General features: G+C 36.2%; 3 protein-coding genes across 3 annotated transcripts in view; 2 read left to right on the forward strand and 1 right to left on the reverse strand.

Moving 5' to 3' along the window:
* Positions 1-4,018: 4,018 nt before the first annotated feature.
* On the forward strand, positions 4,019-32,645 carry LOC137397291 (2-amino-1-hydroxyethylphosphonate dioxygenase (glycine-forming)-like). Its single transcript, XM_068083580.1, has 6 exons — positions 4,019-4,099; positions 7,262-7,379; positions 8,281-8,349; positions 23,091-23,232; positions 26,462-26,681; positions 32,110-32,645. Exons 2-6 carry the CDS (start codon positions 7,327-7,329, stop codon positions 32,334-32,336), a joined length of 711 nt encoding a protein of 236 aa, XP_067939681.1. The 5' UTR covers positions 4,019-4,099; positions 7,262-7,326; the 3' UTR covers positions 32,337-32,645.
* Positions 32,646-52,110: 19,465 nt separating this feature from the next.
* LOC137397292 (protein SON-like) lies at positions 52,111-70,872 on the forward strand. Its single transcript, XM_068083581.1, has 7 exons — positions 52,111-52,152; positions 53,845-53,951; positions 54,333-54,463; positions 66,627-66,648; positions 66,771-66,942; positions 69,053-69,103; positions 69,945-70,872. Exons 1-7 carry the CDS (start codon positions 52,111-52,113, stop codon positions 70,860-70,862), a joined length of 1,443 nt encoding a protein of 480 aa, XP_067939682.1. The 3' UTR covers positions 70,863-70,872.
* Positions 70,873-71,147: 275 nt separating this feature from the next.
* LOC137396475 (uncharacterized) overlaps positions 71,148-72,089 on the reverse strand; it is a 41,125-nt gene continuing 40,183 nt past the window's right edge. The window contains exon 11 of the mRNA XM_068082768.1: positions 71,148-71,285. Coding sequence (XP_067938869.1) covers positions 71,213-71,285 — 73 coding nt within the window. The 3' untranslated portion in view covers positions 71,148-71,212. The remainder of the gene's footprint in view (positions 71,286-72,089) is intronic.

Raw genomic sequence — 72,089 nt, forward strand, 5'->3', positions numbered from 1 at the left:
GAGTAAAACATGGTGAATCTTTTCATATCAAATAACTGTAATGTCAATTTTGTTGCAAGTCAACCTTTAAACTCTACACTGTTTGATATACTTGATAAGATGGCACATACTGGTTAACACTTTTAGGCATGCTCTCCGGTGAACTCCATAAAAAACAATTTTGCCGGTCGTTAATGCAGCGCCTTATAATCAATAACAAAAGATAAACTTGATGTACTCCAGATCTTGTGGCAGAGTGCCAAACTAGTGGCAGCGACAAGCTGAGCAGTATTCAGTCTCAAAATATTGAGAAGTTGAGCACCTGTGACATTGATGTCATGACACTAGACAATAAACGAGCTCTCGTGAGCTCGTTTGTGAATAAAAATAGTAAGTCATGGAGTTACGTCTGTCTCTTAGAATACTGCAAGGTTTTTTAATGAACAATATTCAAGAATAATATATTACTCATTTTAAAAATTGCTAGGCGGAAAGCATTCTATAAGGGGTGAAATTTTATTGGATATTATTGAGTTCTTCTATTATAGAGAGTTATCCCATTTATTATATGTTGTCCTCCTATTTTTCTGTGTAAAGGTCATAACCTTAGGATGCGAAGCATTAGAGTCTGCATATAAGGCTGCACACAAAACATTTTGATTCATTCTTATACCCAGCTAGGGTATATTTTCAATAATAAATAATATAAAGGACATAAACTATGAAGCGTTTTATTAATTAATCCTTAATTAACATGGGATTACTAATCCTTTTTGTATATCATGGAATAACGATTCAAGGATTTTGTAATATTGTCTGAAGCTTGGTTCCTGAGTCTTGGTTGAGCTACAGTCTTTCTGCAGGTCTAGTGTGAGAACTGGTACCATGGTTATGGAGATTACGCACTTTCAGAGACAACTAAAGGCTGTCTTTATCTCAAACAAATTTCACCTCATTGCTTTCTGGTCAGAGCAGAAGTCCTGTGTAATCTATACTCCAAAATTAGCATTTGTTTTGGAGCTCGTATATTACGGCCACTTACTTTTGCTCGTAGGATCTACAGGCTCAAGAAGCACATGGGGATTTTTAGACAGTCGGCCACCATGGTGGCCTGAAGAAGTACCTTTTGTTGCACCCAACAAGAGGCACGGTAAGTACAAATTTGTTGGTGTTAAGTTTATAAATTGCGTGTAAAAACAAAGAGTTATTTTGTAGTGTACAGCAAAATTGGATCATATTTCCTTTGCAGACCAAATTGTTTTTGTTGGACTCAATTATTTACTTACCTTAACAATAATTGTGAGATCTTTATTCATTTCAGTGGTAAATGGGAAGACTGTGGCTGTCCACAACAGTGGGACTCTGGCTAGAGTGATAAAAGCCTATTACAGACATATAGTAAGTTTATGTACTATACTATCACAAACATTGTACCAAACTGTTGAACTTGAAGATTGTTTATGCATGTTTAATCTACTACATGCATATAAGTATGATTTGGTATTAGGTTAACAGAGAGATACTGTAAGGATTATCATAATATATAGTTTCTATGTCTCTAACCTATTTCTTCTGCTTGCTAACCGAAACAAGCACTTGCAATAAAAAAAACTCTACCATGGTGTTGTTTTGCTTTTCTATTTTACTGTAACTATGGTAACTAGACCTACATAGCCTTATTTCTCCTCTGGTGTGTGTGATGCTAACACATATTCCTTCCCTCCTCTATATTCTTACGTTGTAAATGAATCAACTTCTGAAATATTGGCTTTGGTTAGATACAGTGCAGATATTATGACAGAATTATCCTATTTTAAAAAAATTTGCATGGTAGGACTGTTTAGAGGAAGAGGAGATAGTGCGTACGGTGCCGATTACATGTATATCTGCTCTACCTACCAAACATGAGAAATATGCAACCTCATCATATGTATCCAGAACAACTTGTACTGATCTGGATATCATCGAAGAAGGATATATCAGGTAAAATCTTTAACTGAATTTATATAGATTGATTGGTGTGACAAAGAAGCAGTGAGGAAATGCACATATCAAATTTGAGCTATTTTTGTAAGAAAAACAGTTGTTACACTTAGCCCGAGCTATGTGTCTTCTGGTTGGATGGGACTATTGGTGTTCTTATAGTCCGAGAGCCAACAGTTTGCACACAACCAGTAAGGACCGAAACTCGGGCTAGTTACACTCTGAATATACAATAAGGTGGCTTGAAAGTTAATGTACGTTATAAGTTACTTAAACCATTTTTAAATGAATTTCACTAAATTCATTGACGTCTATGTATAGTGTACACATTTAATATAGTTATTATAAAATGTGTATGCATGCATCTGATAAGTCTTATCAACTCAAAATTTACTTTTCTTTTTGCGCTCATTTAGGTTTTGTCATGAAATGAGCTTAAGTGTTCAATCTTACCGCACTTTAGCTGACAGAGCGTGGCTGGATGATGCCGTGATTAATGTAATACCAGATGTATTACATCTGGTATTACAGTTATCAGATACATCTGGTGAGCCAGATGTATCTGATAACTATATTTTAATTTATAGAATTTACACTGTATTGTGTAGCATTTACAGGTGCTGATTATTATGTAGGAAGACAATTTTACAATTTGTCACAACATACAAGGTCCAGAATTATTGTCTAAACTGCTAAACTGCAGTATCTGTTGTTTTATCCTTTATTCAAAGCATTTCACATATTATGAGGTGAGTTGACTGCTTCATGGGATTTACCCACTCTTCTTAGCATGACTGTTAGTTCTTACGCTTGCCTCTAGGGTGTAAGTACCGGCTGTAAGGTGTAAGTACCTAGCTGTCTATATCAGCTAGATGACACTATGTATGTAATTCTCTAAGATGCAATCTTTAAGTATAATAAACATTGATAGTGGAAATTATTGGCGTCTGTTGATTAACTACTGAACCTATTGAGAAGAAGAGCGTAATTTTTAATAACCAAAATTTTTTTTCGGTTGGTGTCTCAGATATTAGAGTTTTAGATAATTTTAGTGCTCTTAAATCCCATTTAAAGACTTCTCTTCTTTAGTACATTTACATATTTTTAATATGTTTTACTTTCATGTTTAGCTTAAATAGTAGTTTTTTATTTGGAAAAAGCATACTGCTTTATTAATCGCTATATAAATAAAAGTAATTATTATTATTTATAGTATGACCTCAAATATCTTCATATGAACTTTTCTAACTCAAGCCTAATTGTCCAGGCGCCAAATGACCCGATTCTTGGTTTAGTAAATAAGTAGTAAATCACTACGTTGCCATGATGCGCAGTATCATGGAAATCCTAATCATGGAAACGGCGTCTTCGCACTGAAATCACTGCGCACTGATCAGCGGGAAGTCAGTGCAAATTCGTAGCAAGGAAACGGCATTGCGCAGTGGCTGCGCATAGCTCTCTTGCTGTGGAGGCCGATTCGTCGAGGGCCATGAACTAGTACAAAAGTTATCTTGCTAATCTTTTTTTTTCTATTCTTCCGATTTTTCACTTAAATTTATTTATGGACTGCACCCACAAGGATGATGAGGTGATTACTTTTCTAGAGTTTGTTATCACTTTGCCAACACTTTTAGAAAAATAAGTGGCAAATTCTAAAGTAACGTTTAAATAATATATTACTTAAAAAATAATTATTAAAAATATATTACTTTGTAAAAATTGTGTTAAGGTTTGTAAAACCTTTGACAGAAGCATAAAAAGACTGTTTCTGACGTTCGATATCCGTGATCGATTCCATGTATCCATCCAGCGATTCGATTTATACAATTTCTCTTCTCTGGCTAATTTGCTGAAAACCACTGCGCAGCATGAAAACGTACAATCCCCTCGACTTTGGAGGGGGCTGCATCGCAGTACTGCACACCATGGAAACATAGTGTAGACAAGTTCGAGATAGTGCATAGTTGGCAGTGATCGCAGATGATCACGAAAACTAGCTGCAAACTTTGTAAACTACTTACTAGCTTCTTCATCTAGTATAAAATTAAATTATACAGGACATGTTTATCTATAATCGGATATGCTTACCAAGGAGAGAAGAGGGTAAAGATCATGCTATTATAGTCTTTAACACAGGGTATGTTTTATTATAAATTTGTCGTAAATTCCCTGCATGGTTACATATTACATAAGGCGTGTGTACATGTGGCTAACAACTGGTATAGAAGGATAATTATAATTGGTACATGCTTTTAGTCGGTCTCTCTATACCATCAGTGTTGTACTCCAGGATTTGGAATGATTTAGATTTTGTGAAGTGCTTGTTTTTCGTTAATAGATGGGTTGAGTTGGTTCAAATCATGCAAGGATCATGTGAACCCTATTTTTTTAGTTACGAGCGAGGCGGGCAGGCAACTCTAAAAAAAAGTTCAAATGATTTTAACTGACTCATCTACCATTATACACTTGCTATTTGATGTCTAGGGTAACTTATTTCTCTTTAGGCTGAAGTCATCTCTCACTACTAGATCTGCGCTGCACTGATGTTGAGGCTTCAATGTCATGAACTTTCTGTTCATAGCTTAAACATGTTTATTTTACACAAATATTGCCATGTATGTATTGCCATGTATATATTGCCATGTATATATTGCCATGTATATATTGCCATGTATATATTGCCATGTATATATTGCCATGTATGTATTGCCATGTATATATTGCCATGTATATATTGCCACGTATATATTGCCACGTATATATTGCCACGTATATATTGCCACGTATATATTGCCACGTATATATTGCCACGTATATATTGCCACGTATATATTGCCACGTATATATTGCCACGTATATATTGCCACGTATATATTGCCACGTATATATTGCCACGTATATATTGCCACGTATATATTGCCACGTATGTATTGCCACGTATATATTGCCACGTATATATTGCCACGTATATATTGCCACGTATATATTGCCACGTATATATTGCCACGTATATATTGCCACGTATATATTGCCACGTATATATTGCCACGTATATATTGCCACGTATATATTGCCACGTATATATTGCCACGTATATATTGCCACGTATATATTGCCACGTATATATTGCCACGTATATATTGCCACGTATGTATTGCCATGTATATATTGCCATGTATATATTGCCATGTATATATTGCCATGTATATATTGCCATGTATATATTGCCATGTATATATTGCCATGTATATATTGCCATGTATATATTGCCATGTATGTATTGCCATGTATATATTGCCATGTATATATTGCCATGTATATATTGCCATGTATATATTGCCATGTATATATTGCCATGTATATATTGCCATGTATATATTGCCATGTATGTATTGCCATGTATGTATTGCCATGTATGTATTGCCATGTATATATTGCCATGTATATATTGCCATGTATATATTGCCATGTATATATTGCCATGTATATATTGCCATGTATATATTGCCATGTATGTATTGCCATGTATATATTGCCATGTATATATTGCCATGTATATATTGCCATGTATATATTGCCATGTATGTATTGCCATGTATATATTGCCATGTATATATTGCCATGTATATATTGCCATGTATATATTGCCATGTATATATTGCCATGTATATATTGCCATGTATATATTGCCATGTATATATTGCCATGTATATATTGCCATGTATATATTGCCATGTATATATTGCCATGTATATATTGCCATGTATATATTGCCATGTATATATTGCCATGTATATATTGCCATGTATATATTGCCATGTATATATTGCCATGTATATATTGCCATGTATATGTTGCCATGTATATGTTGCCATGTATATATTGCCATGTATATATTGCCATGTATATATTGCCATGTATATATTGCCATGTATATATTGCCATGTATATATTGCCATGTATATATTACCATGTATATATTGCCATGTATATATTGCCATGTATATATTGCCATGTATGTATTGCCATGTATATATTGCCATGTATATATTGCCATGTATGTATTGCCATGTATATATTGCCATGTATATATTGCCATGTATATATTGCCATGTATATATTGCCATGTATATATTGCCATGTATATATTGCCATGTATGTATTGCCATGTATATATTGCCATGTATATATTGCCATGTATATATTGCCATGTATGTATTGCCATGTATATATTGCCATGTATATATTGCCATGTATATATTGCCATGTATATATTGCCATGTATATATTGCCATGTATATATTGCCATGTATATATTGCCATGTATATATTGCCATGTATATATTGCCATGTATATATTGCCATGTATATATTGCCATGTATATATTGCCATGTATGTATTGCCATGTATATATTGCCATGTATATATTGCCATGTATGTATTGCCATGTATATATTGCCATGTATATATTGCCATGTATATATTGCCATGTATATATTGCCATGTATATATTGCCATGTATATATTGCCATGTATATATTGCCATGTATGTATTGCCATGTATATATTGCCATGTATATATTGCCATGTATATATTGCCATGTATATATCGCCATGTATATATTGCCATGTATATATTGCCATGTATGTATTGCCATGTATATATTGCCATGTATATATTGCCATGTATATATTGCCATGTATATATTGCCATGTATATATTGCCATGTATGTATTGCCATGTATATATTGCCATGTATATATTGCCATGTATATATTGCCATGTATATATTGCCATGTATATATTGCCATGTATATATTGCCATCTATATATTGCCATGTATATATTGCCATGTATATATTGCCATGTATATATTGCCATGTATATATTGCCATGTATATATTGCCATGTATATATTGCCATGTATATATTGCCATGTATATATTGCCATGTATATATTGCCATGTATATATTGCCATGTATATATTGCCATGTATATATTGCCATGTATATATTGCCATGTATATATTGCCATGTATATATTGCCATGTATATATTGCCATGTATGTATTGCCATGTATGTATTGCCATGTATATATTGCCATGTATATATTGCCATGTATATATTGCCATGTATATATTGCCATGTATATATTGCCATGTATATATTGCCATGTATATATTAGTCTAATGATGAACGTAATTTATTTTTGCAATACTTGTTATTCTTTAGTGAAATATGTGAAAGAATATGAAATGTTGCTTTTTTGTTAAGCTGGTTACAATCATTGTTTTAGATCACATTGGCTTGTGGCTGCAGTGTACATTACATACCAGGGTACATTTTAGTTTATGACTGTGCATGCACAGTGCATGCACAGCAGACACCACATATGATTTCCCAAACTTAAAGAGGTATGTATGCTGCTACACTTTGATATTTTTGTTGACTTGGCATCCGGTAGGTAGTAAAAAACGAGGTTATCATATTGCATATACATCGGTCTTTATTAACATTTTCAATTACAATGTAACGAAACACACTCACGATTTTGATTTGATTGATGTAATGGTTTGAAACATAAAAAGTAATATCGATAATTCATGATAGTTTTGATAAAATATGTGTTGGATATATAAGTCTGGGCTAGGCTTTGGAGGGTCAGTGATCCAGCAGTATCAAAAGGTAAGGTTTTTTTTATAAAAAACCGAATGTACTGATTTTATGGTATTAATGTTAGTGCATTCTGCAGACTGCACATGCTGACTATAGCTAGCTGCAGTGCTAGCTAGCTATAGTCAACTCAAACTTATACCAATAAACATGTATTATGCATCTAGATTTGAACTGAATTCAAGCTTGAAAACTCAGATTTGAAATTTGGTTACACTTTTATTAATTAATTTTTAGCATTTTAAAACAAAATCCAATATTGTAAGAGTTGTGCTTACATACTATTTAAACAATCATATTGAGACATAACTAAATTGCTCCCATGGTTCTCGCCGAGACCAGCAAGTAACTTACTGCCTTGGAAAAGTCTTGCCAACGCCCTATTGACTAGGGCTTGACTGGATAACAAATGTGCCTAACCCAGCTTAGCCTGCCAGCTTTGTAAAACCATGTAAAACAATCAGCTATTAGCTAAACTGCATAACAATGTGGTCAGTGAGGTATTTGTAAATAGTTTGCGTAGTCCCAAACTACCCAAAGCATTTTAGAAACGAACCACCGGGTACTGTTATCAAATGGTGATAAAAAGGGCAGAATTTAGTCATTCTATATATTATAACTCTGTTGGTTACCTATTTCCAGGTGTCTCAGCAAACAAACCCTGATGACTGTGGGGTTTATGCGCTGTCATTTCTACATTCGTTGGTTCAGGTGAGTGAATCTAACTGGCAACAGAGATTCTGCTGGCGAATTGAATGAGATAACTCGTGAAAATGCTTATTTAAATCATGTTGTTATCATAACATTTTAATAAATTCTACTGCATCATATTACCACTCGCAAGTCCGCATTTTTACTAGGTTGAATTGAAAATAAATACAAAAGTCTGCATTAACTACATAGACATTTCAGTAAGCACATGTGATAGACATTCCAGTAAGTACATGTGACAGTGTGATAGACATTCCAGTAAGTACATGTGATAGTGTGATAGACATTTCAGTAAGCACATGTGATAGTGTGATAGACATTCCAGTAAGTACATGTGATAGTGTGATAGACATTTCAGTAAGCACATGTGACAGTGTGATAGACATTCCAGTAAGTACATGTGATAGTGTGATAGACATTCCAGTAAGCACATGTGATAGACATTCCAGTAAGTACATGTGATAGTGTGATAGACATTTCAGTAAGCACATGTGATAGTGTGATAGACATTCCAGTAAGTACATGTGATAGTGTGATAGACATTCCAGTAAGTACATGTGATAGTGTGATAGACATTCCAGTAAGCACATGTGATAGTGTGATAGACATTTCAGTAAGCACATGTGATAGTGTGATAGACATTTCAGTAAGCACATGTGATAGACATTTCAGTAAGCACATGTGATAGTGTGATAGACATTCCAGTAAGTACATGTGATAGTGTGATAGACATTTCAGTAAGTACATGTGATAGACATTTCAGTAAGCACATGTGATAGTGTGATAGACATTTCAGTAAGCACATGTGATAGTGTGATAGACATTTCAGTAAGTACCTGTGATAGTGTGATGGACATTTCAGTAAGCACATGTGATAGTGTGATAGACATTTCAGTGAGTACATGTGATAGTGTGATAGACATTTCAGTAAGCACATGTGATAGTGTGATAGACATTCCAGTAAGCACATGTGATAGACATTTCAGTAAGTACATGTGATAGTGTGATAGACATTTCAGTAAGCACATGTGATAGTGTGATAGACATTTCAGTAAGCACATGTGATAGTGTGACAGACATTCCAGTAAGCACATGTGATAGACATTTCAGTAAGTACCTGTGATAGTGTGATGGACATTTCAGTAAGCACATGTGATAGTGTGATAGACATTTCAGTGAGTACATGTGATAGTGTGATAGACATTTCAGTAAGCACATGTGATAGTGTGATAGACATTCCAGTAAGCACATGTGATAGACATTTCAGTAAGTACATGTGATAGTGTGATAGACATTTCAGTAAGCACATGTGATAGTGTGATAGACATTTCAGTAAGCACATGTGATAGTGTGACAGACATTCCAGTAAGCACATGTGATAGACATTTCAGTAAGTACATGTGATAGTGTGATAGACATTTCAGTAAGCACATGTGATAGTGTGATAGACATTTCAGTAAGCACATGTGATAGTGTGATAGACATTTCAGTAAGCACATGTGATAGTGTGATAGACATTTCAGTAAGCACATGTGATAGGGTGATAGACATTCCAGTAAGCACATGTGATAGTGTGATAGACATTTCAGTAAGTACATGTGATAGTGTGATAGACATTTCAGTAAGCACGTGTGATAGTGTGATAGACATTTCAGTAAGCACATGTGATAGTGTGATAGACATTCCAGTAAGCACATGTGATAGTGTGATAGACATTTCAGTAAGTACATGTGATAGTGTGATAGACATTCCAGTAAGCACATGTGATAGTGTGATAGACATTTCAGTAAGCACATGTGATAGTGTGATAGACATTCCAGTAAGCACATGTGATAGTGTGATAGACATTCCAGTAAGTACCTGTGATAGTGTGATAGACATTTCAGTAAGCACATGTGATAGGGTGATAGACATTTCAGTAAGCACATGTGATAGTGTGATAGACATTCCAGTAAGCACATGTGATAGTGTGATAGACATTTCAGTAAGCACATGTGATAGTGTGATAGACATTTCAGTAAGCACATGTGATAGTGTGATAGACATTCCAGTAAGCACATGTGATAGTGTGATAGACATTCCAGTAAGTACCTGTGATAGTGTGATAGACATTTCAGTAAGCACATGTGATAGTGTGATAGACATTTCAGTAAGTACATGTGATAGTGTGATAGACATTTCAGTAAGCACATGTGATAGTGTGATAGACATTTCAGTAAGCACATGTGATAGTGTGATAGACATTCCAGTAAGTACATGTGATAGTGTGATAGACATTCCAGTAAGCACATGTGATAGTGTGATAGACATTCCAGTAAGTACCTGTGATAGTGTGATAGACATTTCAGTAAGCACATGTGATAGTGTGATAGACATTTCAGTAAGTACATGTGATAGTGTGATAGACATTTCAGTAAGCACATGTGATAGTGTGATAGACATTTCAGTAAGCACATGTGATAGTGTGATAGACATTCCAGTAAGTACATGTGATAGTGTGATAGACATTTCAGTAAGCACATGTGATAGTGTGATAGACATTCCAGTAAGCACATGTGATAGACATTTCAGTAAGTACATGTGATAGTGTGATAGACATTTCAGTAAGCACATGTGATAGTGTGATAGACATTTCAGTAAGCACATGTGATAGTGTGATAGACATTTCAGTAAGCACATGTGATAGGGTGATAGACATTCCAGTAAGCACATGTGATAGTGTGATAGACATTTCAGTAAGTACATGTGATAGTGTGATAGACATTTCAGTAAGCACATGTGATAGTGTGATAGACATTTCAGTAAGCACATGTGATAGTGTTATAGACATTCCAGTAAGTACATGTGATAGTGTGATAGACATTTCAGTAAGCACATGTGATAGTGTGATAGACATTTCAGTAAGCACATGTGATAGTGTGATAGACATTTCAGTAAGTACATGTGATAGTGTGATAGACATTTCAGTAAGCACTTGTGATAGTGTGATAGACATTTCAGTAAGTACATGTGATAGTGTGATAGACATTTCAGTAAGCACATGTAATAGTGTGATAGACATTCCAGTAAGCACATGTGATAGTGTGATAGACATTCCAGTAAGTACCTGTGATAGTGTGATAGACATTCCAGTAAGCACATGTGATAGACATTTTAGTAAGCACATGTGATAGTGTGATAGACATTTCAGTAAGCACATGTGATAGTGTGATAGACATTCCAGTAAGCACATGTGATAGTGTGATAGACATTCCAGTAAGTACCTGTGATAGTGTGATAGACATTCCAGTAAGCACATGTGATAGTGTGATAGACATTTCAGTAAGTACATGTGATAGTGTGATAGACATTTCAGTAAGCACATGTGATAGACATTTCAGTAAGCACATGTGATAGTGTGATAGACATTTCAGTAAGCACATGTGATAGACATTTCAGTAAGCACATGTGATAGTGTGATAGACATTCCAGTAAGCACATGTGATAGACATTTCAGTAAGCACATGTGATAGTGTGATAGACATTTCAGTAAGTACATGTGATAGTGTGATAGACATTTCAGTAAGTACCTGTGATAGTGTGATAGACATTCCAGTAAGCACATGTGATAGTGTGATAGACATTTCAGTAAGCACATGTGATAGTGTGATAGACATTTCAGTAAGCACATGTGATAGTGTGATAGACATTTCAGTAAGTACATGTGATAGTGTGATAGACATTTCAGTAAGCACATGTGATAGACATTTCAGTAAGCACATGTGATAGTGTGATAGACATTTCAGTAAGCACTTGTGATAGTGTTATAGACATTTCAGTAAGCACATGTGATAGTGTGATAGACATTTCAGTAAGCACATGTGATAGTGTGATAGACATTTCAGTAAGCACATGTAATAGTGTGATAGACATTTCAGTAAGCACATGTGATAGTGTGATAGACATTTCAGTAAGCACATGTGATAGACATTTCAGTAAGCACATGTGATAGTGTGATAGACATTTCAGTAAGCACATGTGATAGTGTGATAGACATTTCAGTAAGTACATGTGATAGTGTGATAGACATTTCAGTAAGCACATGTGATAGACATTTCAGTAAGCACATGTGATAGTGTGATAGACATTTCAGTAAGCACATGTGATAGACATTTCAGTAAGCACATGTGATAGTGTGATAGACATTCCAGTAAGCACATGTGATAGTGTGATAGACATTCCAGTAAGTACCTGTGATAGTGTGATAGACATTTCAGTAAGCACATGTGATAGTGTGATAGACATTTCAGTAAGCACATGTGATAGTGTGATAGACATTCCAGTAAGCACATGTGATAGTGTGATAGACATTTCAGTAAGCACATGTGATAGTGTGATAGACATTTCAGTAAGCACATGTGATAGTGTGATAGACATTTCAGTAAGTACCTGTGATAGTGTGATAGACATTCCAGTAAGCACATGTGATAGTGTGATAGACATTTCAGTAAGCACATGTGATAGTGTGATAGACATTTCAGTAAGCACATGTGATAGACATTTCAGTAAGCACATGTGATAGTGTGATAGACATTTCAGTAAGCACATGTGATAGTGTGATAGACATTCCAGTAAGCACATGTGATAGTGTGATAGACATTCCAGTAAGTACCTGTGATAGTGTGATAGACATTTCAGTAAGCACATGTGATAGTGTGATAGACATTTCAGTAAGTACATGTGATAGTGTGATAGACATTTCAGTAAGCACATGTGATAGTGTGATAGACATTTCAGTAAGCACATGTGATAGTGTGATAGACATTTCAGTAAGCACATGTGATAGACATTCCAGTAAGCACATGTGATAGTGTGATAGACATTTCAGTAAGTACATGTGATAGTGTGATAGACATTTCAGTAAGCACATGTGATAGACATTCCAGTAAGCACATGTGATAGTGTGATAGACATTTCAGTAAGTACATGTGATAGTGTGATAGACATTTCAGTAAGCACATGTGATAGTGTGATAGACATTTCAGTAAGTACATGTGATAGACATTTCAGTAAGCACATGTGATAGTGTGATAGACATTTCAGTAAGTACATGTGATAATGTGATAGACATTTCAGTAAGCACTTGTGATAGTGTGATAGACATTTCAGTAAGTACATGTGATAGTGTGATAGACATTCCAGTAAGCACATGTGATAGTGTGATAGACATTCCAGTAAGCACATGTGATAGTGTGATAGACATTTCAGTAAGCACATGTGATAGTGTGATAGACATTTCAGTAAGCACATGTGATAGTGTGATAGACATTTCAGTAAGTACATGTGATAGACATTTCAGTAAGCACATGTGATAGTGTGATAGACATTCCAGTAAGTACATGTGATAGTGTGATAGACATTCTAGTAAGCACATGTGATAGACATTTCAGTAAGCACATGTGATAGTGTGATAGACATTCCAGTAAGCACATGTGATAGACATTTCAGTAAGCACATGTGATAGACATTTCAGTAAGCACATGTGATAGTGTGATAGACATTCCAGTAAGTACATGTGATAGTGTGATAGACATTCCAGTAAGTACATGTGATAGACATTCCAGTAAGCACATGTGATAGTGTGATAGACATTTCAGTAAGTACATGTGATAGTGTGATAGACATTTCAGTAAGCACATGTGATAGTGTGATAGACATTTCAGTAAGTACATGTGATAGTGTGATAGACATTCCAGTAAGCACATGTGATAGTGTGATAGACATTCCAGTAAGCACATGTGATAGTGTGATAGACATTTCAGTAAGCACATGTGATAGTGTGATAGACATTTCAGTAAGTACATGTGATAGTGTGATAGACATTTCAGTAAGTACATGTGATAGACATTTCAGTAAGCACATGTGATAGTGTGATAGACATTCCAGTAAGTACATGTGATAGTGTGATAGACATTCCAGTAAGCACATGTGATAGACATTTCAGTAAGCACATGTGATAGTGTGATAGACATTCCAGTAAGCACATGTGATAGACATTCCAGTAAGCACATGTGATAGACATTTCAGTAAGCACATGTGATAGTGTGATAGACATTCCAGTAAGTACATGTGATAGTGTGATAGACATTCCAGTAAGCACATGTGATAGACATTTCAGTAAGCACATGTGATAGTGTGATAGACATTTCAGTAAGCACATGTGATAGTGTGATAGACATTTCAGTAAGCACTTGTGATAGTGTGATAGACATTTCAGTAAGCACATGTGATAGTGTGATAGACATTTCAGTAAGCACATGTGATAGTGTGATAGACATTTCAGTAAGTACCTGTGATAGTGTGATAGACACTTCAGTAAGTACATGTGATAGTGTTATAGACTTTTCAGTAAGCACTTGTGATAGTGTTATAGACATTTCAGTAAGCACATGTGATAGACATTTCAGTAAGCACATGTGATAGTGTGATAGACATTTCAGTAAGCACATGTGATAGTGTGATAGACATTTCAGTAAGCACATGTGATAGTGTGATAGACATTTCAGTAAGCACATGTGATAGTGTGATAGACATTTCAGTAAGCACATGTGATAGTGTGATAGACATTTCAGTAAGCACTTGTGATAGTGTTATAGACATTTCAGTAAGCACATGTGATAGTGTGATAGACATTCCAGTAAGCACATGTAATAGTGTGATAGACATTTCAGTAAGCACATGTAATAGTGTGATAGACATTTCAGTAAGCACATGTGATAGTGTGATAGACATTTCAGTAAGCACATGTGATAGTGTGATAGACATTTCAGTAAGCACATGTGATAGTGTGATAGACATTTCAGTAAGCACTTGTGATAGTGTTATAGACATTTCAGTAAGCACATGTGATAGTGTGATAGACATTCCAGTAAGCACATGTAATAGTGTGATAGACATTTCAGTAAGCACATGTGATAGTGTGATAGACATTTCAGTAAGCACATGTGATAGTGTGATAGACATTTCAGTAAGCACATGTGATAGTGTTATAGACATTTCAGTAAGTACATGTGATAGTGTGATAGACATTTCAGTAAGCACATGTGATAGTGTGATAGACATTTCAGTAAGCACATGTGATAGTGTGATAGACATTTCAGTAAGTACATGTGATAGTGTGATAGACATTTCAGTAAGCACATGTGATAGTGTGATAGACATTTCAGTAAGTACATGTGATAGTGTGATAGACATTTCAGTAAGCACATGTGATAGTGTGATAGACATTTCAGTAAGCACTTGTGATAGTGTGATAGACATTTCAGTAAGCGCATGTGATAGTGTGATAGACATTCCAGTAAGTACATGTGATAGTGTGATAGACATTTCAGTAAGCACATGTGATAGTGTGATAGACATTTCAGTAAGCACATGTGATAGTGTGATAGACATTTCAGTAAGCACATGTGATAGTGTGATAGACATTTCAGTAAGCACATGTGATAGTGTGATAGACATTTCAGTAAGCACATGTGATAGTGTGATAGACATTCCAGTAAGCACATGTAATAGTGTGATAGACATTTCAGTAAGCACATGTGATAGTGTGATAGACATTTCAGTAAGCACATGTGATAGTGTGATAGACATTTCAGTAAGCACATGTGATAGTGTTATAGACATTTCAGTAAGTACATGTGATAGTGTGATAGACATTTCAGTAAGCACATGTGATAGTGTGATAGACATTTCAGTAAGCACATGTGATAGTGTGATAGACATTTCAGTAAGCACATGTGATAGACATTCCAGTAAGCACATGTGATAGTGTGATAGACATTTCAGTAAGTACATGTGATAGTGTGATAGACATTTCAGTAAGCACATGTGATAGACATTCCAGTAAGCACATGTGATAGTGTGATAGACATTTCAGTAAGTACATGTGATAGTGTGATAGACATTTCAGTAAGCACATGTGATAGTGTGATAGACATTTCAGTAAGCACATGTGATAGTGTGATAGACATTTCAGTAAGCACATGTGATAGTGTGATAGACATTTCAGTAAGCACTTGTGATAGTGTTATAGACATTTCAGTAAGCACATGTGATAGTGTGATAGACATTCCAGTAAGCACATGTAATAGTGTGATAGACATTTCAGTAAGCACTTGTGATAGTGTTATAGACATTTCAGTAAGTACATGTGATAGTGTGATAGACATTTCAGTAAGCACATGTGATAGTGTGATAGACATTTCAGTAAGCACATGTGATAGTGTGATAGACATTTCAGTAAGCACTTGTGATAGTGTTATAGACATTTCAGTAAGCACATGTGATAGTGTGATAGACATTCCAGTAACCACATGTAATAGTGTGATAGACATTTCAGTAAGCACATGTGATAGTGTGATAGACATTTCAGTAAGCACATGTGATAGTGTGATAGACATTTCAGTAAGCACATGTGATAGTGTGATAGACATTTCAGTAAGCACTTGTGATAGTGTTATAGACATTTCAGTAAGCACATGTGATAGTGTGATAGACATTCCAGTAAGCACATGTAATAGTGTGATAGACATTTCAGTAAGCACATGTGATAGTGTGATAGACATTTCAGTAAGCACATGTGATAGTGTGATAGACATTTCAGTAAGCACATGTGATAGTGTTATAGACATTTCAGTAAGTACATGTGATAGTGTGATAGACATTTCAGTAAGCACATGTGATAGTGTGATAGACATTTCAGTAAGCACATGTGATAGTGTGATAGACATTTCAGTAAGTACATGTGATAGTGTGATAGACATTTCAGTAAGCACATGTGATAGTGTGATAGACATTTCAGTAAGCACTTGTGATAGTGTGATAGACATTTCAGTAAGCGCATGTGATAGTGTGATAGACATTCCAGTAAGTACATGTGATAGTGTGATAGACATTTCAGTAAGCACATGTGATAGTGTGATAGACATTTCAGTAAGCACATGTGATAGTGTGATAGACATTTCAGTAAGCGCATGTGATAGTGTGATAGACATTCCAGTAAGTACATGTGATAGTGTGATAGACATTTCAGTAAGCACTTGTGATAGTGTGATAGACATTTCAGTAAGCGCATGTGATAGTGTGATAGACATTCCAGTAAGTACATGTGATAGTGTGATAGACATTTCAGTAAGCACATGTGATAGTGTGATAGACATTTCAGTAAGCACATGTGATAGTGTGATAGACATTTCAGTAAGCACATGTGATAGTGTGATAGACATTTCAGTAAGCACTTGTGATAGTGTTATAGACATTTCAGTAAGCACATGTGATAGTGTGATAGACATTTCAGTAAGCACATGTGATAGTGTGATAGACATTTCAGTAAGCACATGTGATAGTGTGATAGACATTCCAGTAAGTACATGTGATAGTGTGATAGACATTCCAGTAAGCACATGTGATAGTGTGATAGACATTCCAGTAAGCACATGTGATAGTGTGATAGACATTTCAGTAAGCACATGTGATAGTGTGATAGACATTTCAGTAAGCACATGTGATAGTGTGACAGACATTCCAGTAAGCACATGTGATAGACATTTCAGTAAGTACATGTGATAGTGTGATAGACATTTCAGTAAGCACATGTGATAGTGTGATAGACATTTCAGTAAGCACATGTGATAGTGTGATAGACATTTCAGTAAGCACATGTGATAGGGTGATAGACATTCCAGTAAGCACATGTGATAGTGTGATAGACATTTCAGTAAGTACATGTGATAGTGTGATAGACATTTCAGTAAGCACATGTGATAGTGTGATAGACATTTCAGTAAGCACATGTGATAGTGTTATAGACATTCCAGTAAGTGCATGTGATAGTGTGATAGACATTTCAGTAAGCACATGTGATAGTGTGATAGACATTTCAGTAAGCACATGTGATAGTGTGATAGACATTTCAGTAAGCACATGTGATAGTGTGATAGACATTTCAGTAAGCACATGTGATAGTGTGATAGACATTTCAGTAAGCACTTGTGATAGTGTGATAGACATTTCAGTAAGTACATGTGATAGTGTGATAGACATTTCAGTAAGCACATGTGATAGTGTGATAGACATTCCAGTAAGTACATGTGATAGTGTGATAGACATTCCAGTAAGCACATGTGATAGTGTGATAGACACTTCAGTAAGCACATGTGATAGTGTGATAGACATTTCAGTAAGCACTTGTGATAGTGTGATAGACATTTCAGTAAGCACATGTGATAGTGTGATAGACATTTCAGTAAGCACATGTGATAGTGTGATAGACATTTCAGTAAGCACATGTGATAGTGTGATAGACATTTCAGTAAGCACATGTGATAGTGTGATAGACATTTCAGTAAGCACATGTGATAGTGTGATAGACATTTCAGTAAGCACTTGTGATAGTGTTATAGACATTTCAGTAAGCACATGTGATAGTGTGATAGACATTTCAGTAAGCACATGTGATAGTGTGATAGACATTTCAGTAAGCACATGTGATAGTGTGATAGACATTCCAGTAAGTACATGTGATAGTGTGATAGACATTCCAGTAAGCACATGTGATAGTGTGATAGACATTCCAGTAAGCACATGTGATAGTGTGATAGACATTTCAGTAAGCACATGTGATAGTGTGATAGACATTTCAGTAAGCACATGTGATAGTGTGACAGACATTCCAGTAAGCACATGTGATAGACATTTCAGTAAGTACATGTGATAGTGTGATAGACATTTCAGTAAGCACATGTGATAGTGTGATAGACATTTCAGTAAGCACATGTGATAGTGTGATAGACATTTCAGTAAGCACATGTGATAGGGTGATAGACATTCCAGTAAGCACATGTGATAGTGTGATAGACATTTCAGTAAGTACATGTGATAGTGTGATAGACATTTCAGTAAGCACATGTGATAGTGTGATAGACATTTCAGTAAGCACATGTGATAGTGTTATAGACATTCCAGTAAGTGCATGTGATAGTGTGATAGACATTTCAGTAAGCACATGTGATAGTGTGATAGACATTTCAGTAAGCACATGTGATAGTGTGATAGACATTTCAGTAAGCACATGTGATAGTGTGATAGACATTTCAGTAAGCACATGTGATAGTGTGATAGACATTTCAGTAAGCACTTGTGATAGTGTGATAGACATTTCAGTAAGTACATGTGATAGTGTGATAGACATTTCAGTAAGCACATGTGATAGTGTGATAGACATTCCAGTAAGTACATGTGATAGTGTGATAGACATTCCAGTAAGCACATGTGATAGTGTGATAGACACTTCAGTAAGCACATGTGATAGTGTGATAGACATTTCAGTAAGCACTTGTGATAGTGTGATAGACATTTCAGTAAGCACATGTGATAGTGTGATAGACATTTCAGTAAGCACATGTGATAGTGTGATAGACATTTCAGTAAGCACATGTGATAGTGTGATAGACATTTCAGTAAGCACATGTGATAGTGTGATAGACATTTCAGTAAGCACATGTGATAGTGTGATAGACATTTCAGTAAGCACATGTGATAGTGTGATAGACATTTCAGTAAGCACTTGTGATAGTGTGATAGACATTTCAGTAAGTACATGTGATAGTGTGATAGACATTTCAGTAAGCACATGTGATAGTGTGATAGACATTCCAGTAAGTACATGTGATAGTGTGATAGACATTCCAGTAAGCACATGTGATAGGGTGATAGACACTTCAGTAAGCACATGTGATAGTGTGATGGACATTGTAATTGTTCAATTATTTGGGAAAACAGAAAACAACTAGTGAGTGGAATATTTTAAAATGTACATAGCATATAAGATGCAGTACGTAGCATATGAGGTGGGTTTACGTAGCATATGAGGTGGGTGTACGTAGCATATGAGGTGGGTGTACGTAGCATATGAATAATGTGGGTGTCAACAAAACTAAGTTTGACTAGCGTAACACAGCCTATCAAACAGCCAAAGTGGTTTTGTTTTCCTAGTGTAAACTTTACATTTGCTGAAAAATCAATTTCACTGAAAATACTGGGAATACTCGCTTGTATACCTCCATTACAACATAGATTAATGAACAAAGAATGTAACAGTTTTATAATTATTAGTACTGTGGTGAACACATATTTTTACATTATGGAGTCGTTGACAAGTCAACTGCATACAGCAAGTGACTGTCACTAGAATAGCCACAAATCTTACATTGAATAGACTAGATTAACTTTAGTGGAGAATATTTTAGCGCAGATAATATTTACTAAAGTGATGAATATTCAGTGCTCACTAGATAGATAGATAGATGGATAGATGAATAGATGGATGGATAGATAGATGGATAGATAGATGGATAGATAGATATATAGATAGATAGATGGATAGATGGATGGATGGATAGATAGATGGATAGATGGATGGATGGATGGATAGATGGATAGATGGATAGATGGATGGATGGATAGATAGATTGATGGATGGATAGATGGATAGATGGATGGATAGATGGATGGATGGATAGATAGATAGATGGATGGATAGATGGATGGATAGATGGATGGATAGATGGATGGATAGATGGATAGATAGATGGATGGATAGATGGATAGATAGATGGATGGATAGATGGATGGATAGATGGATAGATGGATGGATAGATAGATGGATAGATGGATGGATGGATGGATAGATAGATGGATGGATAGATGGATAGATGGATGGATAGATAGATTGATGGATAGATGGATAGATGGATAGATGGATAGATGGATGGATAGATGGATGGATAGATGGATGGATAGATGGATGGATGGATAGATGGATGGATGGATAGATGGATGGATAGATGGATGGATAGATGGATAGATGGATGGATGGATAGATAGATGGATAGATGGATGGATAGATGGATGGATAGATGGATAGATGGATAGATAGATGGATGGATGGATAGATAGATGGATGGATAGATGGATAGATATATGGATAGATAGATGGATAGATGGATGGATAGATGGATGGATAGATGGATAGATGGATGGATAGATAGATGGATAGATAGATGGATGGATGGATAGATGGATAGATAGATATATAGATAGATATATAGATAGATATATAGATAGATATATAGATAGATATATAGATAGATACAAGGCAATATCTCATAGAGTTAATTTGATCTAATTAAAGGAATGATAATTCCAGTTACATTTTTCATTATTGTTACTTGTTACTATAATAACAAGATAATTGATATATAATATATTTTTATTATTTAATTCCTTATTTTTACTACTTATAATATTTTTTTATTTCATTGTATAATTTAATGGATTTGGCGGTATATATACAAAATTATTGATAACAGATTATTCTCTTGCTATCATATTATCTTGTTACGTGTCCTAAATTCTTAACTTTTCATAGTTTGTTTATAATTGTGTTCATGTTATACAATTCCAGTTTCCAGTAACTGGACCAACATCTCAACTAGCTGCAGTGCTACTGCGCATGTGACCCTCATCATACAGCCCCTTATGTAAAAAATATTGTAACTACACTTATTTTTGCTTGTTTTTATATTCAGTGGAGTAGTGCTAACCTTTTTTTAACCATAACTGTAAAGTTGAGATAAGTGGATGTAGGGGACCAAGAGTGGCAACGGCGACTCTTGGTCGCCTCCATTCACTCATCTCAACATACAGAGATAAGTGGATGTCTTATCTCTCATCCACTTATCTCCACTTACTCTTGGTCACTTAGTGGTGGTTGAAACAGCTGGGGGCCTGGGCGAGCTGTAAGTTGCCTAGTGGGGTCCGGAGCGAATCCCGGTCGCCAAAGCCTACAGGGCTTTAAAATCATGTATATGCTTTGAGAAATGAGCACATCTGTAGTAATAAATAAGTTCAGAAAATAATAAAAATCAATGCCTTTGTCCTTCAGTACAAATACTGACTGCCATTGGTTTGCTGTAATCTGATCTTAGCCATTGTTTGTAGACAACCAATTAGGATCACAATCTTGTCATGTTACATGACCATTACATCACGGTATTGTACTGTATGCTGCTTTTATATAGAATGGCCATTGAATGTCGACTATGATGACATTAGTGTACTTGAATCAATGAAATAGAGCTATAATTTACATTGAGAGTTGGCAAAGTCTAAAATTTTTTAACATTAACTATAGTTATACTTGAAAAACACACAAATTTTCTAACCATAACTTAGTTAGGGAGAGTTAGGGTAGCACTACATCACTGGTTATATTTCTATTATTTGATGAAATAAAACACACACATGTATGCTTGTAGCTTGTGAAGGAGTGTTTACTAAAACTGACTCGAATAATTGAGTTTAAAATGTTAGTACTGACTCACTACTGATAGGCTGAGATGGGCCATCAATATAATATATTGATATATTATATTGATGGCCACATAAGGCTGACATATTATGTCAGCCTACATCCGCTGATAGCTTATTCATTAGTAGTGTAGTAACTGTTTAAACATGAAGAAACTTAAGAGGATGAGGTCATGACCTATAGCAACTTTTTACACACTGTTTTGAAAGTTTAAAGTTCAGAAGCCAGGCACGATAACTTGACTGATTTGAAATTAGTGAGCTGGCTCTAGATTAGTGAGCTGGGTCTACTTTCAGTTTGCTACCAGAGCCCAAATCAATATGGCTGATTTAAGATCCATTGAAGAAGTAACAAATGAACTGATTGGCTTATATAAAGACATGGGAGGAAACGATTACATCGGGGAAGCAGTTACACAAGCTCAGCATGCATTGCAGACATATGAGTTGGCTAAGAATTCTGGGTATGGGCGAGAGGTGAGTTAGTAGCTAGCTAATAGAAGGCAGAAGGTGCTGAGCAGTGTTACAGCAGGGATACGCAGGGATACGGCGTATTCCTAAGAAGAAATTATGGGGGTACTCTCCGGAAAGCGTATCCCCTAGCATTAGTTTGCTCATATACTATTAAAATGCGATATAATTAGAGCTGCACAATGATCGCGTTAATTAAACGATTAACGCAACTAATACAAATAAACGATTAACTGAGTTGGGCCAATTAATCTTCAATTAAAATGCAACCGAGGTGATGATCTTGATGTGGTTCCTTTCCTTTGTACTGTTTAGTACCATACGTTATACTAACGTAGCAGGTTACTACCATTTAATTTACTAACAAATATTATGACAAGCAACATTTTCTTACCAATAATTTAAACCACAATTATTTTGCACTATGAAAACACAGTGAGTCGCTAACATTAAACTTGTTTATACAATACAATGCACAGGCGCCGTGCCGATCTATCTGTAAGCGGCCATGTTGTTAGTTGTTTGAACATGTTTCTATGTAATAGCAACAAAAGTGATTTCAGTATTATTTAATATCTTACAGTTTATTTTTGTTTATTTTTAAAAACTTCTTCAAGTAAATTATACATGTATTTTCATTTTTCAAAAAAATCAAAACCATATTTCAGCTACAGAATATTAGTAATATAAGATTGACACTTTATTGGAACATGAAAGCAGAAATATGTCTTCCACCCTAGGTAGCGCATTTCTGTAAGTTGTTGGAAGCGTAAACAAAAAAAGCGAAGTGCAGTATATGCCAGAAAGAATTTGCTTACCGCCACAGCACATCATCATTAAGATATATTTTAACTAATTCTCATCCTACCACGCAGAAATCATCACCAGCTGTCGCAGACAATAACTAATACTACTGACTACCGGCACTGCTGTCCCCTGTGAGCGGCTATTCTCTAAAGCTGGCAATATTGTATGTAAGAAGAGGGCATCTCTTTATTCAGATAATGTGAATAAACTGTGCTGCCTCAACTCTTGGCTGACTTAATTATAGATTTTCATAGACAGTTTTCATACTCACAATAGTTATTACATTTTAACTTGTGTACATTGTACATAATATGTACTACTGCTAAGAATTGTTTAAAATATAATTAATCTATATGTAGCTGTATTATTTGTTTTTGAATATGCAGGTTTTTGCTAGATTAATTCTAAGATTAATCGAAGATTAACTGGTTCAGATCAGTTATTAATCGCGATTAATTTTTTTAATCGTGCAGCTCTAGATATAATCGCTATGAAGTCAGCAAATATTCACATCTTTTTTTTAATATTTTAACCCGAGTGTCTCTTTAACCAAAAACAGTAAGCACTATCGGTAGAGGTGACACTACGTCCGCGCTGCTAATCATTGAGCAAGTTCCTCGCCTCAACGGATCAACTATGCTATTTTGTGAAAAGCATAAATTCCTTCAACTTTTCTTCAAGCAACGCAATCAATGGGCATCCTTGTCACCTGTCCAAAGAAATCATCAAATAGCTTAAGATTATTCCATGTGCAGGCATTTTTTTGGTCTTTAGTTAACCGAAGTAAACTTTCTCAGAAAACTTATCTAATTTAGGTTCTAAAGCAAATTGTTTCTTCATTATCATTCTTATTTGATTAATGATGAATAGTCATTGACTAATTGATAGTCACTTCAAAGTGAGTGAGAGTATGTGATGATTGATTTACCTTACTAACATTCTACATGTACATACTAACTATCTACCTTTTGCACTGGAAACTTATAAATCCCTTACTTATCATGACCTGAACTAGAAATGATAGCTGATCACAGCCCTGCCACTAAAAATGATGGAATTATGGGAAAGAAATGGTAGGATCATTTACCTTCATTTTGATGCCAACTTGAATCTCTCAGTTTATTTAAAGGTGTACCCCAAATAGCTCTCAAGTGAAAGGGGTAGCATTTTCACATCAGGTGCACAGGCTATTATGAAACCTCAATTAATCACAAAGCTTTTTCCAGAATATCTGATAAGGAGTTTATGTATATCACACAGCTCCAAATATTTAATATCGTGCAAGGCAATGCTTGTAATTTAATGTATTATGTATAACTGACCGACTCATTACCTAAACTATGCTAATACTACATCAAGCCTAAGCTTTATCTTAGATGGTTAGAAATGACGCAAGTCTGAGGCCATTAAATTTAAGTTTTAGACCCGCGGGTTTCTTAGCTATTTGGGGCACACCTTTAATGGGTGATATTATTGAGATTTAAGGTGATCTCTGTTTGCTAGGTTTCCTTTTGTGTCTATGTTAAAAGATGAGGCTGCATGCGCTTGCTTAAAAATTAAACCATTCTCATTTTTCCTGAGTATTTGATTTTCTTTTGAAAACTTGAAATTTCCCTTCTTATTTTTTTGTTGTACTGATTGTCTCTTCCAAGCTCATTTTATTTCCATTTTATCTGTGAAGTAAAGCACTCAAGATGAATTTACTATGTAATAAAATAATACCAATTATACCATTGCAAAATATTTGTTCTCTCACTGAAAAGTTGTGGAAATTAGGTATAAGACAAACTATCTTAAAAAAAGTTGTGCGGGAGAGTTCTCCCGCACCCCCTCTACCGAGAGGGCGCTCCAACGCCCCTCTCGGACTCTCCCCGCGCCGCTATGCGGCTTGGGCAGGCCGCTGGCCTGAGAGTTGTCTCATCTACCTGTCACCATAGAGTACCCCCATAACAACCCTTACACTTCAAACACTGGTGCTGAGTGTCTCAATGATGCGATGGAGTTAGGCTCTTACATAGGCTTTCTTATTATATGATTTAGAGACACTTTGTCAAGTTACCATTTTATTGACTAGAGTGGAACCAAACATGTTTAGTTTCAATTTTATTTTAATATTACAGTATATCAGTGCCATATAGTAGTACATAAATATAAGTAAATTTTATAGCTCAAGCATTATATCAGTTTCATATGGTACTTACATAGGGTATATATATATATTTATATATATATATATAGGTGAATTATATTGCTCAAATATTATATCAGTATTATATGGTACTTATATATATAAGTGAATTATATTGTTCAAAACAATGTAATTCGAAAAATAATTTTAAGGGCTTAATATATTTAATAATAGTATTACCAACTGTCAAGCTGGTTGCTTATTAGAAAATGCATGAGTCTATAAATTATTTGTTGTCAGGTGACCCTTGGTGCTTTCTTCCACGACATTGGACACCTTATTGGAGAGAAAAGAGGTCTGAAAAGGATGGTTACCGAAGGATGCATAATTGGAACCCACAAACATGATAAAGAAGGGCAGGCATACTTGGAGTCACTTGGTTTCAAGGGTCACACGTCTAATATTGTGGGAATGCATGTGCAAGCCAAACGATACCTAGTTACCGCAATACCAGGATACTGTAAGTCATATAAACGATACCTCGTTACCACAATACAAGAATACTGTAAGTCATATAAACGATACCTAGTTACCGCAATATCAGGATACTATAAGTCACATAAATAATACTAGTTACCGCAATACCAGAATACTGTAAGCCATATAGAGGATACCTCGTTACTGCAATACCAGGATAATGTAAGTCATATAAAACCTACAGGTCTGTCATCACCAAACAGCTCTACTGTGAGTGTCTATTGTAGAGATATCATTATTAAATATATCACTTCTTCAAATTTATCTTTTGAATAATTTTCAATTATAGTGTATATATATAACTACTATAGGATACTTATATAATACTTGAGGAATATAATTATCTTATATATATATATATATATATATATATATATATATATATATATATATATATATATAGGAAACGCATACACTGAGCGGCATAATCATGTCGCAGGTGTTGTGTATAGAAGTCTATGTGATGAGTATGGCCTTAATAAACCACAACACTGGTGGGAAGCTCCTGGTAAGGTCAATGAAAATGACCGCGCTAAGATCCTCTGGGACTTCTACATCCGAACTGACAAGCATGTCCTAGTAAACCAAAGGAGAACAAGAGGGCTACTATAATAGATATAGCAGTACCCAATGACTACAATATAGCCAGCAAAGAAAAAGAAAAGGTAGAGAAATATCTCCCTCTTGGAGAAGAGATTGAAAAATGCTGGAATGTAAGAACAACTGTAATCCCAGTAGTCATTGGGGCACTGGGCGCAATAACACCGGCGCATAAAATGTGGCTTGCCCAAATACCAACAACAATCAACTCAGGTGAGTTGCAGAAAAGTGCGCTATTGGGAACAGCTAAGATCTTGAGGCGAGTGCTCAAACTCCCAGGTCTCTGGTAGGAGACCCGAGTTAGAGCAGAATTTACCACCCATACGGGGTATTTGGGGTGAGAAAACAATTTTTTTTATATGCAGGACAGATAGCGCAGTTGGTAAGGTGTTGGGACAGTGATCATTTGGTCCTAGGTTCAAACCCCAACAACTGCACCCTTCTGGTGGTCCTTAGACAAGACCCTTGCTTGTATAACATAACGTCTACAACCTCTATGGTGAGTGCAATAACCAAGGCCATGCCGGCTCGGACGTCGCCCGGTCAAACAAGGTCCGCGCTGCCTGTAGCTGAACCAGGACAAGGCAGTGGAAAATGGGCTACTGGATCAAAACGGATGAAATGGACTCGGACTGATAACACGGGACCTCATGCAGTGCTACTTTATGAGTGAACCTCAAAAGTGGGGCTATATGGAAAGGATGCGCCAACTGTGGATAAACATGCGCCCTGAATCGCCACTAACCGCTAAGCAACTTGTAGCTCAGAGGAGGAACATAATCAAGCGGCACTTCATATCAGAACTTGAGGTAGATGAAATTAGGGAATAGTTCACCCAAGTAACCTCAACCAACGGGGAGTGTTTATCATCACACACCCTCACACATACATGATCTTGTGTTGACTCACAAGTTGAAGAAGACATGCACTTTGACCTTGACCCAAGGGTGAAGGAGCTTGCGGAAAATATCATCAACAATATGCCAGCTGCTAATGATTATGGAAGCAGGGTACCACTATGGAGAGTTAGCAGGACCATACCCAAGAAGCTGTTAGAAGAAATTAACTTCTGGAGTCACTGGAGAGCACTGGCGTCGATCTCAACTAAATCTAGCAGTGAGACTAATGCCTTAATCTACAGTATGGCAACCGTCGTCTTGGAGGAGATGGGTCAACTGCCACTGTCAACAAGGCTTCAAGCCATTCCTTCTTGGCAGCTGAGGCTACAAAATAAGATCAAGGGCTTGCGCAAGAAAGTTAGTAGACTCAGTGAAAAGTCTAACCAGTTTGGAGCGTCCAAAAAGGGAAGCCACAATAGAAGCTCTAGAATCTGCCAAACAGCAGCTAGTAGCACTCTCGGCACGACTGAAGCGGTACACCAAAGAGCGGGATAACAAAAGATTGAACAAACTGTTCATCAATAATCCATCTAAAGTGTATTCTCAGTTCAAAGGTGAACTGCGGAGGCCAATGTCAGATCCTCCCTGATCCAGCACCTCAAGGACATCTGGGAAAAAGAGACTACTCATAACACTACTGCAAATTGGCTGAAAGGCTTAAAGAGAGCCACCAACACACTGTGGCTCAGCAAGGACTCACCATCAGCGAAGTGGACATCAAGTGCAGAGTCCAGCAAATGAAGAACTGGGCAGCACCTGGCCATGACATGATTCAAGCCTTCTGGTTGAAGAAATTGACATCACTTCACACTAGAATGGCTAAGCCGATGGAATGCCTAATAGAAGAAGGGGACCATCCGGAATGGCTGACCAAAGGACGAACTGTACTTCTGATGAAAGATCCAAAGCAGGGGCCGATTCCCAAGAACTATCGACCAATAACGTGCTTGCCCACCACCTGGAAACTGCTCTCAGGAATAGTTGCAGACAAGCTGGAAGAGCGCATGAGTCACTATATGACCAGTGCTCAGAAAGGAGTTGGGCGCAACACCCGAGGAGCCAAACATCAGTTACTGGTGGATCAGACAATCTGTCAAGACAGCAGGAGAAGGTATACCAATCTTGCCATGGCTTGGATCGACTACAAAAAGGCCTATGACTCAATTCCCCATAGTTGGATACTTGAGTGTCTCAGTATGTACAATGTTCACCCTGCTCTTGTGGCATTCATCAAGATGTCAATGACCAAATGGAAGACGGAACTGGAGGCTAATGGCAAAAAGCTGGCGAGTGTAAAAATTAAGCGAGGCATCTATCAAGGTGACTCCTTATCACCACTGCTCTTCTGCATATGCCTAAACCCTCTAAGCAATATGCTGGAGAAGACTCACTATGGGTACCAGTTTAAAAGTGGCACCAAGATAAGCCACCTCTTCTACATGGATGACATCAAGCTGTACGCTAACAAAGAAAGGGACATTGATTCGCTAATACACCTCACTCAGGTATACAGCAAGGACATCGGAATGACCTTCGGTATTGAGAAATGTGGAAGGCTAATTCTTAAGAAAAACCATTATATGCTCACAGATGGCCTAAGAATGCCAAATGGTACCATCAAAGATATAGAAGAAGGGTACAAGTACTTGGGGATTATGCAAAGCAACATCAACCACGAAGCCGAGGTACGTCACAAAGCCATTACTGAATAAAAGAAACGCCTTCGGCAGGTCCTACGGAGCCAGCTCAATGCCAAGAATCAAGTCATGGCAATAAATACCTACGCACTGCCAGTAATAAGATATCCAGCAGGCATAATAAAGTGGACTGAGGAAGCCATCAAAGAAACAGTTATAGCAACTCGTAAAATGCTGACCATGCATAGAGCACTCCACCCAAAATCTGATACTACTAAATTGTATCTTGATAGGAAAGATGGCGGTAGGGGACTCAAAAGTGTACAGCAGACAGTGAAGGAGGAAGAGCAAAGCATCAAAGCCTATGCAGCCTCTATGGCCACTTCAGATAAGTTGCTAGCTGAATTTCAATCGGCTGCTCTTACAATGGACCTTCGCCCTGATGATGAGGAAATTGACTGGTACACGAAACCTCTTCATGGTGCTTACCACCGACAAATATCTAAGGTTGGAAATCTTCACCAGACATATATGTGGCTGAACAGAGGAAACCTAACGGCCAATACAGAGTCGCTAATCATGGCAGCCCAGGAGCAAGTGCTCCCAACAAGGCAACTCCAAACAGAAATCTATCACACTAGAGACGATCCTAAATGCAGACTGTGCAAAGATGCACCTGAGACCATCCAACACATCATCAGTGGATGCAAGCAGCTAGCAGGAAATGCATACACTGAGCGGCATAATCATGTCCCAGGTGTTATGTATAGAAGTCTATGTGACGAGTATGGCCTTAATAAACCACAACACTGGTGGGAAACTCCTGGTAAGGTCAATGAAAATGATCGCACTAAGATCCTCTGGGACTTCTACATCCCGACTGACAAGCATGTCCTAGCAAACCAACCAGATATAGTGGTGGTGGACAAGGAGAACAAGAGAGCTACTATAATAGATATAGCAGTACCCAATGACTACAGTCTAGAGAGCAAAGAAAAATAAAAGGTACAGAAATATCTCCCTCTTGGAGAAGAGATTGAAAAATGCTGGGATGTAAGAACAACTGTAATCCCAGTAGTCATTGGGGCACTGGGCGCAATAACACCGGCGCATAAAATGTGGCTTGCCCAAATACCAACAGTAGTCAACTCAGGTGAGTTGCAGAAAAGTGCGCTACTGGGAACAGCTAAGATCTTGAGGCGAGTGCTCAAACTCCCAGGTCTCTGGTAGGAGACCCGAGTTAGAGCAAAAACTACCACCCATACGGGTTAATCGGGGTGAGGAATCAATTTTTATAAGTAGTATATGAGACTGGATGAATACTTGAGCAATGTAGTGATTTATCTTATTTAGACTTGCTACTAGTACACTATACCAACTAGTACGCTGGCAGTCTGGTGCTCCTTGAAAGATCACCGTGTGTAATAACTATCTGTACAATTATTGCTAAATATGGAACTGTGGTTGAGTGGTGGAGAGGGTAGCATGCTTGACTGAGCATCCACACATTGGGGTTTGATTTTTATGCCTTGCAATCCTTTTTTCCTAACACTCTCTGAGTTATTATAGTAAAAAATATAGTAAAGAATATAGTAAAGATTATAGTACAGATTATAGTAAGGACTATAGTAAAGACTATAGTAAAAACTATAGTAAAGACTATAGTAAAGACTATAGTAAAGACTATAGTAAAAATTATAGTAAAGATTATAGTAACGACTATAGTGAAGATTATAGTAAAGACTATAGTAAAAACTGTAGTAAAGACTATAGTAAAGACTATAGTAAAGACTATAGTAAAGACTATAGTAAAGACTATAGTAAAGACTATAGTAAAAATTATAGTAAAGATTATAGTAAAGACTATAGTAAAGATTATAGTAAAGATTATAGTAAAGACTATAGTAAAGGCTATAGTAAAGACTATAGTAAAGACTATAGTAAAGACTATAGTAAAGACTATAGTAAAGACTATAGTAAAGACTATAGTAAAGACTATAGTAAAGACTATAGTAAAAATTATAGTAAATATTATAGTAAAGATTATAGTAAAGATTATAGTAAAGATTATAGTAAATATTGTAGAAAAGATTATAAAAAATATTACAGTAAAAATTTTAGTAAAATTATAGAAAATATATGTCCAGTAGCAAGATTTAAACACCTCGAGTGAAATTTTTAATCTTTGGCATAATTGATGCAAATATGTGTCAATTCGGTTTTTCTACCAATGTCATCAGTTTTTTATATATAGGATAGTGGTTGTGGTTGACAGATGATAAGTTATCGGCAGCGAGTAAGATGACGTTGGTACACCAAGGAGGGCCCATGAGCCAAGAGGAAGTTGCCGCATTTGACAAGCACACCCTCAAGGAGGTAGTACTGGAGATGAGGCTGTGGGATGAGAAGGCCAAAGACCCAACCAAATATAGCACAGCCGAGGAGGTACAAGCTGGACTGCAGGAAATATCAAACCTGTTGTCCGCGCGACAGTCTGCCTAGCAAACGGGTTGACTTTTGAAGGTCTGCGTAATGGACTGTGAAACAGCAATGGTAGTAAATGTATTGACATTCTTGTAATACTTTATATTATCAGTGACTGATCCCTACTGACAGGTTCTTTTCCCGATATTACCGAAGGAAGAGACAGATTATCATTGCTGGATGAGCATTTATCTCAATTAAATGTTTACTAATTTTGTTATCAATAGTATTTTATAGGCATAACTAGATCAGTTCAAAAAAAGCAGAGGTAACTGATCAAGAGTATAAACAGCAGTAAAGCAGTGGTTACTTTTATATAAACGATATGATAAGAATCACCAAAGTGTCTCAACATTGCTAATTTTTGGTAAAAGTGTAAAATACCATCAAAAGATTACAAATTACCACAGCATGGGATGCGGTTATGTCTATGACTTACTAGTACTAGCTGTATAGTTATGTCTATGACTTACTAGTACTAGCTGTATAGTTATGTTTTTGACTTACTAATACTAGCTGTACAGTTATTCTATGACTTACTAATACTAGCTGTATGGTTATGTCTCTGACTTACTAGTACTAGCTGTATAGTTATGTCTCTGACTTACTAATACTAGCTGTATGGTTATGTCTATGACTTACTAATACTAGCTGTATGGTTATGTCTCTGACTTACTAGTACTAGCTGTATAGTTCTGTCTATGACTTACTAATGCTGGCTGTATAGTTATGTTTTTGACTTACTAATACTAGCTGTATGCATGGTTATGTCTATGACTTACTAGGACTAACTGTACAATTATGTCTCTTATTTACTAGTACTAGCTGTATAGTTATGTCAATGCTGCTAGCAACACACCAAACAGTTCCTGGCAAGAGTTATAGATGTTCCACGGGCCAGTTACAAGATCGATTGACCTCAATCGATCAAATGTCTTTTGTAACATGATCAGTACATTATAGGGCATATTATCTTCCTATCTATATGATATGAATTTGCTTGTCGTATGGAAAAAAGCTGACATTTGGTAACACATTGTTTTATTGTTGGGGTCGCACCATTCCTCGCCGTTTAAGTTCATTAGTCATGCTACTCATTACTCAAAGACTCAAAACACGAGTGTCAGACATTGGGACTAGTTCTTTTGTTAGTAACCCATAGTTCCTCAGGTGTTATTTTACTTGTTTCGATAATACGACAGCTTCATTCACAAATATATCATCTACATGATAGTTGGTAACACTGTCTATTTTCTTGTCTACCACCAGAGCGGTATGTAATGTTAGTGACATAGATTTATGGGCCACATTCAGCCCAAGTCCCATACGATTCATAACATACAACTTAACTTTGTATCCCAGGGCTTGAAACCTCTGGAGACTCTCATGTATATACAATTGTAGGCTTTCTTTTAAGTTCAGCATACACTTTACATGCATTGCCGCCTAGCCTCCGCCTACTTCTTAGCTTATCTTCACACAGAGCCACATCATAAACACATATATCACTATTCCATCTAATACAGCCCCGCAGTTCGCTCTACTACTGGTCTTACTTTTCTTAGCTAATTCGGTTGTCGGGCCATCAATGGTATAATGCCAGTAACAGCTTATTCGGTTGTCGGGCCATCAATGGTATAATGCCAGTAACAGCTAATTCGGTTGTCGGGCCATCAATGGTATAATGCCAGTAACAGCTTATTCGGTTGTCGGGCCATCAATGGTATAATGCCAGTAACAGCTTATTCGGTTGTCGGGCCATCAATGGTATAATGCCAGTAACAGCTAATTCGGTTGTCGGGCCATCAATGGTATAATGCCAGTAACAGCTTATTCGGTTGTCGGGCCATCAATGGTATAATGCCAGTAACAGCTTATTCGGTTGTCGGGCCATCAATGGTATAATGCCAGTAACAGCTTATACAGTTGTCGGGCCATCAATGGTATAATGCCAGTAACAGCTTATACAGTTGTCGGGCCATCAATGGTATAATGCCAGTAACAGCTTATACAGTTGTCGGGCCATCAATGGTATAATGCCATGGTATAATGGGAGTGGTAGTGCACTCTTGTAATCCAACTACTTGGAAGCTAGGTTTGGTGGTATAATGTCTCTCATTATTCTATAATTGCATTATTATTTCACTGTTCTACCTTTTGGTCATATTCTTCATGATTGCCGCTAGTTGAATATTCTTCGCGTGGATTTTTTAATACAGGCTTTTTATCATTCTTGTGTGAACTAATTGAATTAATGCTGGTTTAGATACTAGTGCTTATTCAGTAAAGTAAATTCAAAGTTTTTGTTATGTTACATAAGCATCAGAAAAGTCTATCATATCGAGCATGTTGCTGTCAAGTCTCTCTCACGCCATCATTAGCCACTAATTCTGTTTAGAAGGTGAGAACTCCATACAGTATTCCAGTTAGCAATATTACATTTTATTGCAGATCATATCCACTACATAGGTATTTGTTGCTTTGTGAGCATAGGTAGTGAATTACAACAATCAAAAAGTTCGTATGTCGAGGTATGACCATACACAAGTAACAAGATCTATATATGTTTTTCTCAAAGTATGTCCGTGTGTTGTATGTTTGTCTGCATTCCGGCTATAGCTATTATTAGAATAACTTCGGCTGAACAACAATGCTGATGCAATGCCATGGAATACCCTCATTAGAAGCCTATCAGTTTATTGGAATTTTCCATTGGCAATGTTCCAGGCTACTAGCTTGAAAGTTACATTTGTTCGACAAAGTTTTAAAACTTTCACAGTTGTTTTCATTTTTCTTTTAATTTATTTCAACTACACGACACACTTCTCCCGTGGTATGTAGTTTGAAAGTTATAGAATGGTAAATGTTGTTATATGTTAAATACAAATCAATTTTTTGTCCAGACTTTTTTTATTACCCGAGCAACGCCGGGTAGCACTGCTAGTTGTAAAATAAGAGTAAAATTAATGCGGTCAAACAGCATTAAAACATCTGCAGTACCCATACAGTCGATAGAGTTACAACCTTGTGACTCTTCTCTTCTACAGATGTCTAGCCTGCAGGGATCGCTGAACATATTATGGAAATGTTTAATTTTCCATAAACATAACTATTTCCATAATTTTACGGAAATGAATATGGAAATATTATTTTAGAAATATGGAAATGGAAATAATATGAAAATGAATTATGGAAATAATATAGAAATTAATTATGGAATTGGTATGGAAATTAAAATAATATGGAAATGAATAATGAAAATGGAAATGAATTATGGAAATGGAAATCGTGACATACCCGCAATCCCTGGTACACACGTATGCGGATAACTGGGATATCTTCAATATGTTTTAAAACACAATTTTATTGTTTGTTCACACTGGATTACAGTGTATTACTTGTCACGTTAATAACTATTTGATGTCCTGATCCAGTAGTTACTACTGTTTTGTTAACTTTTATGTTGCATACATTTATATAGTTTAGCCATCCTGTATTTCTAGTCAGTTTGTTTGCATCAGTGGAATACGCATCAAGGCAGTGTGTACTCAGCTGTACTCAGTGTGGACTTTGTCTTTATACAATTTTGCAATTTGGTGTTTTCAACTTTTTAAACAGTTTTCTATTTATTGCATATTATGTTTCATTGAGAGATGCTATGTAAACATAAGTAATATATTACTTTTACATACAACATACAATGATAATACTTTCTCATAACTCTAAGCTTTAGTTTGTATGAAGTCATAAAACTTTTATGTAGCCAGGCTAATACCTGCTATTCAAGTCCATGAAGTTTAAATAAGATAACTGTTTTTAGCTAGGCTGATAATCGCTGCCAAGTCAGGGCGTAACATGTATTTGTTAGAAATTAACTGTTTTGTAGCCAAGCTAATACTTGCTGTAAAGTCAGGTTCCAATGTGGAGTTAGATAAAAATATAACTACAGTGCACCCTCGAGATACGATATTGATCCGTTCCAAGGCTGGCCACGTATGGTGAAAAAATCCTATGTTCGGGTATAGAAACCATTGTAATTGTACAATGAAAATAAAAAATGGTAAAAATTGTCCAAAATTTTATAAAAATGCGGTACATATTAAAAATTAGTAACAAAATAGTATGTTAACTTTAGTAACTATAGTTACCTACAGTAGCTGTATTGTAATAAGTGCACCTAGTGATTATAATCTGCAATGCATGTACTGTAAAATGGTAGTCTGTGTACCAAATGCAGATCGTACGGTAACAAGTTCTTACCTTCAAAAGGTACGCATAACATAAACTTTGAATTCACTTCAAATGAATTTAGCTTTCCAAACTCACCCTTAAAACTAAGTTTTAGTATGTATTTGTAACTATTTTAATGAATTTCAACTTTTTATCACAAAATTTTATCCTTCATAAGGTTCTGTCTTCACTTTCATTATAAAATTTAGCGGGTCTGGTTGAAACCTTTTTCAATCAGAATTCGGTCAGAAAGGCCGAGCGATGCAGTTATCGAAAGTGGCCTCTCACACACCTGACCATTTCATGGCAAAAAGAAAAATGAAATTTTATTTACTACTAGCTGCCTTAGACGTCTACAGGAACAGATTCACCTGCAGAATAAGGTTTATTGAGAGTTGTCTTTCATACCCTAAAACAAATCCAAATATGCAGTCTACTGAAATTGTTGTCCTGATCAGAGAATGCATGCACATTGCACATATACATGTCAATGTTGGGGAGAACAACGGAAATCTGCAATGTGTCTTACAGCTAGATGCGTGTAAAATCTAGTAAATATTCTAGATTCATGTGTCTAGATTCATGCATCCGTTCACCCTCGTCTATATTTGCAGTTGACAATCGCGCACTTCTGCCGCTGATCTCCCACCTCGGCTGACCAGTCTTCACCCGCCGAGCAGTTGAAAATCGCATTCTTGCACTCGCCTTGCAATCAATCGCTTCGCACTGGCAATCAATCGCCTTGCAATCAATCAGCTCGCACCCGTCTCGCAATCAGTCGCCTTGCACTCCTCGCAATCAATCACCTCGCAATCAATCGCCTTGCAATCACCTCCCACTCGCCTCGCAACCAATCGCCTCGCAACCAATCGCCTCGCACTCGCAATCAGTCGCCTCGCAATCAATCACCTCGCACTCGCCTTGCAATCAATCACCTTGCACTCGCAACCAATCGCCTTGCAATCAATCGCCTAGCACTCTTCTCGCAATCAATCACCTCACACTCGCCTCGCAATCATCTCCCACTCGCCTCGCAATCAATCGCCCCGCACTCGCCTTGCAACCAATCACATCGCACTCGCCTTGCAATCAATCATCTCGCACTCGCAACCAATCGTCTCGCGACCAATCGCTTTGCAATCAGTCGCCCCGCACTCACCAACTCATCCGGAAAGCCACGCCTGGAGACTCTCACTGTACTCGGGGCGAAAAAGGGCTCCCGCGCATCCCCGAGTGACGCCACGGCCCTGAGCCTAGCTGTGCTACCCGGCGTTGCCCGGGTAGTAAAAAAGTCTTTGCACAGAAAATTGATTTGTATTTAACATATAACAACACTTGCCAATCTAATTTTCAGACTACATATCATGAGAAAAGTGTTTTGTGTAGTTGAAATAAAGAGAAAATAAAAACAACTGTAAAGTTTATCAAACTTTGTCAAACAACTGTAACTTTCAAACTTCATATCATGAGAAAAATGTTCCGTGCAGGGCAAATAAATTTTAAGATAAGACGACTATAAAATGGTTTAGATGTAACAGTGAAATAATTAGCAAGTAATAGCTAAATTGAGTCTGTTTTGCTACGATTACAATATGAGATGATTCGGTAATGATACAATTAATACGAACGGAGAAAGCAAAAGAAAATTCGTGAATATGATGAATTAATAATAACAATTCTTGCATAGAAGTGTGTGTATAAAAAAGTTACAGTTTCACCAACAGCTATCCATCAAAACTTTGAATACGACGATACGGGTACGACGATATGTTATGTAAACATACAATATTGTAGTGTCTTTGTCTGATCGGAGGTGAGAGAATCTAGATGCTATTCCTGCTCGAGATAACACAATTGCGTGAAAAGTAGTTACCTTAACAGCGATTTAGCTATTGAACCCATAGATATAGTAAACCCTAAATATGCGAATAATCTAAACAAGTGAGGCCTATACATAATTAGCATGACGCAACGTCATTGTGTTGTGTAAAGTGAATCAGCTGATCTATGAACTCCTATTGACTTAGCACTAAAAACCTGCACAATTATTCCTTAGTTTGTGCATCTAAGACTGCATATTTTATTGATAATATATAAAACTGACTTTGAATAAGAAAGGCAAGAATCTTAGACACATGGTAATGGATAATACCAATGATTTAGAAGCTTCTATATCATTGACAATACAAAGAGTGACCAAATAGAAATTAAACTAATAACAAACTAATGAATCAAATGAGATTTAGAAGCAGTTACGCTGGACCACTGTATTAAACACCCATTAGACATGACTGAAAATAACTAGACGAGATAGCTTTTGTCTAAGGTTGGTTGAACTAGATTTCTGCTTTGAAGCGGCATAGCGTATTCTGATTTTAATATAGCGATTTACTATAGTTTTGAGTAGATTGGTGGCATGCACTGTGCGTGAGACAATAATTCTCCTAGACATCCATCCACCGATGTAAGCTCTAGATTGTTAAGTTTATTGTCCTTTTTCAGTATTGTGATCAAATTATTTTGAATCCTATTCCTCTGCTCTAATCGACAGACTCTCTGCTGTAGAGTTTTGATTCTTTTTTTAATATTGAGATACGTGTGACAGCAGGCTGTTTAGGTCTACCACCGCGTCGGCAGCTCATTGTCGAGGCTGTAGGTGTGTCCTGATTGCTAGAAGCTGCAGGTTGCTCATCATCATGGATAGTAGTATCACCAGGTGTAGTATTTTCAGGGTCAGGTATTATGGTACTGGCTGCTGTCTGAGATGTTCTTACATGTTTCGGCAGGCTTTCTGTTCCTTTGGTTTGTGTCTGTATTTTCAAAGCTTTGGCTGAAGGTAGGTTGGATAAACTGTACATATTGTAGGCATTGCGTCAAATTTTAGCATTGGTTTTCTTCCAATACCTGGTGGAATCTTGTAGTAGTCTTTCTCAACATGTTCACTGCATAATACAGAGCTTTATGTTGGAGCCCAATCCTGTCTTTGCACCGCCTTCATCCAAGCATTACGGGTTTCAGCTCGTTTCTCGCTTGGAAAGCGATGAAACGCCTGATCTGGGAATTTCTCAAGATTGTTTGAACATCCATAGGCACAGCACCAGCTGCGGCTTGACTTTTTCTTAGCCTAAACATTAATAATACATACATGTAGTAGAATGAATATCATTACATTACTTGGAATGAGACAAAAAAGGCATTTGATCAATCATGCCAAGCTAGATTACAACCTTATCAGCTGAGGGACAAGTTTGTAATATGTGTTGTTGTAATCAGTCTAGACACTCTTTCTCTTGATAGTCCCAAGCATTCATTCACTTCATAATAATCATAAAAAGGTATGTTCGTTGTTATGAGACCATGATAAGACAAGTAATTTCAGTTGAGTTGGTAGTTGGTTTGTTTCCAGCCGTTTCTTACAACGTAAACCAATGATATAGTACACGTGCAAAGGTTAGGTTTACCAAGTATTTAAAACTTGTATTGTGGGTTCACGTACCTGGGATGTTGTAGTCTCCTCTGATGACATTTCACCAAGAATTTTGTTTTGCTGTAACGTTTATGACTTAAAAACTAGTTGGACAAGCATGCTTTCACTACTAAAGTCATTGCTCAGCTGAAGGCTCTGTTACAAAGATGCACATCACTTCGACGTGACGCTGTGAAAACAACAGCCAATTAAAGGCCTCACTTTTGCTCCATTGTAATGATAGCTATTAGCCAATCTAGGGTTCACTATATCTCTGATTGGCCATGATTAAATGGGTAAATGTTGGCCTTCATCAGTAAATTGTGTTTACTTTCCCTTTAAGAAAAGCCAGAAATAAAGGTTCACAAAAACGGCATCGTGTTTCATAGAGTTAATAAAATTTGATCGCCAAATTCTAATATCGAGAGAGTCTATTGTCGATATCGTTTTGCCGAAAACAAATTAGCCTTAAAACGGCGCGGACAAAAAACATCGCGTGTCATGAAGCTAAAAGAAAGCCATCGAGTTGAAATTATTACGTCATTTTTGTGTGAAAACGGTAAACGATGAATAGGTTATGTATAGAGGCGTGTACAAACCGGAGATTTCCGTTAATGCGCCATAGATACCTAGTAGCGGCTAATAGTCCAAAAAGTATGGTACTCTATAAGGCAGACAGATACACAAATACACAGACAACGATTGCCGTTTATATAGTAGATTATACAGGACGTACATACCTTTAGAGTAACGTGACTTTAGCTGGTACTTGTAGCAAATAAAGCAGAGAGGAAGCAAAAATTTATCAATGCTAATTATGTTGCTGTACACTTAAAGATTAATTTAATATGGAAATGGAATTTTTAGCAGGCTAAAGAAAGTTGTCTAGTCCTGTCCAATTTTTCTTCTGGTTAAAAGAAAAAAATGCTGGTGCAATGCAGAAAACTGCTAGCTAGCTAACGCTTGTAGAAGGATCCAGAAAAGGTGCTACAGTGATTTTTTCTGTATGAAATTTGCACAAGAATCAATGTAACCATACGTACAAAATTTGTACATATTTTTTCCCTGGATGACAGGGATTTAACAAGTTTCAGAAAGTAATGTTAATGCGTCAACTATCTTGAGTAGCTAGTTATATGAGTGACATACATACGAAGAATTGTATTCACGTAGGAGATAACTAGCCTATCTGCAAAGACATGGTTAAACAAGAAAAGAAAACATAAAATCAAAAGGAAACAAATAAAATGAATAAAATATGAAAAACATGCCACATAAGAGATCAATAATATGTATTATACATGCATTGTTTTAATGTACCAGTCCACAGTCCACAGTCTACAGTCCACAGTCCACATCAGTAAATTAAACCTTTGAAATATTTCTGACGATGTGGGGTTTTTTGTATCTTCTACTTTCTCGCCCTTACTAAATGGTTGCTCCTTTTGAATGCTGATCGCGTGCATGGCCTTCTAACTCCTAATCTTCAGTCGTAAGTTCCTTCGTGTGCTTGTTTTAATGGAGTTCTTGTTTTAATAATAATAATTGCAAATGCTGATTGGTTGCGATCATATTCCTTGACAATGTTAATAATACGGGTGCCGTCTTCTTATTTACGACATCCACCTTTGTTGACATAGAAATCATTTTTCCTTCGTTTTGTAACGTTTGTATAGGTCTCAGATTCCTTAGCTAACGAATTAAATGTAGATACTCATAGTTATATACGTATGCTGACTTGAAGGTTGACTTGTAACAAAATTCACATTACAGTTATTTGATATCAAAAGATTCACTATGTTTTACTCTGTTGTGTTGTAGGTGCAAAATATGTGGGCATGTGATTACAAGCTCTTAAAAGCTCCAAAACGAACAGTTAATCGCAGCCACACAGGACCGCCGTAGTTTGGATTCTCTTTCCAAAACGTCTCAAATGTGACGTAGCTGTGGTAGAAGGTTTCTGTTTACACTTTCATGCAACCTTATTCATCGAAATATTTTTACAAATATACTTCACGTATTCACAGTTATTAAATTACACGAAAACAGACCCTAATTCTTGCTAAGGTGCTTTTAGTTATTTACCCTTAATAAAACCTTCAAAACAAATGGCTTTTAGCATTTATAGTATTTGACATAGTGAACTATTTAATGTATTTTATCATTTAGGTATAAGAGAAATATTTATTAATGAAAAATGTGTATAAAGGTAGGTTTACTTGTAGAAATAAACGTAACTACAAAGCCTTTGTTCTACAAATATTTTCTGATGTAGTGGAGGACGGCCCAGTATTTATTGTATACCAATCACGGCTACATTTTAATGATCATGTGTTCTCATTTTTATTTTTTCAAAATTAAATCATCAATCAAAGCGAACGGATTTATTATTTGTTTATTATAATGCCGCTCCAACCAATATGATTTTTTGTTCCGACCCGCCAACTCTCACTCATTCTCACTCATTTCTCTCACACATATCAAGCTCTCACTCATTTGCCCTCATTTACTATGTACTACTGCTACTAGCAAACATTTAAATAAGTGCCCAAATTTGAAGTTATTATATACGGAATCCACCTATTGGCAATAGTTCTTTCATTGAGAAATAGTCACTTAGTTTTTTTTAATCCACACATTGCCCCAAAATCTTATACAAAAAATAAAATTTTCTCTCATCTCACACATTTCCCCCATGCTTGGTTGGCAGGTCTGCTGTGATAAGTTTTAAAATGGTCCCTAGACCTGACTTCCAGTGGGAACCACCAACACTAAAACAATCTTTATAGTCTTACTCCACCGCCACGGACGGCATGTCACATATGGTGGGAATTGTTGTACTTGTTGTTGTAGTAGGCCTACTTGTTACTGTGGTGTTGGGTCAGGAGTTGGAGTAAATAGCAGTAGTAGTAGACACAGTCAACCTTGGTTAACCTGGATTTTGGCTTTAGTTTGTGGATGCTTTTATTATCAGTCATATAGGGCCTAATATAGTTAATTGGTCCAACCTAAGCTACAATCCATTCCAATCCAAAGACATGTAATTGTTTTTGTTTATGCGGGTGTGCTGTTGTTGTGATGTTGCTCGATAAATACTATTAATACACAGTGTACATAGTGGACAGTGTACATAGTGGACAGTGTATATAGTGGACAGTGTACATAGTGGACAGTGTACATAGTGGACAGTGTATATAGTGGACAGTGTACATAGTGGACAGTGTACATAGTGGACAGTGTACATAGTGGACAGTGTATATAGTGGACAGTGTACATAGTGGACAGTGTACATAGTGGACAGTGTATATAGTGGACAGTGTACATAGTGGACAGTGTACATAGTGGAACATTTTAACTGATTATATGGAATCTAAAGTGAACGAGTATGTAGTGGAGTACACATGCACATTATGGAGGATAGGCATTATGCAGGATTAGGGTTATAGGGGATATATCAAACAGCATATAGTCAGTCTTATTAATAAGTAAAACTTGCCCGTAATATGTATATATTTTTAGGTTTGTGAAAGTTGACGGTAAAGAAATGGAAGATAATCGTGACTATATCAAAAAGGTGAGTATGTCTACAGATACACTGCTCATTGAGTGTGAACAAATACTTTCTTGGTTTAGGTTAGAACGTCTCTACTGTTTAGTTGAGCTGTAATTAATGTTTTATATCTTTATCTATTTGTAGATAAGAAGGCTGCGCAGGACAGCTAGAAGTAATGTGTTAACATCAACTAGTGCAGAGGGGGAAAAATATTCTGTATTGAAAAGAGACATTCCCCTTATGAATTCTCATGCGCTGGTATTTATTTTAGCTGCATTGTGCATTACCTGCTTTGTAAACAGAGGTGTATGACACGGAAAGTAACTGCTGTTTGTGTGTGATTAATATTTAAGTATTTATGATGCCTAGTCAAAGGAAACCTTTATGTAATAAAACTAAGAATGTAAACTAAAGGCCTTAAAACTTGAATTTGTATGATTTTAGACAAAGAGAAACGAAATATTGGTAGGCATACATCACAAGCAGTCGGTAGTCAGGAACCCAATGTGTAAGTTACTATTTTCATCGTGAATGTTTGTGCCTAGCTAATTGTCAATTTTCTCTAGCCTCAGAGCTGCATAGATGACTCCGATTATCCATAGTTTGAGTAACCTAGCTTTGGCTTGTTTTGGTTGAGTACTCTCCATGTAGTGTTGTACCATCCTGTAGCATATACTAAGCACATAGTTTGCTGTTTGATCACTCTTGACAGAGTCCACGGATAAATGCTGTGGAGCAAATTTATTTGACACTCATGGATAGGGTTTGTCCTAGTGCAGTGCAAGGTTTTCATGATCACAAGGATAATGGTTGGTCTTTTCAAGCTTGGGTTTTGGGTTCTCCAAGTACTGTAGTGAAAGTTACTATACCCGAGTAAGTTGGGTAGTCAGATTTTTGCCCAGCGCACCACTAGTTTGTCGTTGTCCCCATGGTCTCTGAGCTGCGCTGATGAGAAGTCAAACTCTGAAACAGTACTGTCCGCAGATTAAGTATTACACTCCCTTTGATTGCGTTGGTTGAGCACTCTCCCATGTGGTGGTCTACTATCCTAAAGTATATACCATATTTGCTGTTTGAGAACTCTGGGATGTAGTCCCTGAGCTGCGCTGTTGAGGAGTCAAAATCTGAAAAATTTACTGCCCACTAATTGAGTGATTGGGATCATTATATAGTTTTAGTAATATTTTCTATGAGGAGTGCCCAATCTTTCTCCCTACAACCTAGTTGCTATTACTCACGCAACGCGCTGTAAAGGGGGTGATGAAATGACCAGTAATATATAAACCACTTTTTGGTTTTAGTAGTCAAGTTGTGAGAAATGAGGTTGCAGGTAATAGTGAATTGCTGAATAATGGTGATTATGTGGAACAAACAAGATGTATTGTAGCTAAAAATTCTATTGAAACCCGTGTATGGTAGGTATTATGGCAGTTGATAACTGTTTTCAGAATTGACCTACCTATAAACCTATTTTACATACTTTTAGTTTACAGTAGGAAACCGGGTTACCTGCATATGACAAAGAGGTGTATATAGTTTAACACTTCCCCATTCAAAGTACAATTTGTGTAGCATGTATGGAATGTTCTTTCTATGATTTTTTAAAATTAATACTTGAAAAAAATTAACTGCACAAAAGTGTGTTTTGGATTCACCCAAAGTTAGCCTGCATTTTAGTGTAAAACTATTAGAGTACCCAAAAGTTGTATTACATCTTTCTCTTTAATAGTATTGTTTGTACTTGATATCACGAAAATGGTACCCTTCTTGCAACTTATCAAGACAAAGCACGCAATTTATATATTTATGTATTGGTATGCAATATATATATAATAGTAGTGAAATACTTGTTTCATTATCTTTCATTTTTGAAGCTGTTTATTAAAGTGGGATTGCAAGGTATGCATATGGAATAGGTCGTGCGCCATCTATGAAGAGATAATAAAATGTCCTTGTAAAACGTTTGTTTGCAAAGTAGTTATTTTCTTCCGTCCCTTTGGCCTAACATTGTGAAGACGAGTAAAAGCATTTTTTGTTGTTTTATTTGATAATATAGTGAGACTAGTGAGATGGCTGATGAGACTATATCATATAGATCAGCCTTATCTGTGCATGACTGCATCATAGTTTTGGAGAGGATGTTAGTCGTACCCGAATTTGATGGTGAAAATTACAAATTAAAGGTATGTTTGCATGTAAACGCATTTAACTCTTTTGTTAGATTAGAGCTTTTACCTGTATGTTTACAGGGATTAGGTCATTTTCAGTCCATAAGAGGATGTAAATACTAAATGTTTGGTATACTTTTCCAACACTACGACCCGTAAAACAACCTGTATTAAGTTGTAATAAAAGCATTCAACCCTGTAGAAATGCATGTCTTCCCTTTATTCTGTATGAATGGAAGGTGTAATGTGTTTAGGAACATGAGTTCAGAGTCATCATAAATATTCGTGGTTCATACTATTGCTCTTGCAATGAACAAGTGCAGCAGGTGATGTTGTCCAGAGATGTTATCGGCACATGGAGCACTGTTCCTGAGTGCAAACATATAGATGTGCTCAATACTAACTTATTATAAGGATTACGTAAGTATCTTTGTTATTTAACAAAACATGTACTCAACTAACATATTGGACTATTTTGGATCGCTTTCTGGGAACCGAGTTGCTGGCATTAATATAAATGAGATACAATGATTATGCTAAATGAGGTTTTCAAAAAGTATTAAAATTCCTTTTTATAAATTCCATGTGCGTAGAGAATTAATTTAGCAGAAATTATAATGACTAGAGAGCATTTGCTATTATGAAATTCGCGAAAATCTTCTTTCACATTTTTTACCATTTGCATTCACTTGTGCTTATTTATTTGAGGCTATTGAGGTAGAATTCACATTCACACTTCATTCTGTATTCTATGATATTTGTATGCAATGTACTTGTAGATGATTGGAATGGAGAAATATATTCAGATGCTGCGGTGGATATAATATAAATGCATGCGAACATCTAAAAACTATCAACACTCATGTTGCGGAGCAACGGAACGCAACACTTGTGAAGCTAAAATCTTCTATAAGCTATCAGCATCAAGACAATTTCTTTCTTAGCTTACAAACATTCTTATCCTTCCATAACATAATCCATTCACTTCAACTACGAGAGGCGCTTACTAACTCTGAGCTTATTATTAAGCAGCTGGTATCTTTCCTAAAATAAACTTTGAATAAGGTGATTTGCAGTTAGAATTTATTAGTATTTTAAATGGCAATCTGAAAAGTTATTATTCTACTAGATTTTATTTTTCATCTTGCACTTTATCGCGAGGCTTGGTGTTAACCAAATGTATCAACAACTTTACTTAAACCATTAGTTAATGCTTTTTATTTATATTTCTTTATTTCGCTAGAACTACAAAGCTTAATTACTTTATATCAGAATTTTCAGTTGAAAAATTTATTTTTCTGTTTCTCCTTAGATTTTCTATATCGATTTTCAGTTATATACATGAACCAGTGTGTACATGTATGATTAACCAATTCTACTAATGAGTAAGTATAATATTGTTGTAATTTGTAAATAAATAATAATTCATGATATCAGCATGTGTGAAGCGTATGAATTATATATGTCTAAGAAGTATATATGTATAGTGAAAACTATTGTCTTAGAAATAGCTAGGGTACTGGTTTTCATGAGCTCATGCGCCCATCTGTGAAAGCCAGTACCCGCTTGGCATTTCATTCCCTGCTTAAAATCTGTTTTTTATGGAGTTGTCTACATACCACTATATGACAACTCCGTAAAACCGATTGGCACCCGAGGGTATGATACATGTTAGACTAGTTCAAATCATGCAAGGAATCATGTGAACCTTGTTGTTGGAGTTGCTTGTTCGCAGGCAGGCAACTTCAACAACAAGGACGATTTGAACTAGTGTTAGACATCCATGCAGCAATTTTCTAGTGCGAAAATACAGCCTTCTGACCCATCAATTGATGATATATTTGCATATATGGAACAAGTTGTAGAATAGATGCCTGTGACAAGGCAGTGAATAATGACATACAAATAAGTCTGACTGCATGTTTGTATTTGGAGTTGTCTTTTCAATAAAATTGTAATTTCTAATATTGCATAAATATATGCTAAACTAACCATTACAAAACTAGATTATTAATAAGATTACAATATCAAAATATTTTTATAAGGTTAAAGCAAAAAATTGTATGTATAGGTTAGGTTGTTGATTAAAATAAAGGGAGGACAACTTCTGAAAAAAAACTATCCAATTGCTGAGACAGCCCAATTGCAAAGTTTGTCATCAATTTTTTTGTCTGACAATAGCAATACTGCTTGTTAATAAATAATATCACTTGCGTGAAAGATTATTATAATATATTTTCTTAAAACATTGAATTTTGTGATAAAATAATGTAAAAGTAGCAAAATGTATGTATAATGCATATATGTTCGAATGTTAGAATTGTCCTAGTTATGTAATTATTATAGCAGTGAAATGATATTGGTTAATTAACAATTAATTAAAATGCAGGATTAAAATCTATAAAAATATAGGACATTTACAGCTATAACAAGCTCTGTGTTCTCTCTCAAGAGTTGAATTAAATAATGTGTTGAGGATATCACCAGACAAAAATTGTACAGTGAGTTTAACAAATATTAATGTACATAACAATTAAATTCTTTAATTTTCTGCAAAGTATATCAAGTTGTTAAGTAATCTTTATACAATAATGGTCAATAATGTATAAAAATACAAGCATACATTTACCTCCACTTGTTATGTAAAAATTTATCAAATTCTCTCAGAGTATTACATATATAGATATAGTGCTGCAAATAATCTACTGCTACAATGAACAAAGACTTGTAAGGTGGTGGTACAACTCCTTGGGCGGTGTGTGTGATTTATTCAGCTAGCTCATCATTCTAGGGGTGTGAAGACAAGAACTATTTCTGGCCTGTGGACTCCTGCTTTTATAGCTGTATAGCGTGAGTACAACAGTTGTTAAACAAAATGTCACAAAAGTATATGTCACTTTTAGAGCTAAGGAAATTTGGGAAAGATGGAGATATGTAGTATAAATATAGTAGTAAAAATTATGTATATCAACTATAATTTATAACGTGTTATAGTGGTAGGTGTTTTAAATGATCTCTAGAGACTACAGCACAAAAATTCTTGGCACAAGTCCATATAGTAGCATTTAAATAGATTTTTAGTTGGTGCTCACGTTTCGAAAGACAAACACATAAGCAAATAAACCCAGGCGAAATTGCAGCCGAATAATAAGCATCTATTTAGTGAGCACAAAATATTTAAAAATATGGTAGAAATAATACCTTTCTTTCAGCGTAATACAACGCAAGTAATTAACACTTCATCTGCAATTAAATTAGCTTTTCTGCAAAATAGCTACTCTTCCTCGTTAGCTTTGAAGAGAAGCAAGAAAGCAAGAGAGAAGGTTCCAGTGTAACTTTTTAACACATATTTAATAACTCCTATGACTTTTCTGCTTATATGTAAATATATAATTGTTTATTAAATTTATTGAATGTAATGTATTCTTGTCTATTGTATAATTGCACACATCTGATTGATATTATTTGTTGTTTGCTATAATTTTATGATTGTGTTCAATAACCATTGTTTATTTTAGATGTTATAATTTACTCTTATTATTAACTTATTTGATTGGTCAACAAGCCTATTATGGAAATGATTGTAAGTTTTTTATTAACCGTTATATATGTATATGTAGTTTTACACTCCGCAATATGTTTACTATTATGTATATCATTGTGAATGATTATTGTTAATTTTATTGTATGCTTTCTAATGCTTTATTGTTAATATGCCTTGTTTATCTTGGTTTTGTTTTTACAGAGAACTTTATCTTAATACAATTCACTCAGTACTAATACCAATATCAATAAACCTGACCAATAAGATGTGCAGGAAGCCTGACCAATAAGATGTGCAGGAAGCCTGACCAATAAGATGTGCAGGAAGCCTGACCAATACAAATATCCTCTGCTTTGCTGCTATTTGTTTAGTGCTAAGTATTCTGAATACTATCTCGGGACTCTAGCACTTAAATTATTTGCAACAGTCCATATAATAGTTATATATAATCAGGGATTACTGGTTTGAAGTGGTCAGGCAAAATTAGTTGGTCGAGAGCACACCTTGTCCTCCCTTTGAAATTTTTGGATTTCGCACTGATTTTATAGCATACGTATATAAAATTCAATTATTCCTTTATTGATATGAATTTTGGATAAAATTATCAAAGGCCGAACTCATTTGCAAGAACTAAAACAAGTTATAGTTCTGAAAAGTGGTCTGTCATTGGATGGTTCTGCTGTATCACTATTTCCTCTTCCTCTAAACTTTCCTACAATGCAAATTGTTTTTAAAATAACATAATTTTGTCATAATATCTGCACTGAATCTAACCAAAGCCAATATTTCAGAAGTTGATTCATTTACAACGTAAGAATATAGAGGAGGGAAGGAATATGTGCACACACACCAGAAGAGAAATAAAGGCTATGTATGTCTAATTACCATAGTTACAGTAAAATAGAAAAGCAAAACAACACCATGGCAGAGTTTGTTTCTATTGCAAGTGCTTGTTTCGGTTAGCAAGCAGAAGAAATAGGTTAGAGACTAGAAACTATATATTATGATAATCCTTACAGTATCTCTTTGTTAACCTAATACCAAATCATACTTATATGCATGTAGTAGATTAAACATATGCATAAACAATGTTCGAGTTCAACAGTTTGGTACAATGTTTGTGATAGTATAGTACATAAACTTGCTATATGTCTGTAATAGGCTTTTATCACTCTAGCCAGAGTCCCACTGTTGTGGACAGCCACAGTCTTTCCATTTACCACTGAAATGAATAAAGATCTCACAATTATAGATAAGGCAAGTAAATAATAGAGCCCAGCGAAAACAATTCTGTCTACAAAGGAAAATGTATATGATCCAATTTTGATGTACACTACAAAATAACTCTTTGTTTTTACACGCAATTTATAAACTTAACACCAACAAATTTGTACCTACCGTGCCTCTTGTTGGGTGCAACAGTAGGTACTTCTTCAGGCCACCATGGTGGCCGACTGTCTAAAAATCCCCATGTGCTTTTTGAGCCTGTAGATCCTACGAGCAAAAATAAAAATACTATAAAAAGTAAAAAAAATACGAGCTCCAAAACAAATGCTAATTTTGGAGTATAGATTACACAGGACTTCTGCTTTGACCAGAAAGCAATGAGGTGAAATTTGTTTGAGATATACACAGCCTTGAGTTGTCTCTGAAAGTGCGTAATCTCCAAAACCATGGTACCAGTTCTTACACTAGACCTGCAAAAAGACTGTAGCTCAACCAAGACTCAGGAACCATGCTTCAGACTATATTACAAAATCCTTGAATCGTTATTCCATGATATACAAAAACGATTAGTAATCCCATGTTAATTAAGGATTAATTAATAAAACGCTTCAAAGTTTATGTCTTTTATATTATTTATTGTTGAAAATATAACCTAGCTGGGTATAAGAATGAATCAAAATGTTTTGTGTGCTGCCTTATATGCAGACTCTAATGCTTTGCCTCCTATGGTTATGACTTTTACACAGAAAAATAGGAAGACAACATATAATAAATGGGATAACTCTATATAATAGAAGAACTCAATAATATCCAATAAAATTTCACCCCTTATAAAATGCTTTCCGCCTAGCAATTTTTAAAATGAGTAATATATTATTCCTGAAATTTGTTCATTAAAAAACCTTGCAGTATTCTAAGAGACAGACGTAACTCCATGACTTACTATTTTTATTCACAAACGAGCTCACAAGAGCTCAATTATTGTCTAGTGTCATGACATCAATGTCACAGGTGCTCAACTTCTCAATATTTGGACACTGAATGCTGCTCAGCTGGTCGCTGCCACTAGTTTGGGACTCTGCCAAACTAATAAAGTTTATTGAAGGTCACGACATCTAGTTTATCTTTTGTTATTGATTATAAGGCGCTTGCATTAACGACCAGCGAAATTGTTTTTTTGGAGTTCACCGGAGAATGCATGCCCAAAAGGTGTTAACTAATATGTGCCATCTTATCAAGTATATCAAACAGTGTAGAGTTTGACTACTTTGTTGTTTTATTTCCTAGAAATAAAGACATACTTAATATGTAAAAATAAACATACCGAATTTCAGCAACGTGTTTCTGAGACGGACCACCACAAGACACTCTACTCCTTTTTCTGCCAACTTCTCACCCTATATGAAAGGAAATCACGTAATCAATTGAAGGTAGAACACGCTATTAGATTATTTACCTTATCTTGTTATTTATATACAACCTATTATTTTTACAAACTCATGTACACAAGCTCTTCTGTTCTTCTTTTTAGAATATTTGTTAACATAATCTTAGTGGCATATTGTGCATTGAGTAAGACCCTGTACCTAAGCAATGTTGCTTATATGGCAAATTACCCAGCTAAGAATTTGCTGCATGCTATGTTGGTGAGACCAGTTATCAATTAAAAATAACAGCAGAAAATCATACAATTAAAAGGAAAATCAAACATTGGCAAATATTAAATTAAATAGTTAAAAACCACCATACATACCCGCTTCAAAAGACTGTTCAAACTTCTTCTATGGGACATTGTGATTGCTTTGGCATTTCGTTGGGATTGTTTCTGTTACAAATATGAAGTGCACATGTATATGGGCTATGTTTTTGTGCAATAAACACAAATACATGTATATAAAAATAATGCGGTTAACTCATGCAATTATTTACAGGTACATGAAGATTACACTGTTAACCAAAACAAGTAAAGGGAAATTATATGCGTTCATTCGCGCTGTTACCTACCGTAACTGAAGTAGTGACCCGTTTTACATAGACAATTCGTGAAGCGCTCTTCATATTGAATGTTTCAACTAAAAACATACAGATATCGTGTTACTAGGTTTAGAAGCCTGTACTGATACCCTAATTATCCACAGTACCGGTACCAGATATAACCCTAATCCTACACAGTATAACTGTACTATATGCAAGAATTAGAGGTTTCTACAGGTACTAAATATGACCCTATTCCTACACAGTATAACCGTACTATATGCAAGAATTAGAGGTTTCTACAGGTACTAAATATGACCCTATTCCTGCACAGTATAGCCATACTATAGGCAAGGATTAGAGGCTTGTACAGGTACCAGATATGACCCTAATCCTGTACAGTATAGCCATACCATATGCAAAGATTAGAGGTTTCTACTTACTTCTGATTGGCTTCCATTGAGCTTCAAATGATTAACGCGGGTGTATGGGCACGTGTGATGCTTTCCATGCTAGTCAATGACATGGCCGATAAAAGAGTTCATTGATTCATTGCATATAGTATATAAGCCTCTATCTAGGTTCTATATAATTGCATAGCCTCATTATAAACTTATAAAACTATAAACTCATTCTTTTATAGCTCCAGTTTTATAGATCAAGTCTCGCAACGCCGATCCTGCGTGCAATTGATATAGGAAATAATAAATAACCGTAATTCATTCAGAATAGTTTTTCATCTTCATTTTGCTACTAGCCCTAGGTGAGATAAGTAGTTAGTGAGTGGAGCCTTGTTGTAAAATAATAAACCAACACCAAGTCTGACTTGCATACAGACTAGAATATCCACTGAGGGGGAGCACAAAGTTCAGCAACAGTCATTATTGAGCTTGGTGCTCTCCTTCTGTGATAGCTAGTTTCTTCCGAGTGGTCTTATTGTTTACTAGGCTTATTTATCTTAAGAGTCATTATATTACAAAACATTTACTTTAACATCTCAAACACCCACCCTCTTTTTCCTTGTTAATATTATCGCTTGTCGTGTGGCAGATTGATTGTGGTGACAAACTGTGTTGACTTATTAAGACTAAAGGTTAACATAAACCTCAGTCAATCAATAATCAGTACAGGCCCAGGCAAAAGTGAATGCAATGTAACAGCAATTATACCCTGCACAACATTACCCACTTACTTTAAACGACTGCAGCTGTACCTTTTTCACTTGTCAGCATCACTCTTTAGAACAAGATTGCATTGGTCAGTAGATGTGCAAGAGGCTTTGATGTTTCTTAGTAGTAGTCTGAGCCAAATACTGGTATTATTTCCTAAACTACTGTTACGGTACCCATTCTGTTTGTTTACAGCTTGAAGACGGTGGTTACTCCATTACCATGTACACAGTACATGCGCTCAGTACTTTAGATGGTCTTCAAGCATACATAGAAGAATATGAGCTGAGACACACGATGAAGTATGTGGTCGCAAAACAAGACAAGAGCTTCACTGCTCCACCCAATGCCGGTACGCTCTTAACGTTCTGAAACTGGTTCCTTACAGGCTTAAATGTGTGTATATATATATAAAGATATTTATATTATATGTAAATATATACAATGTTTAATTAGGTCTGTCTGGGCTAGCGGGGAGTCTGGTGTGACAAATTTTATTGCATGTATAACAAGCTTTCTGTGTTCGTTTAGTGATATTACACTAGGTTTTTCGGTTTAGTTACTAATAGGGTATGTATCATTGAAAGATTACGCAATGTATATATATGTATGTACACGTATATATATATAAACTTTGCTTCTGTTTGCCGTACTATAATTTTTTTTATTTCATTAATCTTTAGAAAGTCTTGCAAAGAAGTGAGGCGTTTCGTCGGAAAGATTCCGAGTACGATTGTTGGTTCAAAGATAATGCTAAGCAAACATGACCGAGATATCAACAGAAGGAAGAAAGAGCAACACAAAGACAGTGCAAGTGAGTGACAGCGGTATCTTTGTGTATAGGGCTGACGTACTGCACTCATTATAGATGTCAATAGCGATGCTACATTTCTACATGTATCAGACTCATCTGCTTTTTTCTTACCCAAGTTATAATCCTACGACTAAACACGAGCGAAGCGATTGTTCGAGAGCTTTATGATAAATGCATATGTGCACACAACTCATGAAAATTATTCATCAACGGCCGTCACAAACCTTTTTCCCGAAATCTCATCAACAAATTTAACCATTTTTCAATGAAGTCATTTAAGTATAATAACGAAACAAAACACATAAACCTATTTAAATATGTTACCAAGTCTTTGAAATCTGTAGACAATATTCTAAACCTTACCCATCTAAACGGATTATACATAAACAGACAGATTAATTTGGCCTAAAATCGCGATTAAAACTTTGACAAGCTTTTTTAAATCAAAATTAAGACCAACCAACAAAACGGCAAGAAGGCCGCGAGACAGAGAGTAGAACCATCAAGTCTTGCGCATTTCATGAGAAAAACGTGCGCATTTCACCAATCTATAGCCTTGTCGAATGGACGGAGGTTTCTGTAACTAACGTAAAAGTACTGAAAAGTAATCGTTTCTTTTTTGCCGATTTCAAAGTAACTGACATTTTAGACACTTATAATGAGTACTATGGTATTCCAACTGATGTCCAAAGCAGTGAAAGTAAAGGAAATGATGATGATATTTTTCTAACAATTCTTATAAAATTATTACGACGTTTAATTATAAGAATAATTATTCGATTTTATAAGATTTAATTATAAGAATAGTCATTAGAATTTACAAGATTGAAGTATATAGTGATCGATGTTGGACAATATGTTTCTGTTATTATTTTTTCTAAATAATTTTGTTAAATTATTTAGAAAGATTTTTTTAAAAACTAGATAAATATCACAACTTCTTGATATCGGTTGCTATGACGTTTTAAAATGTAAACAGAATTGTGCATTGGTTTTCTATTATTACTATATTACTATATTAATAATACTGGTTATTCTAATAATATCAGTGCATTTTACTTCTAATATCACATTTCTCCTATTGCAGGGGTAGAGATATAAACATACAATCATTTCTTTTCATTATTGCTGTTTGTCATGACCAAACACTTTTTTAAATAGATTTTCTAAAAATCTATATAAATATCACAACTTCTTGATATTGTTAGTTATGACGTTTTGAAATGTAAACAAAATTGTGCATTGGTTTTCTATTATTACTGTATTACTATATTAATAATACTGGTTATTCTAATAATATCAGTGCATTTTACTTCTAATATCGCATTTTTCCTATTGCAGGGGGAAGATATAAACATAATCATTTCCTTTCATTATTCCTGTTTGTTGTAGATAATAATACTCAGTACATTACAGCTACCATTGCAGTTATCCTATTGCACTGCAGTGCCATTTGACTGCTAATATTGCATTTCTCAACCATCAGTACACTTTATTTTTTCCAATATCACTTTGGTCGTGGGCTGTATGACAGGGAAATTTCTAGTTGGTTGTTTCAGCGTAATCTTCGTATTTTCTTCACTCAGTGAGTTAGTTCATGCTTAGTTGGGTCATATAAAATATCTATCCAATTGTGTTGTAGAAAGAGATTAATTCTGATCATCCATTAGTGAGGAAACTGCGAAATCTGGTTCAGGACGCGATAAAGATGATTGCACTGACAGATTGACAATAAGTCAGAATTTTTCTCCTCAAAAGTTACAGAGGAGTTATTATGGCCCATAGCTAAACGATAGGTTTAGTGAGCACCAGGGACCTACGATATCATTATCAACAGCTAAATGAATTGCTGTACAGTGTCTGCAACTTGACATTGTCTCTTTCTTGTTTGTACACCAGCACAATATGCAAAATCAGTCGCTTTGAAATATGCGTGTTAGGCCAGCGTAACTGACACAAGATCTGTGTTATATCCATATTATCTTTGATATCAAAAGAAAGGCTTTATTCATTACCTCACTCATAAAAAGTTCAAAATACAGTTCAAATACAAGTTCAAATACATAAAAGTTCAAGATTTATTGATATTTTAAATTAAAATATCAATAAATCTATAAACAAGTATTAAAATATCTCTCAACATGTACATACTAGAAACGCATAAAAACATTCCACTCTGATGGCTTGTGGTGCTAATTGGCCATAATGGAAAACAGAAAAAAAGCACCTCTCTCAACATATAAATGAGACGTTAAAAAATATAAACGGAAACGGTGGCTGTTGACACAAGCATATTTAAAACTTCATCATGAGCATATACATGTAGAACAAGTTTATACATCTTTATACATATGCCATAACATTAATCTCGCATCATGTATGTAAATAAGTAATAGCCTAACCTAGAGGATCACAGCTTCTACATCGCCATTCATGATCTGCAGCTCCAGAGAAAGGCTCCAAATCCGTAGGTTTGATAATGATGAAACGACGATGAAACGACGATGAAACCATTAGTTGCAACTGCCACACAGTACTATCTCTCCACTGGGCGCATTCAAATCGGTGTTGTCATGAGGCCTTTGACGTGTGCAAAATAGCTAAAATGAACATAGGCTGGCTTGTTAACAGAAAGTATGTAAATGCTATTCTAAATATTTCTTTCATCATCATCGAAATACTTTTTCGGTGATTTGACCATTTACTATGAATAATAAAATACCACCAGCCAGTGTGTTCCAATATATGAAGAAATTCCGTTATTTTCTCATTTCCCCCAAACTAAAATTGATAGCGACATCTCAAGACCCGATGTTAACTTCTCTTTAAACCGATGCATTGTGTATATAAAATTTTTGAAAAGCGAAAAGTTTTGTGAACCCCAAGGTGAGTTTTATGAATTTTGTTATCGACACTAAGAAGTTTGTTGACATGCGAAAGAATTGTGTGATTATTCGCATGGTCGTATCAACGATGTCTTACCTTATCACGGATGGTGTGGGCCCTGGTTCGTCTGACCTTTGATGGCAGTGGTAACCGAGGGACCTGTGTCCGTTCACCCTGCTGGAGGCAGGCCCCAACATGCGCACTGAGTTTCTTCATTGTTGAAGATGTTCAATTAGTGTGCATGTAATAACACATCAATTTTGGCACAATTACATTACATCACAAAAAAGAGTGGTGTCACTTTTGTCATGCGTGCCAGTAATATGCTTTTCTGCGCAGCGAGATGCTGCAATAAAAAGTGGAAATCTGACTGTAGATAATAGAGAACTATCAAAAGAAGCAAAACTTAAATAAGATCTGTCACCTACATGATACCCATTTCAACATTTACTGGTATGGTTTATATGACTATTGTTACTTGGTAGCCAGCATTGGTCTTCCCCACGACGAAGAAGAGATATACAGCCAGTGTATATCTCTTCTATTCCAAAGTTGTCTTCTATGGATGCAACATGTAAGACAACTTTGTTGTATTATATGTTGCATCCAAGCAGCATAGCTCGTCACCATAGAGCTTCAGTAGATGACGCTGATCGCTAGTCTGGTGCACAAACAGAAAGCGCTGTGCATCTCGTACATACGGCCTGAAATAAAATCGATTTTCAATATGTCTCTTTGACCAGCCTTCCACTAGTGTGGCACAGTTATCTTGGTCACTGACGCTACCCCTAAGAACAATGATGGCAACTGATAAAAATTTACATACATAAGTATATAAAGCCTGGCTATTTTCAGCAGAAATTAATTCGATCGTTAGCAAATACAAAAAAAATTATCGATTATGTGGCTTTTAAGCAATGTCATGAAAATTCAATGCAAACACCCAATGAGAATCTCAGCTGTGGAGTGAATACTACTGAAATTCAATACTAACATCATGGAAGAGAATGCAGAATGCATGTGAACGGCAATGTGACGATCTGTGGGCCGATATCTTCTATTAGATCTGTCAGGAAGGGGATCCTTGAAGATGGTTTTAAAATACTCCAGTATGTGTGGCCTCATCTCAGGTAGAAAATTAACTCCTTCGGACACCATGAGATGAATGTGACGTTTGATTCTGTCATCGACATTTTGAAGCATACCTGCTTGCTAAAAAGACATACAAGTGTGGGTGTAAGATAGAAAATAACTTGAGTAATGCACAAATGTGCAAATTTATTTGTAACATGTACAGACTGTGGGCACAATGTGTAATGGGGTACGTCTGTCTCTTTTCACCGATTTAATTGCATAGTGGAAAGGAGCAATCGCACTTTGCTCAGCTTTTGTGATAACAATGTACAGTTGCACGGTTGTTCTATTTTTATGAGAGCCAATCATACAACTATATTCAAAGACATTGATAGTAAAGTTGATATTTTTAACATGCTTTGCCAACTGGGTGATTTTGATGGCATTTCACTTTAGGTAGACTGAGTAAAAAGTACTCCTCTAGCCTCAGTGGCCAGACATCCTTCACGCTCCTCAGCATCTTAGTCTTCTGTGTTTTGACAGAAGTGTTTTCAGACATCGACTTTAACCTAGAAACAAATAATGTTTTTCTTGGTATAAATGTTATCATTGATAACTGCATAAATGACACTGATCAGACCAAGGAGACAGAATAAGTGTTCAATATCACTAGCAAGTTTGGAAAAATTGGACGTTTATATAGTTGACATAGGACAATACCTACATTAGAATGTTGGTGTGACAACATGTAATTTATTTCAATGTTGGCACCGCTATATAGGGTAGTGAATAGTTATGAAAAAAATTTATACTGGCATTGGCGTGGTATTGACATTTCAAATGTTAGACAACTTTGAAACACCAACCTTGAAATCAGAATATCTGACTATTCTCTTTATTGTCAGTCTGGCAGGGGAGTCCATTTTTATCGTGTCCTGAACCAGATTTCGCCGTTTCCTCACTGATGATCAGAATTAATCTCCTTCTACAACACAGTTGGATAGATATTTTGTATGACCCGACTAAGCATGAATTCACTGAGTGAAGCAAATACAAAGATTACTGTTATGTTTCTGCACAGAAGCAATTAAATAGAGTATTAAATTAGAGGAATGGTTTATTGCACTCTCCAGAGACAACTGATTTGATAACAGAAAACCCAAGTATTTATATGTTTGGTCATAGAAAAGCTTTGTAAAAAGCTACAAGCATTATTAATAGCTATAATGAGACAGTACTATATAATATTAGCTTGTATAAAGCTTTAGCTAAAAAGCATAATGTTTGTTGGCAAAGTACCAGTAATACTTGGCACTTGCATGACACCTCCTCACTAAGCTAAAGGTTCTTTCTGGTTCTCTTAGACCTTCGGGGTTTGTCTTTGGTATACTCATCTCCATCAGGTAGACGAGGGTTGCGTGGTCTTCTTCTAGACGGAGGTTGCTCTGTTACAGTTGTAGGGGCTGGTAGTTGCAGTTTTGTCTCCTCTGTTATATCAGGTTTATCTCCAGGGTCTTGATCTTCTTCTGTTGAGTATCTTGGTCTGAGTTGTTCAACATGTCTTCTCCAAGTAGGTCCCTTTGGTACCACTTTGACATTGAGACTACGAGTTCCATATATCTTAGTAACAATGGCTGGAACCCATCTAGGTTGTCTGTTGCGTCTAGGTCCATGATACAAGGCATAGCATGGTGCTCCAAGATTGTAGCTGCGTATCTTGCTAACTGTCTTTTCTGCCGATCGGTTGACTTCTCTGGATTGATGAAACTGTGCTATGTGTGCGGGTGATGGTAATAGGGTGTCAATCTTGCATCTCATCTGTCTTCCATTCAGCAGCTGACTGGGAGAGTATCCTGTAGGAAGTGGTGTCCTTCTACAGTGCATCAGGAACTGTTGTAGTGCAGATTTAGGTGAGAGTGACGATTTCTTCATGGCTTGTTTGAAGGATTGTACTAGTCTTTCAGCTGCGCCATTTGTAGCTGGATGGTAGGGTGCTCCAGTGAGGTGAACAATGCTTCTCTCTTGACACCACTGCTGAAACTCTCCTGAGGTGAAGCTGGTAGCATTGTCAGTGACTATGGTGTGAGGGTATCCAAAGTGTGCGAATATCTCCTCTAAGATGTCTGTGGTAGCTCTGGTAGAAGTAGATGACGTCCTGTGTATGCATGGATACTTTGAGTAGGCATCTATCATCACTAGCCATTGGCTGCCCATGAAGTTCACTGCATGATCTAGGTGAAGACGACTCCATGGCTTCTCAGGTAGCATCCAGGGATGTATAGGATACTTCTATGGAAGCTTCTGGTGTTCAGCACAGGCAGTGCACTGTCGGCTTGTCTCCTCTATATCAGAGTCAATGCGAGGCCAATAGACAGCAGTTCGAGCTAGCTTCTTCATTCTTTCCATTCCAAAGTGTCCAAGGTGAAGGATCTTTAATACTTCCTGTTGTAACTTGACAGGAATGACTACTCTGTTGCCATATAGAAGACAACCTTCAGTGATAGAAAGTGAATCTGAGATCTTGTGGAAGAGTGACAGCTGAGTCTCCTTCATCTCTTTGTTACCAGGCCATCCTTCTGCTGTGTAGCGCATTACTGTGGCTAGTGTTGGGTCTTTCTTTGTCTCCTTTGCTAGAACATTGTAGTCTGTAGAGTTGAGCTGTTGTCCAATAGTGTGAATAGTGCATACTGTATCAACATCATCCTCATCTTCTCTTGCATCAAACTCTTTATCAGGTCCAACTGGCAGTCTTGAGAGGACATCTGCATTTTGATGATGCTGGGTAGATCTGTATTCTATGGTGTAGTCATACTGATTTAGTACCAGTGCCCATCTTGCTAGTCTGTTGGCTGCTAAAGCTGGAACTCCTTTGGTAGGTCCTAGAAGTGTGAGAAGAGGTCTGTGGTCAGTTACCAAGATAAACCGTCGACCATACAGGTACTGGTGATACTTCTTTAGAGCAAATATGATTGAGAGAGCTTCTTTTTGTATTTGTCCATATTTCCTCTGTGTGCTGGTCAGTATTTTTGAAACATTGGCTATTGGTCTCTCACTTCCATCAGGATAACGATGAAATAGTACAGCTCCCAGTCCAGTTTCTGAAGCATCACATGAGATTCCAATGTCAAGATCTGGGTTGAAGTGTGCTAAGACACTATCAGTTGATAGCATATCTTTCAGTTTGTTGAAGCTCTTTTCTTGTTCAGTGCCCCACTTCCAGGTCTCTCCTTTGCGTGTCAGTTTGTGCAATGGTCCTGTGAGTTGTGACAGATTGGGTATGAACTTGCTGTAGAATTGTGTAGCTCCTAAGAAAGATCTTAGCTGAGTTAAGTCTGTTGGGACTGGCATCTGTTGTACTGCATCTGCCTTCTTTCCTTTAGTGATTCCCTTTGAAGTGAGTTTGTGTCCCAGATACTCTACTGTAGGTTGAGCAAAACAGCACTTGTCTTTTCTACATCTGAGCCCTCTTTCTTCTAATCTTTGAAGAAGTCGACGTAAGTTTTGTAGATGGCTCTCTGCATTGGCTCCACTCACTAGTATATCATCTAGGTATACTGCTACTCCTGGGAGGTCTTGGGTCAGTTGCTCCATGATTTCTTGAAAATACCCTGGTGCTGAGCTTATGCCAAAGGGCAACCTTTTCTGTAGTAGTACTCCTCGGTGTGTTGATAGTGCTAGTCGTCGTTGACTTTCTGGTGCCAACAATATTTGATTGTAGGCATCTGCTAAATCAATCTTTTGTGTAGCAATAGCCTCCACCTAGTTTTCTGATTAGATCTTCTGGTAGTGGGATAGGTTTCCTATGTGTTTCTAGCTGATTATTGATAGTCTTGGAGTAGTCTCCACATACTCTGATCTTCCCTGCAGCTTGACCTGTTGTAGATTTGCGTACAGGTACAACTGGTGTTCCATACTGGTTAAATTGAGTTGGTTCCCATATGCCTTTAGCTACACCTGCTTCGTTTGCTTGGTTGAGCTCTTCTGTCAAGGCAATAGGAACTGGTCTGGGTCGGCAGAAGACTGGCTTTGTTGAAGGTTTGAAGTTTATCTCTAGTTCAAAGTTCTTGAGACATCCTAGCTCGTCTTTGAATATTTCTGGAAATTCTTTGCACATCTCCTTACACTTGATTTGTAACCTCCCATCTGGCTGGTTCTCTGTGATTGTTGATACAAGGTTCTGTTGTAGCTTGTCATTAATAGAGATGCCTAGTTGCTGTATAGCAGTTCTTCCTAGTAGGTTGAGATCTTGTACAGCACTAATCACAAATGGTAGTCTGACTTCTTTCTGTGCATCCAATTGGGCAGTTAGCTCACATCTGCCAAGCATCTCTATGAGATGTCCTGAGGCTGATTTGTAGTTAACTGTAGTAGGTTTTAGGTTTGGCTTTCCTAGCTTCTCCCATATTGATTTACAGATGAAGTTGTCACATGCTCCAGTGTCCAGTTCAAGTGTGAAGTTGTCTCCCTCCAGTTTGATGTTTTCAGCAAGTTTCACCATCTTGGTTGATGTGCATTCTATTATCTTTACTGGTTTTTCTGCTGCAGATGATTTCTTTTTCTTGCATGCTCTTTCTATGTGACCTTGTTTAGAACAAAAGTTGCAGGTGGCTGCTTTGAATCTGCAGTCATCCGCTGTATGGTTAGCTCGGTCACATCTGTAGCATAGCTTTCCTTCCTTCTGCTTGTCAGATGTAGAGTTGTTTTTCTGGATTGGTTTGTATCTTGATTTCTGTTGAGCAACCTTGTTGACTTTAGACGAGTTTCCATAAACTGTCTCTTTGGCAACTTTAGCTGCTTCTTCTGTTTCCTGTGCTACCTGTATAGCTTTGTTGAAGTTGAGTTCATTGTCCTTGACCTTGAAGAGAGATTTGAGAACTGCTTCATTGTTTACAGAGCAGATAAATCTTGTTCTGAGAGCCTCATCTAATGGATCTGTAATGTCTATGAAGGCACATGTAGTTGCATCTTGACGAATTCTGGCAGCTAACTCTTGAATAGTTTCTCCAGGTTTCCTCTGCATGTCACTCCAATACTTGTAACGCTCTCTAACAATGAAGCGCTTAGGGTCATACTGGTCTTTGAGAAATTCCAGTATTTCATCCATGTTGAGGTCGTTGATCTGCTTGGGTGTTGAAAGCTGAGCTGCCATATTACTAAGCTGCTTGTAGAGTGTAGGCTGTTGGTTGGTGAGAAAAGTGCCAGCAATCTTGTCTTGATGAATAGAATTTGCTGCAATGAATGTGTTGAATCTGTCTATGTAATCTGTTAGTAGCTCTGCTGTTGGGTCAAAACCTGGGAAGGCTGGAACAGCGGTTGCAGCTGTTTCTTGTTTCCGTTGTAGGTTTTGTAGTAGTAGCTCCATCAGTTTCTTATTCTCCTCCATTCTTTCATCTTGCTGACGTCTGTATTCCTCTTGTTGCTGCTTGAACTCCTCATGCTGCTGTTGTCTATGCTCTTCTTGCTGCTTTCTCTGCTCCTCTTGCTGCTGTCTCTGGTTCTCCTGCTGCTTCTGCATTAGCTTGATCAGGTCTGCTACTTCTGCCATTGTAGTGGTGCAATTTTGAACAGTTACTCTTGTAATAAACTAGAACTCTTTGTATCGATTTTATCAATGATAAAATCTGAACAAAACTCTTTGTAACTGTTCAAAAGAGAAATCCTTGTCGCCAATTAGCTTCTGTTATGTTTCTGCACAGAAGCAATTAAATAGAGCATTAAATTAAAGGAATGGTTTATTGCACTCTCCAGAGACAACTGATTTGATAACAGAAAACCCAAGTATTTATATGTTTGGTCATAGAAAAGCTTTGTAAAAAGCTACAAGCATTATTAATAGCTATAATGAGACAGTACTATATAATATTAGCTTGTATAAAGCTTTAGCTAAAAAGCATAATGTTTGTTGGCAAAGTACCAGTAATACTTGGCACTTGCATGACAATTACGCTGAAACGACAAATTATAATTTGGGTAAGAAAAAAGCAGATGAGTCTGATACATGTAGAAAAATAGCGTCGCTATTGACGTCTATCATGACTGCAGTACGTCAGCTCTACACACAAAGATACGCTGTCACTCGCTTGCACTTTGTGTTTGTATTGCTGCTTCCTTCTTCTGTTGATATCTCGGCCATGTTTGCATAGCATTATCTTCGAACCAACAATCGTATTCGGAATCTTTTAAACGAAACGCCTGGACTTCTTTGCAAGACTTTCTGAAGATTAAGGAAATGGAAAAAACTATAGCACCTCAAACAGAAGCAAAGTTATATATATGTATGTATATATATATATATATATATATATATATATATATATATATATATATATATATATAATATCTGTTATATAGTATATATAATAATCGACATGCCCTCTATTCTTATCATTAAAATGTGTTGCAACTTGCTCCATACCCTTTGTGTTTCAAGGTGCCTCACATGACATCTTGAGAATAGAATGCCTCAGCTTACTATGGGTAGTATTCCTACTGCATCTCTATCTGCAAAGTTTAAATTTTCAGCATAGATGTCAGATATATATATATATATATATATATATATATATGAAATGTTATATAACTTTTGTGTTTTTACAATGTGAGTTTATGGTTATGTGAACATATGGTAAACTTTCAATCATGATGCTTATTTCTCCAGGGATCGACTACAAATGAGTTGTTTCTAAAAGTATGTTATTGGCATAAAAAATACAGACCATCAAGGAGTGCCCTTACCCATCAAAGAGGGTCTAGAAGATAAGCGAAGAAGAAAAATATAGTTGTCGCTCTGGCAGTATAAATTGTGAATAATCGAAAACAGACATAATACCACGAAACGAAAGCAATAGATTTATCATTTGTGTCTTTTTTCCAGGCATAATAAAACTACCAAAATGATATACATGTACCTATATCGATATATCTTGAATAAACGTGGCAGCAGGAAAATCTTCATTTACTATGAAGATCTACGCCCAAAGGCGCACGTTTTTGTTGAACAAGGTAGCTACGAGTTGCTTGAATCGGCAACTCACACGTTTGGTTCGTAGCTGTGTTCACGCATCAAATTGCAGTAGTCCGGGGCTACAGGCCATTTTTGTGTCACTTTTTTTGCAAGGATTCATGATAATGGGGTATAACAAGTCTTAAATTTGCTAGAGAGATTAACACATCCCATACTTTATGTACTATACTTACTGGAGATATTGTTGTCAAGCAGTGATTACTTGCCATTAAAAGGTGAGTAGAAATACATAAATAAGATTTTCTTTGCGCGATGCGCACTTAGTCAAATCACTCAATTAGCTCTATAAACTCAAGTCTGTCTTTTCAATACGGAGCGTAGGTTCTTAGTTTGTTTTTGCTATCGCCCTGTCAGAGTCAGATGTAAAAAATATGATGATTTGTGAGTTTCTAGCCCGCAGTTCCTAAATCGGTTCGAAAAATTTGTAGCTGTGTTGGTGATTATATGTAATCAGTAGTACCATGGACGTAAGAAAATAGTTTTGTATAACTTTTAAAAGAAACCTTTGACATCAGTGTTAAACGTCCTGCTCTAGCGGGCAATATTTGTTTCTTTTTTGCATTTCTAAAGCAAGCAGCTTTGTCTGACCAGCAATGTTGTTCTGCATGCTTGCAGTCGAAACTCTTCTTTTGAAAATAATGAATGACTACTGGCATTAAAGAATGGTTACTGGTGTTTTGCATAGCTGGAAATGCCTAGATTTCTTCTAGATACTAGAAATATAAGGAATATATATATAAAAGAGTGATAAAAACATACATTGAAAAAATACCAAAAAGGTTTACATTTACATTTACTGTTTACATTGTTATAGTACCAAGACATGATTCTGAGCGAAGTCACTACTACCTAATGGTTAGTATTCTTATACTGCACTTTTATATTAAAAGATTATGTCTTTATATTAATTTTGAGAACAATTAGTGTTGCATGGCTGTGCATAGTTATTATAATTATTTTAAAAATTTAAAATACATGTAGCACATCTTTTATATAGCATGGAACTTGAATAAGATAACTGTTTTGTAGGCACTGGAATATTTGTTCTGCATGTATCTATAACATGCAACTTGCATTAGCTTGCATAGCTTTATATATAAGTTGTATATGGTACTCTGTTTGCAGCTGTTAGATAGGAAACTTGAGAAAATTCATTTAATGGGCTCTTTTTTTATAAAGGACAGCAGACCATTGAAAAAAGGTGAGCACAAAATACTTCACTAGGTTTGTCGGTAAATCTTACAAAAAGCAACAGTTACAGCCTTTGCATTCTAGCATAAATGGTTTAATCCAAAAACTCACTTTGAGCAACAATATTTGCAGGAAGCTTGTTTCTGTTGATGAGAGGTTTGCTGATTATGCTGTGAAAGATAATGAGATGGTGGCTATGCAACAGAAAGATCGTGTAAGCTGTGGACTGTATGTTATCAAGGTGAGTGACACTCTCATTCGTAGAGGTCTCAAGACTTCAACAGTTATCAGTAGGAAACGTCTGGTAGGATTATTTATCTACACATTAACTATTACGGGACTATTACTAGGGAACCTAGTCCTGTTCTGCCAATTTTCATTGTTAACCACTGTTTTGTCAGCCAAATTAGTGGGGTTTCTTGTAGGGGCTTATGCAATTACTTACATTTCTTTTGTAAACTTATTAAAGAACAATTCTAAGAATCTCTATTTTTATACGGTTTTTAATATTTTCAGCATGCGCAACGATATCTTGAATCATTTGAGCTAGAAAATAGAAAAGATGGTGATATGTCTATAAATCCTTCCATACACCGTAAAGATGGTGATATGTCTATAAATCCTTCCACACACCGTAAAGATGGTGATATGCCTTTAAATCCTTCCACACACCGTGAAGATGGTGATATGCCTTTAAATCCTTCCACACACCGTAAAGATGGTGATATGCCTTTAAATCCTTCCACACACCGTAAAGATGGTGATATGCCTTTAAATCCTTCCACACACCGTAAAGATGGTGATATGTCTTTAAATCCTTCCACACACCGTAAAGATGGTGATATGCCTTTAAATCCTTCCACACACCGTAAAGATGGTGATATGCCTTTAAATCCTTCCACACACCGTAAATAATTATTGGCAAGTATAAAGGTATGTGAAACAATAACTATTTCCAGCAGATTTGGCACATCTGTATATCTTGTATGTAAAGATATGTAAAGATACTTCCTTATTTATCTGGTTTAATTTTCTCAACCTGAACTAACAACTTTTTAGCATTTTGCATTGATCTTCATTTTTAACCAGTTGTATTTATTTATGTTAGGAAGATGGTCAAGCATTGGCCGATATCAAGCTCTCTATTTAAGCAGGTAGGTTGAAGCCACATACAGGCTAACAAGTTTTATATTTATATAATGTTAATACATAATTATTATTTTACTGGGTTCACCAATCTAGAGCATGAAAATATTATTCTGATATATTTTAAAGAGTACAGTGTTGGTATCAACGGACATTACCTGCTTTGTATATCACTAGATCAAAACTTTGTGAAGTAGTCTGTAACTTTTTCTATTTCTTTATTTGTGTAATAGCCAAGGAAGAATCCGCAAGAGAAGAAGCAGTGAAATGTTTTAGGACAACAGAAGATCATAAAGCTACCAACTGGAATGGCAAGGAGCTTACAGAAAACCCTGTGAAATTTCCTGCGGTGTCACTAGATACTCAGCTGATGTAATATAAAATTAAGTACCTTAAGCGTTATAAAACACACTATGCTTGTTATGTTTTTAATATAGTTGCAGCCAAAGATTATGAACATTGTCGACAGGAGAATATATCTGGAATGTATGATGGTATTCAGATGGTAAATAAATCTTTTAAAGATATATTATCTTTAAAAGAGTAACTCTGACTATCAGGTCATTGGTCGGCGACTTATTAGATTGGGTCCAGCTGTACTAGAAGCTTGGAGTCATGGTGTAAAAAGTTGACTGCAGAAAATGACAATAGTAGGCCAACTGCAGTATATTATGGTATGGAAAAATGCATTACACATAGCTAAACAGATGTTTTCCTGTTATGGTTTGCAATGTACACAGTAGCCTGTGAGGTAGTAGACAGTAGCCTGTGAGGTGGTAAACAGTAGCCTGTGAGGGTAGTACACAGTAACCTGTGAGGGTTGTCTAGATGGTCAGCTCTAACACTTTATTTTGTGGTGATTCGATGTCTGAATGGATTTAGTCTTGCATATGTAAAAGGCAGTACAGGTCCGGTGTACGAGAATATCATGTTTGCGCCGGTCCACAACTAAAAATCCTCTACACGATGTGAATATATCGGCTGGAATTTGTGAATAACTTGTGCTATCTAGGTTATGTTTAACAGACGATTGCGGAGCTGTACGCGTACAATAGTTTCGAAAGTATTCTTAGTAGTTCTCTAATCTGCTGGTTTATTAATTTTTCAAGTTTATTTTTCCTTGTGCGCGTCTAGTGTTTGTTTCTGGTTGTATCTTCTCAATATTGTAGATGTTTCGATAATCAAGCGAGTTATAGTTTGCTCAGTTTCTCATTTACTTAGATATCCAGTTTGTTATCTTCATACAATTTTTTATGTTGTTGTTGTAGGTAATGCAAAGCTGTTTAGGAAGCGGCGATACAATTGCGGGGCTGTATCAGGTAAGTAGTGATATGATTGTTGCGCTATATCAGGTAAGTGGGATACAATTGTGGTGCTACATCAGGTAAGTAGTGATACAATTGTGGCACTATATCAGGCAAGTGGTGATAAAATCGTGGTGCTGTATCAGGTAAGTGGTGATACAATATTCTGGTGCTATATCAGGATATGTCACATCCATTCTGTGAAGCTCCTCTTGTTTTGAAAGCATTTGTTCATACCAATTTTATCAATTAAAAATCCTCATTGTTAGTGTGCAACTTGGACATTCACCTGTTCCATAAACTTGAGACTAAAAACTGTTGCTGTTGTTTAACAGTCACATACCATTATGTTTTTATAAGGAAGTTATTCAATCTCTATTGATAAATCCTACATTGTCATTTCGTTTGTGTGTTAGTCTGTGTAAACGGTATCTATTTACACAGACTAACAGACACATTTTTAGGCTGATTTTGTTACAACTTCGTACTCATATGCTCTGTGCTTTTAACACTTCACACTCATAGGTATTTATGAAACTCAAAAACGACATAATTAGTTTCACATGATTCATGCAAAATCAGTATTTCAAAAAGACTCAAGTTTGTGGACAAGTGACAAGAAGTCGGCCAACGCATTTAGTGTGAAAACAAACAATAATTATTAGGAAAAAAGCCCATCCGGTAAATTTTAAACCATTTATTCTTCGATTTTCTAAATTGTGTGATAGAAAAAAAGAGGAAAAATGTTGTACTATGGCAGCCTATTCAAACACTGTAATATTTGTTTTGGTTAAAACTATTCAGATAGACGATGCCAAACTCCTTATCGTAGTAAGATTTGTTGTGAGAATGAAAGCTGAAAGTGCACAGCTACGATGTCAATACCTGGGCACTGGCCATTTCTGATGTCAATACTTGGGCACTGGCCATTTCCGATATCAATACCTGTGCACTGGCCATTTCCAATATCAATACCTGTGCACTGGCCATTTTTGATATCAATACCTGTGCACTGGCCATTTCTGATATCAATACCTGGGCACTGGCCATTTCCGATATCAATACCTGTGCACTGGCCATTTCCAATATCAATACCTGTGCACTGGCCATTTCTGATATCAGTACCTGTGCACTGGCCATTTCTGATAGCAATACCTGGGCACTGGCCATTTCTGATAGCAATACCTGTGCACTGGCCATTTCTGATATCAGTACCTGGGCACTGGCCATTTCTGATATCAGTACCTGTGCACTGGCCATTTCCGATATCAATACCTGTGCACTGGCCATTTCTGATATCAGTACCTGTGCACTGGCCATTTCCGATATCAATACCTGTGCACTGGCTATTTCTGATATCAATACCTGTGCACTGGCCATTTCCGATATCAAAACCTGGGCACTGGCCATTTCTGATATCAGTACCTGTGCACTGGCCATTTCTGATATCAGTACCTGTGCACTGGCCATTTCTGATATCAGTACCTGTGCACTGGCCATTTCCGATATCAATACCTGTGCACTGGCCATTTCCGATATCAAAACCTGTACACTGGCCATTTCCAATATCAATACCTGTGCACTGGCCATTTCCAATATCAATACCTGTGCACTGGCCATTTCTGATCACACGCACATGCTACAGCGTATTATAAAATGTAATCGACCAGTTTGCATCAAATATGTTGCGTATGAAAGCGTGTTGGTAAACAGAGAACAAATTATCGCTGAAAACCTAATCAAACGAACGTCATATTTACATTTACTCGCTTGAAAGGTCAAAAGATTTTCCTGTTGTGTTTCTCACAATTATGGACTGGTCTTAAGGTTATTATAGTAACCATTGCAGAGTAAACCGAAAAATGAAATGTTTTGTACCCTAAATAAAAGGAAGACCTATGTGTCCCCCTTCTGAGGGCCACACAGTTTTCAATGAGATAGAAGGCTAAGAGAAAGTGTGGGTGAATCACAATAAATGAAACTTAGTCATGGAACTACAGATTATGAAAAAAATCTATATAACAGAACAAAAGTGAAAAAGTTAAGAAACGGTCATTTAAATGGCAATGCAAATACATTATACTTTGATACAACAAATAAACCTCATCATTAGGTATAATTGGGTTAGCTATAACTTTTTCTTTTATACACGTTGAATCTGTACTTCACTCCATTTTCAATTATAGTCTCCCCTTTCCTGCAATCAGACAAAGAAATGTGAGTGAAACTGGTAAATATCTTGTCATACACCACAATTACTTTTTAATGCAGTATAATACACCCCTATTTCTATAACCTTATCTAGCAGTATAATACACCCCTATTTCTATAACCTTATCTAGCAGTATAATACACCCCTATTTCTATAACCTTATCTAGCAGTATAATACACCCCTATTTCTATAACCTTATCTCGCAGTATAATACACCCCTATTTCTATAACCTTATCTAGCAGTATAATACACCCCTATTTCTATAACCTTATCTAGCAGTATAATACACCCCTATTTCTATAACCTTATCTCGCAGTATAATACACCCCTATTTCTATAACCTTATCTAGCAGTATAATACACCCCTATTTCTATAACCTTATCTAGCAGTATAATACACCCCTATTTCTATAACCTTATCTCGCAGTATAATACACCCCTATTTCTATAACCTTATCTAGCAGTATAATACACCCCTATTTCTATAACCTTATCTAGCAGTATAATACACCCCTATTTCTATAACCTTATCTCGCAGTATAATACACCACTATTTCTATAACCTTATCTAGCAGTATAATACACCCCTATTTCTACAACCTTATCTAGCAGTATAATACACCCCTATTTCTATAACCTTATCTAGCAGTATAATACACCCCTATTTCTATAACCTTATCTAGCAGTATAATACACCCCTATTTCTATAACCTTATCTAGCAGTATAATACACCCCTATTTCTATAACCTTATCTAGCAGTATAATACACCCCTATTTCTATAACCT

The sequence above is a fragment of the Watersipora subatra genome, chromosome 5 (assembly GCF_963576615.1).
Source record: "Watersipora subatra chromosome 5, tzWatSuba1.1, whole genome shotgun sequence".
NCBI lineage: Eukaryota > Metazoa > Bryozoa > Gymnolaemata > Cheilostomatida > Watersiporidae > Watersipora > Watersipora subatra.

Excerpts from the sequence above, each read along its gene's own strand:
- LOC137397292 (XM_068083581.1), top strand. The coding sequence starts at position 52,111 with ATGGCAAATTACCCAGCTAAGAATTTGCTGCATGCTATGTTG. Across the intron at positions 52,153-53,844 it reads ATTTGCTGCATGCTATGTTG|CTTGAAGACGGTGGTTACTC; the intron begins GTGAGACCAGTT and ends GTTTGTTTACAG. Across the intron at positions 66,943-69,052 it reads TTATCAGTAGGAAACGTCTG|GTAATGCAAAGCTGTTTAGG; the intron begins GTAGGATTATTT and ends TTGTTGTTGTAG.
- LOC137397291 (XM_068083580.1), top strand. The coding sequence starts at position 7,327 with ATGCACAGTGCATGCACAGCAGACACCACATATGATTTCCCAAACTTA. Across the intron at positions 8,350-23,090 it reads TTCTACATTCGTTGGTTCAG|ATCCATTGAAGAAGTAACAA; the intron begins GTGAGTGAATCT and ends GGCTGATTTAAG. Across the intron at positions 23,233-26,461 it reads ATTCTGGGTATGGGCGAGAG|GTGACCCTTGGTGCTTTCTT; the intron begins GTGAGTTAGTAG and ends ATTTGTTGTCAG.